Genomic DNA, 71,236 nt, shown 5'->3' with positions numbered 1-71,236 from the left:
GCTAACTAGCTAATATGGATTAATGTATTATTTAAGGCTATTTAGGGATTTCAATTATGAGGGTTAGATAATCTATTGAACCTCAAAATATGGACATCAAAAATACCATGCATGCTTCAGTAGAGTTTCTCCATTTGAATTTGGGACTCTCCAGAATTCTTTGTGGCCGTATGTTTTTCCATAATTAGTGAGGCACTTGAAGTAGAATCAAGAACCTTATCAACATGTATTGCACCTCTCTGAACATTCTATCTCATAAGAAGATGAGTATGTCCAATATGAGAGTCTCATCGCTCATGTTTCACAGAAAAATATTAAAAAAAGAAAAATAAGTAATGTATGAATTGACGTGTATAAGATACAAGGTAGTGTTGAAGTATTTTGACTTATATTTCTTGGTGTTTCTATATAATATGGCCAATCTTTCTCTTCCACAACAGTTTTACAGGCTTCCATGGATAATAGGTTGTGTTCTTAGTACCAATACGACCAAGATGGATTATTATGCTCTGAGATGATAGGATAATCTATGTTCATGTTTGAGAACTATACAAGGCCTTAACACATGTTGTGGTTGAGAAGGCTCAACGCCAATATAGTATTTGTTTCAATGAAATATAGTTAAAATAATGTTATGTATTTAGGATTATAAGAAAACAAGAAAATGGGTAAGTAATATGCTTATCTGTATCACCCTGGTCATTGATGGGACCCATTATTGGCCTAAAGTTCAAAAATATCACGTGCTCCCAATGAGAGCTCCAAGTTTTGAACCTCTGTAATTCAAATTGGGTTATGATTTAGAACAGAAAATAAAGCCTTAAATAGTCGTTAGATCTAATCAATAGATTGATAGATTAGAAAGTATAGAGATACTGAATAGTTGCTCAATCTACAATATACAAATTTACGAATTGTCTACATCTAATTATCAGATTGAATCAGATAAAAAAGCACATAGATAATGAATAATTGCTTAATCTACATTCACAAATACTGTAAATCTAATCATTAGATTGTTCATATGAGACCTCTTGTGTAGGACCGACTTATCGTTAATTGGCTATTATGGATTTGATTGACGTACTATTTAAAGGCTATTTAGGGATTTGAATTATAAGGGTTAGATAATCTATTGAACCTCAAAAGATGGACATCAACAATGCCATGCATGCTTCAGTATCCTTAAGAACCCATTCTTTCCCAAGTTTCTCCCTATGAATTTTGGGCTCTCCAAAATTCTTTGTGGTCGTATTGCAAAAACTAGTGAGGTACAAGAAGTGGAATCATCAAGAACCTTATCAATATGTGTCGCATCTCTCTGAACATTCTATCTCATAAGAAGATGAGTATATCCAAGATGAGAGTCTCATCGCTTATGTTTCTCCGCAAAATATAAGGAAATATATGAATTGATGTGCATATGATAGAAAGTAGGGTTGAAGTATTTTGACTTACATTACTTGGTGTATCCGTATTTTGACCTACTCATCGCTCATCATTAATTGGCTATTATAGATTTGATTGATGTACTATTTAAGGCTATTTAGGGATTTGAATTATTAGGGTTAGATCGTCTATTGAACCTCAAAAGATGGACATGATCAATGCTTGAGACATTTGTATGCTTCAATATCTTTAGGAACCCATCCTACCCTCATGTTTCTCCCAATGAGCAGTTAGGCACATAAAGTGGAGTCCAGAACCGTATCAAAATGTATCGCACTTCTCCAAACATTCAATCCCATAAGACGATGAATATGTCCCATCTCAGAGTCTCATTGCTCATGTTTCTCTGCAAAATTGTTAGAGTTTGTTGGTGGTTTCGATTCGGATTATTTGAAGGCCGGAGGCCTTTTATGTGAATTGCATGAAGTTTTATTGTGCGTGCTGCCTGTTGTGGATATTAAATGTGTTTTATTCGGCAGAGTCTCCCCTGTAATTTGAACAATCCCAAAAATTACAACATGCATAAAACACATTTAATATCCACAACATGCAATTCACATAAACAGCCTCCGGCCTTCAAATAATCTGAATCGAAACCACCAACAAACTCTAAACAATGCCAATAATGAATTCAGACTTTACGAATGCCCACTATAAACAATATAAAATAACTTTTCAAATATCCAACATGCGAGGTTTTAACCTTCTAAGCCATTCACATCTCGTTTTCACCTAAATTTCAGGACCAACGACAAGGTCGGAACCAATCTCAATAAAACCACCCAAGTAAATTTTAACCCGCGGCTACACCTAGGTGCTACCCTAGGCTGCCTCCGTACCCTTACTGAGGGATCAAGTCACACGTAGTTCTTTTCACAAAATCCTGATTCTAATCTCCCTAATAATCACATAATCTCCTCATACACCGGAAATTCCGACGCCACGTATGGGGTCTGTCATCACGCTGGAAAATCCTACGTCACGTGTGACCTAACAATCATATCATCTCCCCATATGCCGGAAATTCCAACGCCACGTATGAGGTATGTCTCAACGTAGGAAAATCCTACACCACGCGAGACCTAATAATCACATAATCTCCCCATACGCCGAAAATTTCAACGCCACGTATAGGGTCTGTCATCACACTGGAAGATCCTATGCCACGTGTGACCTAACAATCATATCATCTCCCCATACGCCGGAAATTCCAAAGCCACGTACGGAGTCTGTCATCCAGCCAGAAAATACTACGACACGGGTGACTTGACAATCACATAATCTCCCCATACGCAAGAAATTTCAACGCCACGTATGGGGTCTGTCTCAACGATGGAAAATCTTAAGCCAGGTGAGACCTCAAAATCACAAGATGATACATAGGGTAGTGCGTATAGCACTTCAAACTGACATACTCTCAACTATCTAAACTAATAATAGAGGTATTCTTAATTTAGTGATACCAGTCTATAGTAGACTGCAACGTAATTTAATCAGGAAAATAATATTATTTTTAGACCAAAGATCATGCATATGAACATAAATTTCATAAAATACTGTATCACACAACTAGAACATTATACTTTATTTATAATCAAATAATATTAATTAATGGTAAGTAACAACATTTAAGGAAAATCATAAATCGAATCAATTTTCAATTTAACCTCAAATAACAATTTAGACTCGATAAAAAGGTTATCCGAATACCTTCCGAAAGGTGAAACTGCCTCGGAAGACTCACGGTCAACCGAGGGGTCCAACAACCCCAACTTGGTCAAACGGGCCCATGGGGCCCACGACCTCCAAATTCTGATTCGAAAATTTCTATAGGTTCTACAAGGTTTAGGATACATGTCCTACAAGTTTGGTCCGGATCAGACTGTCGGATTGCTCGCAATCAGACGGTTATTGTAAAACATAAAGTTTAAGTTATTAAATCGGAACATCCGGGGCTCTGATTCACAATCCGTGAATTCCTACACGATCATAAAAATGCCTAGATTAACATATAATTAAAAATGGGGTTGATCCAACGGTCCAAACATGTCAAACCCGGATAACGCCTAATATGCGATATCCAATCGACGATAAAGCGATATCTGATTGACAATCAAACGATACCCAAAATCATATCTGAACATACCGTCATTCTCGGGACTGCACAAGGATTATTATAGGACTCTAAGACTGGCCAAAAAGTGTCCCACGAGCTGCCACACTTGCGGGCAGCGCGTGGGTGTCCAAAGCGATAACGCTCACCGAAAAATCTCAAAATCACGGGCCAAGCTTCCTATCCTAGGTTTAAGACATCAATTGGAGCCACTTTTGTTCTTGGACCTACCCAGAAAAATGGCCGTAATTTCATCTCGAAATCCGAACAAACTTTGGATCTAAAATCAAACTATCAACGCTAGAAATTTATAAAATCCTACACAACCATCAGCTAGAACACGAAAAATAGGTGAAAAATCATACCTTACATGCCGGAAATGGTGGCCGGAAACCGCCGAAATGACGCCGTGAAGTTTTGGGTTAAAATTGCTAGTTTTTCGGCATTTTCCGGCGTCGGCAACTGGTGGCGGCGAAGGGGCAAAATGGAGAGAGGAGAGTTGGCCGGTCATTTGGGACCGGCCCTGGCTTAGGTGGCAAAATCTGTTCAGATGAACAGTGTTGGGGGAGGGGTCACGTGCACAGATGGAGAGAGAGAGAGAGAGAGAGAGAATATGATTTTATCAAACCCTTTTCGCTAAAATTACGATTATGCCATTGAGGGTATTTTGGTCGTATCTCTCTTGTTACAACTCCGATTCGAGCCCACCACGTGTCTACGGACTCATCTCGTTGTGCTCTATGTAACAATATAGTCGAAATTCCCAAATTCCTTCTCGGTCAAAAAGTCAACTTTAAACGTAATGAAATATTCTATGGGCAAAATGGTATTTTATCATGTTTAATTAATAATTAAACATTTATTTAGGACCGGGTCGTTACAATCAAAAAGATGATTGATCTCGAGTCATTCGTGTAGAGACACTAAGCTAAGTGTATGAGTGTTCAATAGAGAATGAGTTCATTGAACGCGATCAACAGGGAGAACTTGAATGGAAGTTTTATCTACATGTCAGTCAGGACCTCTCAAGTTCGAATAGTGCAAATTAATCCTTGACCTGAGGCACCACGAGTTGTCTCATGGAGGCGTCATGGGCACTTAGTCATGTTGAAAAGCTGTGTTCCTCTAGGCATAACCCAAATATATGACTAGGGTTCATATTAATTCATTGAGACATGTGAGTATACAATAAGGGATCTCTACCTTCAGTAAAAAGGGAGAATGCTCAGAAGATGTGACTCATAAGTCTTTGGCCAAAGCAACAAGCTAGGTCAATAATAGAGATTGTGATCATGCTCTAATGAATCACATGAGACTGTAAATCATGCTAAGGGCTTGAGGTAAATTCCATACCCCAATTAACATGATGAAGAGCATTGATTAAGAGAAGAACCGTATTGCACGGTAATTTCAACTGAATAGGTTCACAACCCCATTCTATATTAGCTTAGGCAATCGTGACATATTGCTAGACGTCACTCGTTGTTTGTGGAAGCCCTGAGAACAAGATATAATCTAATTCTCATAAAGGGAGAATTGAAAGGGAGTTTTAATTCACAATTAATCAATAAAGAGTTTTGGATCACCCACTACCTCCCCGATTAGAACCTAATGAATAACACACCGATAAGGTTAGAGGTAAGGAAATAAATATGATGTGCATAGACTTATTAATTTAATAAAGACATAATTAATTAATAGAATGCAGGAAGAAGGGTAACTTGGGCATAAACTATGAAATTGGGTTCAAGGGCCTTTGGACTTGGACCCCATGGGCTAATTGAGTTATGTAAGCATAGTATGATGACCACTTGAACCCCAGAAGCCCAAGTAATACCATATGGTTGGTTTTACCAATGGGAGACTTTGGTCTCATCCCTGTTTGTCTATTTAAGTGAACTTTGTCTCTTGAGAAAAGTTAGGGTATTTGAGCTAGTTTCAAAAGAAGAGTTAGAACACCATCAAGCTCTACCCACCTAGCCAAAACCGGCCACCCTAAGAAGTGAACACTAGCATCCTTCCTTCCTAGGTTGCATCATATCCTCCATCTTCCTTGGTGTGGTAAAGTTAGAGATTACCTATATTGGTGATTTGGTGAATCTAGAAGGTCTTCAGTAAGGTGATCAACTCAAAGGATGTCAACCTTGAGTAGTGCTTTAAGAGTAAAATTTATACTCTCTTTCTCTTAGTCTAGAATGTCTAGGAGTGGAACAATCTAAACCAAGTCTCAAGGTGTTTGGGGTTAGTTATGTTAAAGCTCAAAGATTAAATTTAAAGCTTCCATTGTCTAAAGGTCACTTGTAACCTTATCTTTGTGGCTAAATATAACTAGAATTCAATAATTCCTTTAGGCCTTATATAATGTAAAACATCTGAACCCTGCTCTTAAAATGTCTAGAAAAACTCTCCTAAAACAAAACAAAATCCTAAACAATTAAGACAACAAACTAGGAAAGAATCCTTCTTTGACTAGAAAACACACCAGCCACTTGTACGCACGTTTTAGGGTCATTCCACTTCTTATAAAATCCTGGAACAATATTATAAATGTAACTCGATCTCTAAGCTTTCCAAGCATATATCACATGACACTAGGAAAAATCGGAAACCTCTTCAACTCTTCAATCTTCCATAGCAGTGCAGTTCTGATGGTATTTCAACTTAGGTTGTCTTGACTTACAAGTCTGGACCAATTGACTTGGTAGAAAGTTATGAAAATTTGATATCATAATCTTCAATGTCTAGAAAGTTATGAAAATTTGATACCATAATCTTCAATATCTTAGCTTTCTTATCCAATTGGTCTTGCGCTAAAATTCATTCGAAAAGTCAATTTTTTTGTCGAAACCCTTCCAAGAGCGCAAAATAGCTAAAAATAAGAAAAGTAAAGTAATAATGCGCTCTTTAATTAACTTTCCCAACAAAAACCAAATATAAAAGGTATAAAAATATAGAAAATAATTCACTTATCAATATTGGAATCAAATCAACTACTCCCCCATAGTTGATCCCATTCTCGATTTTGAGGGTATTCGATTACAAATTTTAAGATGGAACCCACATAATTTATGATTCCTTACGTAAACGCAGTGGAAGTCAATAATTGAAATAATTTCAATACCCATATGTTAGTAAACACATGAAAAGCAGGAATTGTAATCATTCCAATACTCTTTCCCCAAAAGTAAACATACAAGTAATGATACTTGAAATCTCATAGTTTAAACTTTTACAATTTTGGATGGAATTGGGTCAAATTCAAATCCATGCAGTTAAGTTAGAGCCAAACACTGTGACTTTGGGGCCAACAAATTCAAATCCACCCCACAAATCCCCTTATCCAAAATACACAACAAGAAATAAGACATTTAAATTGATGGATAATTTAAATTTATGTGATCAAAATCTTTGAATGAGGAAATTTAAAAGCACTACGTGTTTGGATGAAGAAATTTAAAAGTATTAAGGAATTCATAAATGATGGAATTTAAAATGACGGAAATTAATGTTATAGAATTTGTAAAATTTCTTGTTTGGCCAACGGATTTAAAAACGGAATTTAACTTTTATCATCTTAGAATTTTATAAATGACAACTATTTAGATAGAATTGAAAATTGAGATTTATGACCTCCAAATTCCATGTTCTTTTTCCACATGGAATTTCTAGATTTATTTGTTTTTTATTTATCAAAACATGAGAATTGGTTTATGTCAATTTAGAAATTCTGTTGACAAAAACCAAAATTCAGAAATTCTGACTTTTGTGAAAATTCAAGTTTATTTCCATAATCCAAATACAACGTGAAGTGTAATATCAGAAATGAAAAAGCTTGGCTCCTTAAAATTATGGAGGAACTTCTCCTTACAACCAATGTGGTTTTGACACATATTAAATTTTTTTTAATATTCTTTTTCTTTTTTGTTGAAACTTTGTCAATATTGTTCGCTTGAATTTAACAAGTGTCAAAACTCCATTGGTTGTGAGGAGTAGCTCTCCTTAATTTTAAGGAACCAAACCTTGCTCTATAAGAAAATGATACTACTTGCCTCCTTACTTATAAAAAAAAAAATTTCTCTTTTATGTGAATTATAGTTTGACATATATGCAAAAATAATTTATCAAAAACACAAAAGAAAAACTTTTACACGTATGTTACACTGCTATTTATAAGAGTATAAAAGCTCATGCTTATCTGATAAGGAGAAAAGTATTTTTCATAAGGAAATTAAACCGTCGTTGTCCATTCTTAATGCACCCAGACACGAAACCCAGGAGGTAAAATGCGGTAAACCTGCAAATCTAAAGAAAAACCCTTTATTCATACCAATCATTTGTATCAAATTTACTGGTTGGCATTTCCGTTGACTGTCTGACTCTGACTCGCTTAAAATAAAAACAGAAAAATTGCCTTGAAGTGAGATTCGATATGTTTCTTAAAGATAGCATTATGATCCTTCTGTTGAATATAACTCCAAGAAGCTCTGAGATTTCTTACTTTCAGCAGTTTCTCTCACGTGGGTCTAATTGATAATCTCAATTGATTCTTTCTTTGTTGGGTTCGGATTTTCTGTCAGCTTAGCTTCACTCCCTCGGTTGTGGGTAGGTATTTTTATCTCGGTATTCTTAATTTCTTCTCATCTAATCGGTGTTTATTTTTTACTTGATTGTGGATCTTAATGTTTGGTCATGACTATCAGTTGTCCAGTTATGGATAGTGGGGATCATCACTCAGTGCATTTCTGGTAGCTTGTAGGATTTGACTGTTCATGCCTTAATTTGTGCATTTAATGAAGGGATTTTGGGGTTTGATAGGTCTTCATCTTGTTGATGCTTGTTAAGGACTGAAGTGATCTTTATTTCTGGGCCATTCATAGTAAGGACTAGACAAAGTAATTAGTTTTCGTTTTGCCTGAGTGTGAATTCTTCAGTTTAGATGCACCATGTTCTCTTTTTTCTTGGAAGCTTTTGCTTTGCCTCTCTGATTGAACTTGGAAGTATGTTCTGGTGCAATTTGAACATAGATGAAAAATAGGGAAGGGAGATTGACTGCATAATCTGAAGGTTTGGTTTTATGGGTTTATGAAATTATAATTTCAGAGGTCTTTTCTGAGACACATTAGACCTCATGTTTTGCTAATTTCTGTGGTTTGAGATTAGGAGGTTGGAAGAGGTTTTTCTGAATCTCCCTCTTTAACAGCTGATACTAAAATGACTTAAACTTGTTTCATTTCTATCTGTATGAGATTAGCTAACGTCTAGAATGCAGTTTTCCTTTTGGGATTACTAGAAAATGCATAAATAGTGATTTCACTTTACAGTTTATACTTTACTTACACTTCTCCAAACCCTTGCCTTATCCACTGATGTTACGCATAGCCATAATACTTTCCTAATTGTCTTTTCTTTTAGTCTGCATTTTCTTTTTCAGTACGTGATCATCTCTATCTATTGGAGGATGGTTTATGTACCAGGAAGTTTGCAGTTGAATGAGGTTTTAAAATATCTATAAATTTATACTTCTAAGACTGACCATAAATTTGTTGAGAAACGCTACTTACAATCTGAAATTTAAGCTTCATTGCTGTTCATATACACCAATTGTATCTAAAAGCATTGGCTGATGCTGTTGCAGGAAAGGCTTTTGAACGGAGTTGGTTGTAACATCTCTCTCAACAAGATTCTGGTCACTGGAGAAAATTCCTGTTACAAGGTGTCTGCTCATACCTTTGATGGAGACTAGAACAAACATGGTTCAGACACTGGAAGCTATAAAGGGTGGTGGAGGATCCATCAGGGTTGGGACCACTGGGACGGTCAGTTCCCTAATGACAAGAGAATTAGAGTCCATCAAAGTTGCACCTCCGACGCCTGCATCTTCCAGAAGTAAACATCAAACAGCTTCTGTTTCTGTTCCCTGTGGTGCTACTACTCCGAAAAAGCTACAACCAAAAAAATCATGTGATGAAGCTAGCAGCAGTGGAACCAGCAACTACATTAATCAGAGACGCCCTGAAATTTCACAGAAAACAAAAACTCATGCTAAAAAGACTAGTCAGATCCCGATATTGAGCTCTGATAATGTTGGCCTGGATAGAACTCCTAGTAGGCAGAAAACTAGTAAAAAAGGACCTAACATTGTTGAAGTTGTGGACTTAAAATGTGGGAACTCAGATAGAGCATGGGCTGGCAATATAACGAATCGACTGAAGAAGCTGGGCTTCTCAAAGCTCTCTGAGAGCATTGTCTAACCTGGTAATTTCTTCACATCAGATCTTAGATTCCTGTAACTGTATACAGAAATCCCAATTGGTCGATTGCTGTCTGAAACTTCCACCTTAGAACATATGCTTGGTAGGATCCTAGTGCCTCTTTTTTTCTTCTTTTGTGTTTTTACCACTGATTCACAAGCGGGTCTCAAATGACTGCCAGAGGAAACCATGCCTTTAAATTGTGGCTGAGGCTTGTGTGAGCTACATCTGCTGCTTAATTCGAGGTGGCTGAAGTGCTCAATTTCTTTCATTATGAGGGATCCAACAGTGCCTCTGGTGCCTATTTCCACGGGAGCATATGCAGCCATTTTTGCAGCATCTCTGTTGGCAATGGTGCTGGATTTAGACATGTTTGGTTCTGTTGGAGTGGAGGGGTTGGCTTGTGGATGAAAAGTGGTGGTTTGGGGTTCAGTCTTGGGTGGGGAATGTGCTTTTCTTTTGGGACATATGGTGTTTGGCCTTTTGCTATTTCACAAGGATTCTTTGCTTTGTGTTCTTTATCTAAAGTGAACAGCATTTGTTGGGTTGGCTGGTTATATACTCACCTCATTCATGTGCTTACAGATAAAAAGGTAGAATCCCTTAAGCTACCACACCTTCTTTCTCTCTATTTTATTTTATTTTTAAATTTGACCATTTGGGTCTCATTTACTGATTTAATATAGTTTTCCATACTTGGATTATGTATTGGATTCATTATGACCGTCGGATCTTGCGGAACAATTTTAGTTTGATGTATTATGTTGTATTGCAAATCAGTCAGTAAAAGTGACGGTGTTGGATTTTATTTGCTTTTTGAAGTAAGTTGTTGAGTTCTTTTCTTGTCTTGAATGGCAAGGGAAAATAAAAGGATGGTGAGCAATGAGAGCTTTCGAAGTTTGAGGGTTGCTGGTCCTCTCTCATTTTTCTATTTACATCATCACCTTTGAAGAATTTCTTGATACACACCATGTGAATTTCTTTCTTTTTCCCCTGACTTGAGGAGAAGGGCATTCATTTTCTCACTTCTTGTTACATCTCATCAGCAAGAATAAATAGAAATAAATTACTAGCAGAATTTGGTATGATATGAAGAACCATGTAATTAAGGTTGCAGGTGGGTCAATCGAAGCTTTGCATTGCTATATGATGATATTTCATAAATAAGTAGGTTGGAAGGCAATAGAGTTGAGCCTTTTTTTTTTTTTTTTTTTTTTTTTTTCCATGCAGAACAATTAAGAACCTGTTTGTCATGAGCAAGGTCTAAAATATCGATGATATCGGAAATATCGGTAGTCCAAAAATATGGAAATTTCAATGGAAATATCGGGATATTATCGATATCGATAAAAATTAAATAAAAACCACGGAAATTGTAAGAAAAACTTAGAAATTTTTATTGAAACTTTGGAGATTTAGTCAATTATCTATGAGTTTATCACAAAAAATTAGAAGGAAATGCATTGCATGATGGATTTAACTAATTTAAGTTGATTATACAGTAAGCGGGCAAACACTATGAGTGTAAAAAATATGTAATAATTAATGAAAAAAGATTAAATACACCGTAATCATTTGTATATAATGATTTACTATAATATTTTACACTTTATACATTGCATGGTAAGATACATGAGTGACTTAGTACCACATAGAGTTCCTACGAGGTTCAAATTTTTCACTATCTTCATCATCTCTATGTGTAGAGTAAGCGTATTGTGAAGAGTAGTCATCAAATGATAAATCCCCAAAATAGTTTTGCATGTAATTGTTAACATATCATCCATATAAATATAAATATTTTAGCATGTTATCACATAAACATAAGTGATATGGTGTTTAAGGTGTTGGAGGAGTAAAATGGGAGGGGTTCATATCCCCTTTGTGCTTTTTTCTCCCCTTTTTCCCTTTTTGTTTAAAACTTTTTTTTTTCCTTCACATCGATATTTTCCGATATTATCGTCGATATTGTCGATATTTATACGATATGTACATAGATATGTTTCGAAATATCCGTGATTCGAAAAAACCAAAAAATCCTCTATATTTCCTCGATATTATCGATATTTCAGACTATGGTCATGAGCAGAGCAAAATGGGTTAGAACGGGTCACAAATATCAACCGCAACTACACTAAATACTCGTTTGGGAGTGATTTTGGCTTTTGGGAAGAAGCAAATTCCACTTATTTTCGAAAAAATCACTTTTAGTGATTTAAAAGTGATTATAGGGAGAAACACCTCCCATGTATTTCTCTATAAAATCATTTAAAGTGATTATTGAATTCTCTAAAATCACTCCCAAACGAGCCCTAATAATAATTTCATAGTTCGAATTTGGCCTAAAAGTAGTAGCATAATTGCAACCATAGATTTATTCGTCGGTTTGTTTCAGTTATTTTCCTTTTCTACATAATTGAATAAATATTTTGTATTCTCTTACATATATAAAAGGGAATTGCATACTGTCAATTGAACTATATTTGAGAAAACTTCTTGCGGTTGTTGATTGAGAAATTTGAGAGAGATGATGTGAAATTTGAAGCGTTTCCTAGATTTTTTGTATTTATAGTTGATATCAATGTGTGAAATGAAACATACTAATATAGAAAAATGAAGAGTGTTAAAATATATGTGATTTAGTTTGGTTTAGGTGGTTTCTAATTAGATCAAACTAAATCAAACCAAACTACTTGTCATTTCATTCGATTCACTCCAAAGTAACACTTTTCAAGTGTAAAAACCAAACAAAATCATTTGAACTGGTTAAATTTTCCAAATTTGAGTTGGTTCAGGCAGTTTACGATTAGTTAGAATAAAATTGACAAAATTTAATTTAATTAGTATAAATCGAGAATAAAATTGACAAAATTTTATCCATAGGGCCTTATCATTAATCCAATGGATTAATTTAGGGCCTTCAAATAATGAGTGCCCAAATAAAAGTCAACGAACTCACCATCGATTGGCTGTGAAGCATTTCAAATCAACGACTGAGATCGCTTCTGTAGGGAAAGCGTGAAAAGATGACGACACAGACTATTATTTCCAGTGCACTTAGAAATGAGTGGATAGGAGGAGTGATCGAGCTGAGAAGTTCACAGACAGTAAACTGAAAACTCAGCAATGGCTTCAATTCCATGTACTGGTGTTGCTGCTGCTGCTGCTGCCATCACCTCCAAGTCCTTTCCTTCTTCAACCAAATTCAACACCCGGTTCGTGGGTACCCGAAATAGGCTCGGGTGGGTCAGGCCCTTGGGGCTTGGACCCTCCAACGGGTCCAGAGCCAAGTGCTGGTTTAAATTCGGGAAAAACGGTGTAGATGCTGAAGGTGCTGGTATTTATGGAAGCCAATCCCGTGATGATTTTGATAGAGATGATGTTGAACAGGTTCTTTACTCCCTCTCTCTCCCTCTCTCTCTCTCTCTACATGTTATTGTATATGTGTATATATGTGGGTGACTGTGACTGACTTTTGGTGATGATCACAAATTGTTCTATGTTTGGGAAGCATTTTTCTATTTATTTATGGCTAGGCAGATATGCGTTTCACAGTAAATTATGTATAAAATATAAAGAACAAGGATTGTTCAAACAAAATATTTGTTTCCAGCTAATTATAAAATATAATGAGGTGAATTTTGCATCAATTATTAAATTAATGACTTTATCATCAAGTAATAAAAGATATTGAGGAAATTGAGAACTCATTAAACATTTTAGAACATATAAAATTATTTAAATGCATAAATTAAGGGTAATTATAATTATGTGTTCTTACCGAAATTAAGTTGGAAATAAGTTTCATTTATTTTTCTAGATTCTTGGAGACATTTGCTTGCAATAAATAAATAAGAAGGGGTACAGATAGAAGAGGGAGCTAGATAATTTTTTTTCTTTTTGGGCAAAGAGCTAGAATAATGAAGTTCAGAGGAAGAAAAGAGATTAAGAAATTTATTCATCAAAAGGATATAGTCTTAACGAATGTTTTAACATGCATTCTAACTTCTTAAGAGCTTCATTTAACATATAAGAAACAAAGTTCTTGCCAAACTTACTGCAGTAGCAATGGTACTTTTCCGGGTGTTATAAAGGCACAATTAGGTGAAGCATCGAATTCTTTTGTCCGTGTAGTTCAAATATTCAAGAGGGAAGGATGATTGTTGGCTTCTAATGTTTGTGTCCACAGGCAGATGCGCATGTATATATAATTGAAAATTTGTAGTGAAGATAAATTAACTAGGTGTATGCTGTGCAATTTCATATTGGAATGTGAAAATGCAATTCTTTTTCTTCACAGTTTTCTGAGTTCTGGTTGTCCACCAAGAAGGAATTTGCATAAGTGCATTGAGAAACCGGGTCTTCAGACAGCAAAACCCTTTTTTTGCTGACATATAAATTAATAGAAATGAAAACCTTGCTCTTGTGTCATACAACTTGAATTTATCTAATCGCCAAAATGGAATTAGAGGGAATCTTTGAATTTGGTGTTAACATCTATTGGATGCATAAACATGATCCTTTTCAGAATTCTCAGGCTTGAGGTCCCTATACATCACACCGGTAACATGGTGGAATTGGCCTGCATATAGAAGCATTTTTTAGATGTTAGCACCAAGCTATATACAGCTTTGCCCCGTGCGTCTGCATCCATTGCACTGTTTTGTAGGAGGAGAATTTGCAGGACAAGGCATTTTCATGGTCATGTTGCAGTTCATGTGTCTTTAATTGTATGCTCACAAGGGAACCTTTTTTATTTCTTAAACAGTAACGTTGCATTATTCAGTTTTTGCTATTAAATCTAGAACAGGCTCAAGGTGAGAGCAGGTGACAAAGCGTTCGTTTTACTGTCTTATATGTTGCATAAGGTCAAACATCTCAAGCATGACCACATTTAACGACTTATGTGTTTCTTCATTGCAGTATTTCAACTACATGGGTATGCTTGCTGTTGAAGGTACATATGATAAGATGAATGCTCTTTTAAGCCAAAACATCCACCCGGTAGACATTTTGTTGTTGATGGCTGCATCTGAAGGTGACAAGCCAAAAATTGAAGAACTTTTACGAGCTGGTGCTAGTTACTCTATCAAAGATGTCGATGGCCGGACAGCTCTTGATAGGGCTGCAAGTGGTGAAATCAAAGACTTCATTCTTGGTTTTTCAGTTCAGAAAGCATGATTTCAATGGTATGTAGTTTTTGTGTGTGTGTGTGTTGGGAGTGACTTTATCATCATGTAATCTTTTCAACAGCTGCTTTAACCCATCAATGGCTATAGGCTTTGTCAATTTATACCTTGCTTTTAGTTTTGTCTTCCTTTCTCTTTGTAAATTTTTGAGGCTACAGGGTACTGTGTCACTTTGATGAACAGCAGAACTATTTATGAGAAGATTAATCTAATTATGAAATGCACCATATGAGTATTTAATCACTTTGTCTTTAGATAAACTAGATTACTGAAATTGTTACAAACTAAAGGAAACAAAAAAAGAAAGAAGAAAGAAACATGGTACGTATCGACAAAGATAATAGTTGATTATGTTTTCATTCCAATATTTATATGAACTTCAATGAGCTTTTTACCTATCACTTCAATTCTGGGCTGAACAAGGTTTTTCACCATTTATGATCTAGTATATCATACTGATAACTCCATCTTAGCATAGAGTTCATTCATGCCTGGTCATCGAGAAACTTTAAGAAAACTCAAGAAAAGGTAAGAAAGTGGAGGAAGATCTGAATATAAGAGGAAAAAAAAAAGAGGCAACAATACTTGATAGCATGTAAAGGGATGAGAATAATTGCATGATTGTATACACCAATAAACAGATTACAACTACCGTCATTGTTAAATACATATGGTGCCGAATAATATATAAAAGAAAGTGTTTGTACCATATTTTGTAAATGGACCAAAAATGGTCTATCTCTCAGAGGAATATATTTTAAAGCTTAGGCCCAATTTTTCTTTCTTTTCTTTAAAAACAAAAGGAACCATTTTTCTTAATGGGCTTTGGATAGATAGGAAAAAATTTATAAAAGCCCACAGAGTCAGGTAATCCAGGCCTTTAAGTCACACTAAAGTTAAAAAGATCAGTAACCATTGTACATTGACTCACGTGAAGGTCTGAAGAAGTCACCATTAATGGCGACTTAACCCTCTTCTCACCCAACAAGAAAGCAAGTTAGACAAAAGCCACCAAAACCAGAAGGAGCCGAATTGCCAACCAAATTTCTGGGTACAGAGAACTCAAGTCAGGAAAGCATCTCAAAAGACCAGTGGTTTTGTCAAAAATGTCCCATCATCCTGCCTATGAACTAGTCCAGATCAACATATGAACCAATCCAGATCAACATATCAATAGCTGACTTTGGATAACAGCAAAATATCATCTTTCAGCTTTCATCATTGAAATTTCAAGCTTATAAATAAAGAGCCTCCGCCACAGAAGAAGGGGACTCTCTCTCCAAAAACTAGACGCAATGTCTCTTGAAAACACTCGAAAAACTCAAGATCTTTTCAAACAAGCTTGCTTAATTTCCAGATAACCAGTTGACAACTTTTGTTGCTCTACCATCTTCATGGTATGATTTCTTTTTAAACGATCAGTTTGAATTCATGTATCCATCCAACTGGATAGAGAAATCTCCAGTTCTCCCTTACATTGTAATCTATATTCTGAGTTAGTTAAATGGATAAATTCAGAACTCTCATCTTCCTTTTGCAATCGAGTTAAAATCATATAAAGAGATTTAGGAATTTACTCTAACTGTTTCATTAAGATCTGCTATTTAATCGCTTTTATATATTTTAAATGCCTCGGTAGATTAATTTAATTTCTTGCTTTCGCATCATTTAAATTTATCATTTGGACCCAAAGCAGAGGTCTAGGCCCGAATAGGGCTATTTTAGTTCGAAAATAGAAGGTTGATTCAGGCCTGAATTACCTTGTTGGGCCTGAATTGACTGGAATCTCGACCTGGTCTAAGGGTTGATTGAATTTAAATTAGGTTTCTAAACCCAAATAGGGTATCATTAACCACGATCTTGGTTCCTTCCTTGTTTGATTAGGTATTGCTCGTATCTATCAGACCGACACACACGAATGAAAGAATATTGAAGTCCAGGCCAATACGCCCCTTGGAGCACAATGGCTTCAGCAGAAGTCCAGAATAAGCGCAAACACAACATATCAACACACTACACTACTCACACTAGGTCTATTGGGTTGGTCTTATACCCAATAGTGGCACGCCTACACCATTCCCGAATCAGGACAAAAGGAGCAAAACGACAGGGCCTAGCCTGAGCTTGCCCGTTCCTGTCAACCTGATTCAACTTTTAATTTTGTTCAGAAGTTGAAAGAATCCTCTTTGAGAGCCAAGAAAATCCAATCGGAGCATTAGTGTTGATCTAACAACCTCCTCACTCTGCAGAGCAATCTGATCCAAATCATCAGAAGGAGTGTTCGTGGGAAAAAGGACCTAACAAAATGACAAAAGATTACATTTGTTTGACATAAGCACTAAAAAGAACCAATAATATAGAGTGCTCACAAAAATAAAGACAAATATATACAACATGATGTCAAACATACATTTATGAAATCCTACTTATAGAAAACCGGCTCAGTAAGAGTACCCTGCAACATACTAACCAATCTTTGATCCGTCTGGAAAACCACTGAAGGTTAGACAAGTTAGGAGCAGAAGACACAACAGAAGAAACATCATTGTTGTCTGAAACCACTAAAGATAGGATAGGTTGGGAGCATAAGAGACAGCAGAAGAAACACCAGCGTTTGAAACCACTGAAGATAATAACTACTCTTTTCATCCCCATTCTGCAGAACAACTCTTTATTATCCATGTCTTCTTAATTTCAGACAATGTAGATGGTGGTTATCTCTTTTAGTCTCTACTTAACACCACCACTGGTAACGTTTTAGCATCCTCCAATATCTTAGTTATTCCTCTTAAATTAAAGCAATATTTCATTAGATGTCACCTATCAGAATTCAGAAGCATGAAAGGCATACTTTGTCATGTTTAAACTAGTCGCATCACACACTATGCATCTTATGTCCAGAAGAAAATGAGTTTGGCATTGGACTATAATGAGTCATGGATATATTGTGAGGAAGGAGGTTCAGCACGGGCCTGCGTTTTGTATGAAGTTGTGATTTGCTATATCATAAATAAATTCATAATCGGTTCTTCAAATATCGTTGTACAACTACTCATACTTGGAAGGCATAACAACAAGAAGGTTATAATGTACCAAAAACCAACACAACATAAAACAAATCAAAACAAAATTGGTGAGCAATAATAAGTTAATACCTATATTAAACACACACAAAACCCACGATTACCAAAAAACAAAAGACCCTCACCATTTATGCTTTGCATAAAACACAAAAACAAGCAGTATGAATAAGCCAATTTTCATAAACGTAAACCATTATATGGGTTCTCTTGAAAATGAAACTTCTAAGATTATACATGTATTCAAATTCAAACCCATAAATACAAAAGTTGAAAGCCAAGAGAAATTAGATCTTCATGTAGCTTTCTAAATTTGATTGTGGGTTTTACTTACATTTGCAAAGAGTAGCACAACTGAGGATTTTAATTTCAAAGGATTTTTCATGTTTAGGGAGCATCTACAATGGGCTCCCTAAACCATTGAAAAAATACAACTCTAACCAAACTCTCTATCCGCTTCATAAAATAGGAATTGTCAATGGGGATATAGCCCAGTTGGTTGAGCTCTTTTACCCCCATTCATGTGGGTCATCCAATGAATATTCATGTAAACCCCCATCTCCCAATCGTTTGTATAAAAAAATATATATAAATAAATAGGAGACTTCTAGGAGCTCCTCTAATTTAATGCTGTTTTATTTTAATATTATCTTTATTATTTATTTAATGCTAACTATTATTTGTTGTTATTTTTTTGCTTTCATTTTAGTCAAAAATTGAATTAAAAGAGAATTGAAGCATTTATAGAAAGCTATAGAGGCCTCCCTAAAATAGCCTTACAGTGTTTTTAGTTAAATTTGAACTGAAAAATAGCGAGTTAGATTGTAGATGCTATAATGGCAGTCCAGATTTCTTCTTAGTTCATTTTTTGGTTGTATCGATATTTTCCTTTTGCTCTAACATCCTTCTTTATTTTTTGGTTACAACTCTAAGATCCTTTTAGTTCTAAGAATTTCCTCTCAAAAAGCTATGGGTTGCCTTAATAACGACTTTTGTTGGTTGCTAACTTTTGTTATTTCTATAAAATCTACTTAGTTCCAAGTTTCCTATTGAAATGATGAAAATTATTGCAGAGAGTTATATACACCTAAGGTTGTTGTTATGTAACCAGTTCTTAAGACAGCAAAACCCTTTTTTGCTGACATATAAATTAACAGAAAGGAAAACCTTGCTCGTGTCGTAAAACTCGAATTTATAGAAAGGAAAGCCAAAATAGAATTAGACGGAATCTTAGAATTTGGTGCTAACATCTATTGGATGCATAAACATGATCTCTTTCAGAATTTCAACTACATGGGCATGCTTGCTGTTGAAGGTACATATGATAAGATGAATGCTCTTTTAAGCCAAAACATCCACCCGGTAGACATTTTGTTGTTGATGGCTGCCTCTGAAACTGAAGGTGACAAGCCAAAAATTGAAGAACACTTTTACGAGCTGGTGCTAGTTACTCTATCAAAGATGCCGATGGGCGGACTGCTCTTGATAGGGCTGCAAGTGATGAAATCAAAGACTTCTTCATTCTCGGTTCTTCAGTTCAGAAAGCATGATTTCAATAATATGTAGTTGCATTTTTTTCTCTTGTTGGGAGTGACTTGTAATTACAATTCATTTGATAACTTTATTAGTCGATGAAATCGTAGGACTATATGATTCGTCAGAAAAGGGTATGATAGTTACTTTTTTCTGCATAACAGGGTGGATATCTCGTATCCGAAAACTAGCAGTTCGCCCTGTCAATCCTCCATATCATCGTGTAATCTTTTCAATAGCTGCTTTAACCCATCAATGGCTATAGGCTTTGTCAATTTATACCCTTCCTTGCTTTTAGTTTATCATCGGGTACTCTGTCACTTTGATGAACAACAGAACTATTTATGAGAAGATTAATCTAATTAAGAAATTGTGTTCAGATAAACTAGATTACTGAAATTGTTATAAACTGGAGGGAAAAAAAGAAGAAAGAAACATGATACATCTCCACAAAGATAATAGTTTATTATGTTTTCATTCCAATATGAACTTCAATTAGCCTTTCACTTAAATTCTGAGCAGAACAAGGGTTTCCCACCAGGTAAGAAAGTGAAGGAAGATCTAGGAGGAAATAAAAAAAAAAAGGCAAGAAAGTTAAGAACTAAACATGAGAGGCGTCCTTTGCCTGCATGTAAGGGGATGAACATAACTAAATGATTGTATCCAACTATAAACACGAAAATCCTGCGACAAATGAGATAAGAACACGTGTACAAAATAATATTTGTATTTATGAAATTTAGGGTTACAATCTCTATATTGAATCCTCTGATTCGATCTCCAAAGTATTTAAAGAAAATTTGTGTTTGATACAAGGGTCGTAGAGACTTGATCTTGATCAAACGGGTAGTACAAGGCTTGTTTGGTGTTTGGATTTTCTAGGGTGGAGGAACCGGCACGTATTTGTTGTGCTTGGTGGCTCTTTCAAAGTGAGGTGAAGAATGCAGAGAGTTTTCTATTTCTTATGAATGCTTGGTCTGTCTAAGAGCCTTTCTTCCTCATCTTGAGGCCTCCTATTTATAGGCTCCTGCAGGATGCTTGACCTAAATAACTTTTTCTCTTTAAAACCTTCCTTTGTGGAATTCTGATTTGATTTTAAAATCAATTCCAATAATTTGGTAATTTAACCAAATTATCTTCGATTGATTAACTTGATTAATATTTGATTTAAATCAAAGTCAATCACAGAAGATTCTTTTCTTTAATTTTGTCTTCACTTTGAACCGTTTGATGCACTCTATCGGATGTCGCCACGTGTCACTTTTTGACAACTAATCCGATTTCGATGAGTCGCACGCCACATGGGCGAATTATGGGGCCCACAATTTAATCCACCAAACCCTAATTATTTTCTTACTTAGTGGAATTTAATTCACCAAAATTTTCATGTCTACACCAACATCATTGTTTGTTTAATACATATGGTGCCAAATCAACAAAAATGACAGAAGATTACATTTGTTTGACATAAGCACTAAAATGTTGAGTTACTAACAAAAACTTTAATAAAGAAACACTTGTGCCCACTGTCCAAGATTACTTTGTGAGACTTTCTTTTTCTTGTTCTTGACTTGAAATACTAAACCCTATGAACACTGCCTGAACAATTTGGTCTGTATTGAAGAGTTGCCACGATCTCACACCCCAAAATCTGACGATAAGTATTTCAGCCAACCACCTAAGAGAAAACAGAATCAGTAAGAGTGGCCCGCAAGTTAGCTACAATACTCTTGATCCAACACCTCATGGTAATAAGTCCATCTCAAGCTTCTTTACCAAATATATCTTTTAGCCTTAACTCCTATAACTTCTAATAAGATAGGTTTTTCCAATTCTATCACCCAACTTAAATATCTACCAAAATATATTAAGATGGACATGAACGTGCACACTGGCATGCAAATATATATATGGGTTATTATCACAAAACGTCCCTAAACTTTACTAAACTATCATATTGCATCCTTAATGTTGTTTTGTGTCATTCGTGGTCCTCAAGGTTAGTATGCATGATCACAAATGGTCCCTGCCGTTAGGTTCCTTCAAAAACTCCGTTAGTTTGCTGACGTGGCATATTATATATATATATATCACAAAACATCCATGAGGTTCACACACCTATCACAAATGGGTCCTTATGAATTTTTAAAAATTTTAAAATTTAAAATTCATAACATTTTTGTTTTCTTTTTAAAATTTTATGAATTTAAATTATTTTAAAATATATATTATATTTTAAATACATGTGACATTATATTATTGTAGATGTAGGCTCCATATATATGCCACATCAACAAACTAATGGGGTTTTAAAAAATAATTTAAAATTTAGAAAATTTAAAAATGAAAAAACTAAAGGTTTAGGGTTCATAAATGGTCCTCAAGATTAAAAAATTTCTGTAAATGGTTTTTTCATTTATAAATAATTTTTAAAAGAAAACCAAAATTTTACGATTTTTAAATTAAAAATAAAAAAAATTCGTAGGGACTATTTGTGATAGGTGTGTGAACCTCAGGGATGTTTTGTGATATATATGTATGCCACGTCAGCAAACTAACGGAGTTTTTGACGGAATCTAACAGCAAGGACCATTTGTGACAGGACCCGAACCAAATTCCGCTTTGGAATTCGAGTCGAACCCTGTGCGTGTCCGACACTTGGCGAATGTCGGACACAATTGACCTAATTGCCCTTCGAATTGAAATTTCAACCTTGACTCCGGCCGAAAATTCGGCAGAGTCCCCCCTGTAATTTGCTCAATCCCAAAATTTCCACCTGTCAGAACGAGCAAAAATATCCACACAACCAACTGCCAGCACTTCAATATGCAAGCCAATAATTCCAATCTCACTCTAGGAAAATATATCAGAGCAATCCTAATAGTTTACAGAGAAGTGAAACTTTTTACAAACCAAGACTTCTGTAACAAGGAGGGGCGGAAGGCAAGATGGCCCGGTGGTGGATTTCCTGTGCACGCTACAGCCTGGGGGCACAAAACATTTGAAAATGTGAGTGGACAAAAATAAAGGTTCATAAAATATCCTAAGAATATACTAACCCCCATTGTAAAATATAGTTGAGTACAACTGAATATCTAAACTACCTTTGAAGCAGATTAAAACCAACACAGTTACATAGTTATATAAATATATGCAATCGTATTCAAGAGCAATAAAACTTGCATGAAAGCACTGAAATCCAAACTTGCATAAAAACACTGTAATCAAATTTGCATAAAAGCAATGTACTCAAAAACCTTGCATAAAAGCACTGCAATCAATTAAAACTACCACTCGGATGTACCCTTGTAATTCCGTCAATTCCCCTGGCAGGTCTCGGCGACACAAAGTCTATCCGAGCCGCAAACTGGCAAGATTCAGGGGACCGTAGTCAGCCTGATATGCAATCCTGGCAGACCTTGACAACACCAAGTCAAACCGAGCTGCAAATCATGGCAGACCTCGGCGACACCAAGTCAAACCGAGCTACAAATCCTGGCACTCATGGTCCGGGCGTCCCCGAAACTCGTGAGACAAATGTCAAATGCACTGACAAAACTGAAAGTAAACTGGATGTCTGTAGACATCGGCATAACTGAGGGTAATAACCGTAGCTGGGTACTCACGGTGGTTTAAAAAAAAATATAACATTTCTGAGAAAGTATAATATGTCTGGAAAATCTGCTGAAGAACTGAATTTTCATTAAATCAAAAACTCTGCTGCCATAAGAAAATAGAAAGCTCCTGAAAAATCTGATAAATAGTTGACTTTTGTTAAATCGGAAATTATGCTGCTATTTTATCTGATGTAAATCTTAAACTCTGCTTTTTGTAACTCTTTAGCATATCAACTAAGCATCATATAAATAAGATATGGAACTTCACAAAGCATACTAGGAAAAATCACAATTAATAAAACTTATTCAAGATCAAATAATAAAACTCATTATATAAACTCATTTATATAAAATCATTAATGAAAGAAAGTCCACTCACTCCTGGTCCGAGCTAGCTAGACCTCCTGTAGATCTCTTCTGCGGGTTTGCCTGGTCCCGGATGCCTAGGTAAACCATCATGAATATTTAATTAATAAAACTGCTCGGTATAAATTTTTAAGTAAAACCCTGACCCCTGACTTCTAAAGTGCGTGCACTAACTTTAAAGTTATTTTTCTGCCCACTTAGGCATTTCAGATATTTAAAACCGTCTGAAAGGACCTGAAACTTCATTAAGCGATAAACTTCCATATTGATCGATACGGAACCCCGTGGGTCCACGACCACCAATGACCAATCTGAAAGTTCCTTTAAGTTCCTCACGTTTAAGGAACCATGTCTTGCAAGTTTGGTCTGAAACTGACGATCGGATTGACCACGATCGTGAAATTTTCCAAACCCTAGCCCCAAGGTTCGCGATTTCAGAGTATCCGGGACTCCGATTCACAATCCGTCGAATCCTACACGATTCTAAAATTATCTGGAACAACATATCTAAAATTGAGTGCGATCCAATGGTTCAGCAGTATCGAACCCGGAAATCGCACAATATGGAAAATCTTTGGGGCTCAAACGGTATCCAAATTGAGATCCGCGAAATCCTACGCGCTCGTGACAACCTGAGGATCGTAAAAGACACAGTGCCACTGCACTACCCTCACCCACGTGCCGCAGCACGCGCCGGCAGCGATGGGTGTCTAAAGCGATTCCGCCTTGCCCGAAAAACTTCAAACCACGGCTCCAAACTCCTACCCTAGGTAAAACACCATATTTGGAGCCACTTTTGTTCTTGGACCTACCCCAAAAACTGACCGGAAGTGGCGGATCACGGAGGCCGAAAATTGGCTAAAACTTCAAGCTCAAAAATCCAATAGCTACACTGAGAATCGATTTATTCCTACCCAACAGCAGCTAGAACAGTTCGAGACGTTCAAAATCCATACCTGGGTCGACAGAATTGGTGGCCGGAGGAGGGAGATCGGCGGCTTTGAAGTTTGGACGACGTCGGCCGCTCCTTCTCCAAATTCTGGCGAATCCGTGGCTGCTGGCGGCGGGAGGTGGCTGGGGTAGGAAGAGGACGTCGTCCCGGTCGTTTTGGTACTGGCCCCGTCCACAGCCGTGGTCGGTGGCCGGAGTTACAAGGTGAAGAAGGAGGAGGGGCGAAGAGGTCGCGAGAGAGAGTGAGGGAGAGAGAGAAAGAGAAAGCTGGTTTTTATAAAAACCAACTTCGAAAAATTTACGATTTTTCCACTGAGACTCTTTTGACCATAACTCTCTAATTACGACTCCGATTCGGGCCCACTACGTGTCTATGAACTCATTTCACCGTGCTCTACGCAAGGTGTCTGTAGAATTGTCAAATTCCTTCTCGGTCAAAAAGTCATTTTTTTCTTAATAAAATATTCCAAAGGCAAAATGATCTTTTCTCAAAATAAATTATTCATTAGTTATGAATTTTGGGTTTGGGTTATTACAATTTGTGATTGCACATACTAACCTTGAGGACCATGAGTGACACAAAAAAACTTTAAGGATGCAATATGATAGTTTTGTAAACCTTAGGGACGTTTTGTGATAATAAGCCTATATATATACAGTCCCCTTCAGTTGAGGGATTTCTCAAATAGTGTTATTTTGAGGGATGGGGCACTCAACCGTTGGATCTGTTTTAATGACCTTCTGCGGCTGAGATTGAATTACATCTTTTAACCCGTTTTCCCACTCCTGACCCACCACAAACTCCACTTACGCTTGGGAACGACGTACGCTGGGAAACCAAACGTCATTCTTCTTCCTCCAACGCTTGGAGACCTTTCACACAGACCAAACGACTTGAAGAAGAAGACTCACCATCATCAGTTGAAGAAGAAGACCCACCATCGTCAGTTGAAGAAGAAGACCTGCCATCTATGTGACAGAGGTATGCTATCATGTGTATGAAGTACAAAAAAATTTGGATGAGTTCTGATATGGTTTTAATGGGTTTGAAGATCACTTCTCCAAATTTTTAATGGTTTTTTAAAATTTTGGAATATCATGTGTATGAAGTACGAAAAAGCCACCTCAACTATTTTAGGTTTCATATATATATATTGTGGGATGGGGTTTCACAGAGGGCCAGATTCCATTCAGAAGGAGAGGCCTCTATCACGAAGACTGAATTGTGTAATCCGATATGCCACCTTTACCTTATTAGCATAAGGGGGAAGATATTGAACTGTAATTTGAGGATTAGAAGCCAAAAGTTGACGAACGTCGGACACAAGGCATCTCTCCACCGCCAGACACTCTTCTTACTTATGCACTAATTGAACATCATTCATGCAATCTAATTCAAGAACCAGAGGCACACATGAAGCATCAATTGCAAAAGACATGCCTACCTTCATAGCATAAAGTTCTGTGGCCTAAACAGAGACCATTCCAGGGGCCACAATCGCCACAGCCCTAAGCATTAAGCAAGTTAGAACTAGACTCACAAACAAGTATCCCAACTCCTCGAGACCCATCCTTCAAGTCAACTGCTACATCGACATTTAATTTGAACGAACCGACCTGCATTGGTTGCCAACAAACATTCTAAGACGGCAAGGAAGGCCTCCTATGACGTGAATCAATCTCAGCTTTAAATTCCGCATCATAGATTTAGGTTTTATATGTAGGAAATAGAAGTTGTAGGGGCCTATATTTGACCAGCCCAAATTATAGTTACCTAATGGAGATGATCATTAGATTTTTAGTCTTGATGCTCTCATATCTCAACTACTAATGATTTAGGAATAATAGTGGGTGGAAAGATAAGATTGTATTTTTTCAAATTTATATTGTGGGTGGGAAGATAAGGTTGGTGGGGAAATAGAACATAGGGTGGAAATAGCAGCACTCTATACATATATTGACACATTGGGTTCACATTTCTTGTTGAAACTGACTACTACCACAAGTCTACAAATACATGCATGCTACGCCAGCAACAACCTTGAGCTTCATTATCAGTTGACCTTCCAACATGGATGGCTCCATCTCCCAGCATGATCATGATTCCCACACGTCATCAGATTTCGGTAGAAGACGTGGTGGTTGGATCACCTTCCCTTTCATCACTGGTCTTGGATCACCTTCCCTTTCATCACTGGTCTCTCTCTCTCTCTCTCTCTCTCTCTCTCTCTCTCTCTCTCTCTCTCTCTCTCATACACACAAACTTTGTTGTAGTTATAAATTTAAGTATTAATTAATGAGGTGATCTTCTTCTATATGTTGAGTATGTAGGGGCCTTGGCAGGGTTGACACTTGCAGCTGGAGGGTGGCTCTCAAATTTGATTGTCTATCTGATTCAAGAGTTCAATGTGAAGAGCATTGATGCTGCTCAGATTTCAAACGTCGTTACTGGTTTTTCCTTTCTTTCCCCAGTCATTGGAGCAATAATAGCTGATTCTTTCTTTGACTCATTTTCCGTTGTCTCCATTTCTTCCTGCATTTCCTTGCTGGTAATAAAAGTCCCCATCTATTTGTTTACATTTGCAATTTTTTTTTTCCTTAGTATCGAATATTTATCTTTTTAATAAGGAAAAAACTAGGCCTGTTTATAATTTTAGCAAAAAGATACTTGGAAATAGAAAGTTTTGATTGAATTCCTTGCTATAAAATCAATTTCCTGTTCTTGAATACATCACCATGGATCAAATATTGATGGTTCATTTGTTATTTGCTGTGTCAATTTTCTTGTGCATCCAAAATCTTAGTACTCCTATTCTTGACTCTTAAATCCCAATTTGGAGGACAAGAAAATCTTCAATCAATCAATACTAACATGGTTCTGTCACAATTCTCTCTTCTCAATCTTCTGATCTCAGGGAACAACGAATTTCTCATTTCTCATTCTCTTCTATCTCTTTTCTCCAATCTCTAAGGGACAAAAGAATTTCCCAATTCTTCCTCTTTTCTATCTCCTTTCTACAATCTCTAAGGGACCAAAAGAATTTCCAAATTCTTCTTTCTTTCTATCTGCTTTCTCTAAATTCTCAGGGAACAAAGAATTTCCCTCTTCTCTTATTCTATCTCTTTCGAGATGTAGGGGTCTGATTACATAATTGATTAGGATTGCTTATTTAGGATGCAATTATTTGAAAATTTTGGGATATTTGATGGTTCATACGTACAGAGAATCAGTTGGTAAAAATCATGGGCACATAGTTGGTAATTTGTAGTCAATAAGGTTGATAAATTAGTTTACTGGAAGAGTTGATGGCCCATGTATTATGCCTCTGATATTACTTGTTAATGTCGAAGTTTGATGTGGTGTATTTGAGTTGTCTATGGTTACTATACTAGGTTGAGCATATGTCTTCATTGGAGCAAAATGATGGAATAGAGTATGTACTCTTTTTTATATGCCTCAAATTGCAGAAAAACTTGTATGAAACAAGGATTGCACTATTTTGCTATTTTCGACCAATTAAAGCCTATCATGTGAAAAAGTTATCACGCATGGCATACTGTGATTGGCCTGAAATAGCAAAATAGTGATATCCCTGTTGCATGTAAGTGTTTCTCCTCAAATTGGCCAACTTTGTTGGGTTATGCTTCACATGCAGCTCAATATAGCAGTACTCTTAGAGCACTTCTAGCGGCAAGGGGAAGCCCATGCAAGAGAAGGCCTAGGCCCATGTGATGGCTCCAACAAGCAAGGGCAAGCCTGGGAAAGGCCTGGGGCCCACCAACCCCGGCAAGCCCACAAACAAATCCAGCTCGAGCTGCTACCTGGGCAAGTGATGTAATGCTGACGTCATTCCAATTAAAATAATAATAATAAGTTGAAGAAAAAAAAAAGGGAAAAAAAAAACCAAAAAATTCAGAAATTTTTTTATATAAATACCTAGCCATATTCTTTCCTTTCCACACCAAAACGCTAAACCTTATCAAAATTAATCGTTTATGTATAAAAAATAAAAATAATTCAAAGTGAATGGTAATCGCCCTTTGCCATGGCAACGGATAGAAACACACTTTGCCTTTTGCAAGGGCTGATTCTATTCATGTGAATAGTAACAGCCCTTACCTCTCCTTGCCCCTTGCCATGGCAAACGGGTGGAAGTGCTCTTATGTCTCAAGTTTTGGATTGGTGCTCCAGACAAAACAAAAATGCAGTCTACTCTGCTTCAACTACATCAAAATTCAATGCTTTTCTGCTTCTTTGGTTTAAACATTGTTCCAATCTCATGGTTGGATTCTCTACCCATGATCTTGCCAGGGGATGTTAGAGTATGTAGAACTAGGATTGTGACAACTGTCACCTATTGACTGATGTTATAGAAATAGTTACTAAGCTATTATACTCATTTAGAGCCTTATAAAGTTTAACTCCTTTAATTGTATAGTTATTTGAGAAAAAATACATAAAAGTTCATCTTTTTCTTAATTCTCTCTCTATTTCTCTTTCATTAACATGTTCTAACTATAACCATTGGCCATAATGATTAATATAAAAGTACACATCAAGAAATATATCATCTAATTAGCTAATGTGTGATTAGAAAATGTGAGTCCCTTAACATTACACAGTCAATTTGAATAAAAAAAATATGTACCATAACTACCTCTCTTATAAAATTGGGACCCATTATATTTGATTTGGGATTCTAGCAACATACAACATCGGCTACAATAACTATCAATTAAAAGTGAATACCAAACTTGAATCTTTGAACATAGTAATTCTCCAATTGTTGAAATCGGAGAGATAGAGGATGAACAACAGACATACTCAACTAAAAGAACATCCATATGACCCAAATAGCATAAATGCAACTAACAATCTGAAATCCACCGCATATCATAATTGAGAAAATAGAACCTCCATAGCCAAACATGGAATTGAAGTCAGCAAGTCGAATCAATATGAGCAGCCACAATTTGAGTAGTAATCTTACAGAAAACAGCAATAAATCCCAATCGATGGATCTTTAAATTCGCAAATCAATGAAGAATTATGCGAAACAGCCACAATTCTACATACTTCTGCAAGAATTATTGTATGAGCCCATCATATGTGACTTTGATATGCAACATATATTTGAGCTTCACTATAGTCGTAGCACATACATGTTTTAAAAGGTAAATTATAAATGTTTACAAAGGGAAGTCGTGTATGACACAAAAAATTCTTTAAATTCTAATATCATGTCACATGGTTAGTTAATGTCATAATTAAATATGATAATTCTAGCATTATTTTTTTTTAAAGCGAAAAGATGCATTATTGTTTATAAATGCCTAGCTCACTAGTGAATTGAAAGACATAATTATGCATCACATGGACCCCCTAAATAGTCAAAACTCCATATATATATATATATGATCATATTGCAATCTTAATAATCATCTCTTGGCTTGGGTTGGCTTGCAGGGCATTGTTCTATTAGTGTTAACCGAGACATTTAACTCGTTGAAGCCTCAACCTTGTGTGAAGGAACCAGAGCTATGCCAACCCACCTCCAAGCTACAGCATGCAATCTTGTACACAGCTATAGCCCTAGCAACAATTGGGGTGGGAGGCACAAGATACACCATGGCAACAATGGGAGCAAATCAGTTTGAAAACCGTAAGAACCAAGCCACTTTCTTCAACTGGTTCTTCTTCACCCTCTACACAGCTACAGTGGTCAGCTTCACAGCCATCGTCTATGTTGAGGACAATGTGAGTTGGAGATTAGGGTTTGGCCTGTGCGCCATTGCCAACCTAATTGGACTGGTCATTTTCTTGTGTGGGGCCCGTTTCTATCGTTTTGATAAACCACAAGGGAGCCCATTTGTGGGTTTGGCTCGCGTGTGGTTGTTGCTTCAGCTTGGAAAAGGAATCTCCAGCACTCGTCTGGCGAAAGCAAGGATTATTACTATGGGCATGGTGGAGTGACAGATGACTTGGTGGGTTCTGCAACACCTAGCTCCAGCTTTAGGTACAAGCATTACTTTAAATTTCTAATGTTTTATTAGCTAACTTAAGATTTTAGGGTTAGTATAACATAGTAAGTATCAACCACGCTTTGATTTATCCTTTCTCTCATATGCCTTATCGTTATTGACCAATTTCGTAACAGTTTAAGATCCAATGATCGTCTAACATCTAAGCCATTTAGATTTCCTTTTGAGAAGATGTTGATGTTTTTTTGTTCACTAAGCCATGGCAAATTAATGGTCTTGATGATCACCAATGTAAATTGATTCGCCAGGACAGGAGGAGGAGCTAGCACTAGAGATATTAGATATGGTGCAGTCAAAATGGTACGTAGTGTGTTCATCATGTCGCACAATTGTGTAGAGAGATTTCATGTAAAGCAAATGCACTATTATTAGTGAGAGAAAAACAAAATGCACCAAATGCTTTAACTATAATGCTTTACAAAGTATCATTATCTGGGTAGACTTTGGTGCATAGTTGTCATCTCTTGGGGGCATATGATCCTTACTCATCCCTCTGTCATCGAGAGAAAATAATTTTTCTAGCTTTTAATTTAGTGGTATTTCTCTTTCTAATGTTAAAAGAGGTCCAAATTTAAATCCCCTCTTGCGTTAACCAAAGTCTCATTTTCTCCGCTTCAGCCTCATTTTTGTGCCAAAAAGATATATAAAAGCCTTCATAAAAGATCATTTCCTTACTTTTTTTGGTTTGATTTGTTTTTCTTTCTGTCCTTTTGTTATACTATAATTTTCACTTTCACTACAAGGTTCTAATATGCTTGAAAAGCCTTTGGACAGCAGAATATATACAAGGCTAATGACACATGCCTTCTCATATACATACAGGTTTCTTAACCGTGCAGCACAGAAAATTGAAGGAGACATTAAACCAGATGGTTCAATTGGAAAACCGTGGAGACAATGCACAGTGCAACAAGTAGAAGGTTTCAAGACCCTCATAAGAATTTTGCCAGTATGGTCAACTACTATTTTCTTAGGTACCCCAGTAGCAGTCCAATATAGCTTAACCATCTTGCAGGCTCTCTCCATGGACCGTCAGATTGGGCCTCATTTTAACATCCCAGCAGGGTCTATTTTAGTTATTGTCTTCTTCTCCACTGCCATCTCTCTCACTGTTATTGACAGGTTCTTGTGGCCCACGTGGCAGAAGTTGACTGGTCAGTTCCCAACATTCCTCCAACGCATAGGATTAGGCCACGTGTTAAACATTCTCGGCATGGTTGTTTCAGCACTAGTGGAGTCAAAAAGGCTTAAAATAGCAAAAAGCCACCACCTCCAAGACCAGCTTGGTGCAATTGTTCCCATGTTGGCCTTGTGGCTTTTCCCACAGTTAATTTTGGTAGGCATTGGAGAGGCATTTCATTATCCGGGGCAAGTTGCATTGTTTTATCAAGAATTTCCGGTGTCACTCCGAAGCACATCGACCACCATGGCCGCATTGATCATTGGGATTTCATTTTATTTAGGCACAGGTGTGATTAATTTGATTCAAAAGGTCACAAGATGGCTGCCAGACAACATAAATAATGGGAACCTAGAGAATGTGTATTGGATGTTAGTTGTGGTGGGGGTGCTAAATTTTGGTTACTATTTAGTGTGTGCTAGCTTGTACAAGTATCAAAATGTAGAGGGTGCAGATTGTAATTCTGGCCCTGATAGTGAGAAGTGATGTGTGGTTAGTGGCTAAATAGAGTCATTATCTAAGTTATCAATTAACTACCATGACAAGTATGTGCCAAGTATTACTATTAAGTTACATGTATTTCTCTTGTTTTGAGATAAAACGAACGTTATGAAGGGAAGTTTATTAATTTGAGACATGAACTTGATCCCGATCAATAATATCCTTTAAAAATATGTTCTAAATAAAATAAGCGAGGAGTTCATATTAAATAAAAAAACACTCACAAGCCAAATCATACTTAGCTAGTCTATGTATATCTCTTATTTATCTTTTGTACAGAAATGCATATTTGACATTCACAATACAAGGAACGCTAACTATACATTTTTTAAGAAAAATTAATGGGTAGCAATAAAACACTACCACGTATGTGTCTCTTAATTTTTCAACGTGGGACAATACTCTTAACAGTAACTATTATGGTGCATGATGTCATTTAGAAAACACAAAAGCTCATTTACCACATTTACTGTAACATCCTACATCGACTAACGGAGATGGGGTAACGTGCCTTATATGTACATGCTCGCCTTCATCTAGTACAAGGCCTTTTGGGAGCTCACTGGCTTCGGAGTTATAGAAACTCCGAAGTTAAGCGAGTTTGGGCTAGAGCAATCCCAGGATGAGTGACCCACTAGGAAATTGCTCGTAAGTTCCCAGAAACAAAACCGTGAGGGCAAAAAGGGGGGGCCCAAAGCGGACAATATCTTGCTACGACGGAGCCGATCCTGGGATGTGACATTTACCCTTAATACGTGAAGGCAATTGATGTGACATATAATATGGACATATGGACATGCCACATCTTGTGGTATAGAAATGTGGGATAAAAATGTGATAAGTGTAGCATTACTTTTTTTTTTTATAAATATTTATTTTTAATTTATTTATTTTTAATTGATTTTAAAATTTCTTATGTGGAGGTGGGCTCCAGTTGCCATGTCACCCACTTAATTGATGGATAATGATCCATGTGTACAAAATTACAAAAACACATTTGCCACATCATCAAAGTTAACAGGCTTTTGGATGGAGTTGAAGAGATAAAACTGGATCATTTTGAGTTTGAGAGGCAAAGTGGGATTTGACCAAAATTTTAGGAGTATTGGTTTAATTAAGTCTAAATAATTAGAAGAGGACCTGAAAGCCGATGGTTCAATTCCAAAGCCATGGAGGAGGCTGTTCTATGCACATTCCAACAAGCAGAAGATGTCAAAAAGCGTGTTTGAATGAAGTTCGTTTAGAATTTTAGTATGTTTAAATAAAGGCTAGTTTTGCACATTTTATTACTCAGTGCCAATGCTATTATTCGAGAGATGCTGAAGATGATAATACGGAAAATAACTGCTTCTTCTTCTTCTTATTGCATCCAGGGGTGGATCTAGAAATTTTCATTCCGGGGGTCAGCGTGTAAAAGGTTAAAAAAAAATTATATACAAAATAGGCTCATCGAAATGAAACGATAATATTCTAATTCATAGTTAATAGATAAAACCATACAAAGTACTCATGTTCATTATCAAAGAGAACTGCATCAACTTCAAAAAAATAGACAGACACTGTAATATACTATAAATATCTCTAAGAATGTGATAATAAACCAAAGAATAGCGCAATTCTTTTCTCCTCCCAAAGCGTCTTGTCCTATTCGACATAAGAGCTAGCATATGTTGGTGTAATCTTGCTCATTTTAGGGCATGTGCGTCATTTTTTAGTTCCGTCGTCATTTTGATTTTGGGCTTTATTTGCATTTCTTTTGGGACTAGCTCTCAAACTTTGAACCCTTATGAGTACTATCTTAAGGGGAGCTTATTCAAGCAGATATTTTTTCAAAACGTAAGAGTTAGGTTATTCTTTTAAAACTCTTTGTGGATTGAACATTTAAGGCTTTTGCCCTAGATTGACCTTAGGTTCCTTCATGTATTCATATCATACATGAAAAATTATTTTATTAAAAATATTGGCTAAAACCAACTCAAAATAAAACAAATCAAAACAAAATTGCCACATCAACCTTGTATTTGAAGAACCAATCAAGCCCATGCTGAATCTTCTTCCTCACGATACATCCATGACTCACTCTAGTCTCCAAACGTGACTTCCACTCCTTTAGCAGAGTATACTGTTTCTTTGGCTGGCATGGATGGTGTTGTCTCTTCTACTCCCAGTTTTGTCTGAAGCGCTTTAGGAAGGATCAAAGTTTGGTTAGCATGTTGCTAAAAATGATAGCCCATTAAGTAAATATATACTTCAAACTAAAATCGCATAAAATGAAAGTTTTCTTATTTGATGTGTAAGAAATAACTTTATTAAATAAAAACAAAAACTCATGATTACTCAAAAACAAAACCAAAAACCCCCCACCATTTATGCTTTGCATAAAACACGAAAACAAGAAGTACGAATAACATCCCAGCTCCATTTTCATAAATGTAAACCATTAAACGGCAGTCCAGGTTTCTTCTTCCTTCATTGAACCATTCCTTGGTTGTTTTGATGTCTTCCGTTTGCTCTAACATCCTTCTTTATTTTTTGGTTACAACTCTTAAGATCCTTTAAGTTCTACGAATTTCTTCTAAAAAGAAGCAATGGTTCGTCTTAATAACGACTTGTGTGGGTTGTTCACTTTGTTATTGCTATAAAATATACTACTAGTTCCAATGATTTCCTTCTCGGAACGAAACTTATTGCGTAAGAGTTATACACACCTTGCTTTTATTGTTATGTAAAACAGACCAAAAAGTTGCGCAAATGGTGAAGGGAAAATATGAAAGCTTACAGAATGATGATAAAGAATACATTTTGTGCAAAAAGGGAGGAGCCAATCCGGTCTCTCCAACTCAGATTCCGCAACTCTATCAATAGCAATCATATAGGAACTGAAAAATTCTCCATGCATCGCACATATTATGGATCAATATAATAAACACAAGGAGCAGTCCAATTTGAACTCTCTGGGCTAAATTGTTGAGATTAGAACAAAGGGGTTGGTTTAAATTGCACATAATTAACACGCTATGGAACAAGCTCAATAATAGCTTCTTCTGCAAAGAAACTAGCAAGGTGTTATACTCCAAGTCTCAGTTCTAGAGCAGAAAATTCATTTGTCAAGCCTTCCACATTCTGAACATTAGCATCATTGCAGATAGCCGACTATCCAACCTTATATGGTGCCAATGATTCTGTTTGGACCACATGTCCAAATTCCACCAAGTAAGATTTGTACCTCTCTGTGTTTTCAGGACCAGAATAAGGAATTCTCGAGCAAATCTGATACATTAATAGCAAAATGATTTAAGAAACAGTTTGCAAATAAAATGCTCAGAGATAATTGCAACATCCCTAAACTGGAGAGACAGAAGTTAAGATTGTCTCTCGTCAAGCTCCTTACGCTATTTAGAGAACAAGACTTAGTATACTCCAACATGACATCCATCTGACACACCACAAAACCCCTACTATCAAGGTTAACCGACAGGCTTGTTTATACATATGGTAGTGGTTCAACTAGTTGCTCACCATCAATCAAAATCTCTACACCTATAAAACATCAGGTGAGACTAGTCTTCATGATTGAAAGCATAGGTCCAAACGGAAGTGACATGGATACCTAAAGTTCTCACAAATAAACACGAATTACTTTACGTAATATCCTATAAATTGAAAGCCGTTTCCATAAGTACCTGTAGAAATGGTAACTCTTGCAATCACATGCAATCACATCATATGGCTCCTTAGGAATAAATGGTAACACTTCTCCTTGATCATCTCCTGCTTTACTAGCTCTGTCTCATTTTTTCCCCAAATCCTCTGAAAGGCATTCAACCTTTCCCCTTATGCCACTAGTATATCCCGTCAGGACCCCCATTGACACAGAAGGTATCAACCTGGATGGATGGTGTCTCCATATCATATGTATATACACCCTGCAATTTGATAAGTTGAAATACCTCTGCAGTCAGAAATAGGTGGTTAAGATTTATAAATTTAAAAATAAATATATTTAAAAAACCTATTATTTACAAGCAATGATACGTGAAAGCTTAACACGAAAGATGTTGCTTTCAGAATGATTTGGATTGCAACTTGAAGGGCTATCTCTATTAGACAAGCAGGAACCATTGACGGTCGTGCTAAACATTTTGGATCTGCAGTCAAGTCCAACAATACAGAAAAATCTAACTTCTCCCCAGTATAACAGCATAGTCCATTAAATTTGGACCCAATAGTTCTCCCAACACAATTCCTCTCCATATCATGCTCGCAAGATATCAATATTAGAAGTCCCAATTCAAACGACAATAAATGCCCTCTGCATTTACCTAGGTGCAGTAGTAGTTGTTCCTAGCCTTGTCCAGTAAATCCACGTTTAAGTGATGTAACTTCAAACCTCCTTCCAGAATATCTAATAGTGGAAAATTTTCCACGCTGTCAGTTGCACCTTGGATTGAGGTTGCATCACACACAATCCTAGAGAAGAGCATTGTCGCTGCGAAAACTTCTTTAAATTATTCTAATATGTACGTGTCTTGGATATATTATATAGGTGTTTTTTAACAAATCATTTGTGAACGATTCTAACTTGAAGTTACTTATAAGCAACAAAACTAGACTCTTTCGCAGTGATTTCCAATGATTCTAATAATACGTGATCCATACTCTAAAAGCATCATATGTTCATCTAATCAGGCTGTGACTCAGGACCAAAATCTACCATAGTTTATGATTTTCCAAGAGGATACAAATGATTGGATGAAGAGAGATGCACACTTGAAATAAAATCACAATTGCCAACCAAAATTCCATAACCTTAAAACACACAGCCTGTTGCATCTGGATTTGTGAAGCCAAAGCAATAGGTAAGGTTAATAGATCAAATACAAAAGGCAGTGATATTTAAAATGGTTATTAATCAAATGGACGTAGGAGAGACAGTCTCGGTAGCTGCTTGCTATTAGGATACCTAGTTTCATACTGCAAGAATATTTCAGACTGCTAACTTTCACAATGCAAGGATAGCTCACTGTTTGACTTTGGGTCATGATTGAGGTTAATGATGGGAAAGTTGAGAAAAAAAAGTTTGATACTGGTGACAATACTTTGGTGTCAATACAAGCAAGAAAACGGGCATCAGGTTGCAGTACTTACGTAAGTAGATTTGGACCTTGTTATATAAAATGATTCTATCTTTGCTTTATATGTCGGTCCATTGTTTGAATTTTACTTCCCGCTTAGCAGTTAGCAGATTTCTACGTATAAAGATATTTCTTCAAAAAGAGCGACCTTTGCAGACTAAAAGAGATCCAGAAAAATCCAAATAATACACTAAATCAACTGATATTCTATTGTCTTAAATCACCCAATTCTTAAACTACTACTTGTTAAAAAATGACCTTTTCAGATCGAGATATTATCTCTCTTTCCGCTATTCAGAAGTTCAATCATTAAATAACTAAAAGAATTTTAACTTATAACCCAAGGAGTGCCAGTACCTTATAACCCAAGGAGTGCCAGTACCCCCCTTCTAATTGGCACAAATTGCTCATCATACAACTCACAGAAAGTTGGATTTGGTAGAATGAAGACTGATGGTATAGATGGAAGTTAAAAGAAATTAAACAAAGTATACAAAAGTATATACGTGGAATTCCCATAAGTTAAACATCATGGCAAACACCTTCAATTTAAAGATATGTATCTGATCAAAGTAATCAAACTCAGAATACTAGAAATGTCATGCACTGAAGAAAATGAGACAACATACTTCTAAGTTTAAGGAGAAAGTAAAGCATAAGGGGAATCAAATTGTGGTAAAGCATGAGAAACCGAGATACAAATTTAGACAAAGAATTTCAGCTTACAAATACAGCATCAAGGGAATTAAATTCTGGTTCAAAGTACCTATGAATCAATATCCTAGGTCGCTGGGATCCCCAGTAAACTCAGCAATCTGCTCAAGACTCACATTGAGCAATTCATGGGTATCAGCATCTCTGACAACACCAGTTTCTCGGTCTGAATCCTTCTCAACAAGATTGCCAAAGACCCCCTTGTGCTTTCCAGACAACACAAGAACGGATCCGCCCCGTCTTGGCAGCGCAGTCTCAAGAAAATCCTGGGACACCCCCTGCACAAGCTCCCTACTCCCATCCATAGATATATCACAAGTTTTGGGTCCAACCACATCCATCACCTCCCCTTTTTTCAAATAAAATTTCCCACCTTTCAAGTCCTTGCTTATAACCCTAACTCGAATGTGACGGGCAAGCCACGTTGAATAACCCCTCTGCTCTTCTCGTCTTGGCTTACTATCACTACCCACTTTCCTTTGGGCCTCCTTCAATCTCTTCAAGCACTTCTCTTCTTCTTTCGAACCCAATTCAGCAACTTGATCCACATTCACTTTCACTACCTCTTGCTCTTGCTCTTCGCCCCTGCTCGAGAGCTTCAATACCAGTTTTCCATTGCCCAATTTCTCAACAATCCTACCCCTCAAACCCACATAGGCTCTACCCGAAACAATCCTCACCTCCTTACCCAAATCCCCATCTTTCTTTCTCTCTTTCTCTTGCTTTTTATCTTTCTCCTTCGGATTCATATGAAACCCTAACCCGTGCCTATCAGTACTCCTTGTATACTCCACAACCTTCGCATCTTCCTTAGCATTCTTTCCAATCCCTCTACCCGGGTACCACCCGTACCCAGAAAGCAACGCCTCGCCGTAACCCTCTACCGGCATCTCATCAAACTCCTCCAAGCCCCTGTGATCCGACAAGCGCTCCAAGTCGTCTTTAAATTTCTGAAGCAGAGTGTCCTCCCCACCTCTCAATCTCGGCCGTTCATCACCACCGTCCCGATTCTCCGATTCCGCATCCAATTTCTGCCGCACATTGAGACCGTATGAAATCTTCGCATCGGGGTCGTCGGTGACCGATAGCGTCTCGACCTCGAACTTAAGTTCTTGGCCTCCGGGCTCGGTGATTGGAAGCTCGAGATTCTTCATCTTCTTGTGGGGCCGCCACTCGTTCGGGATCGGAGCGATTACGCGGGTTTTGGGGTCGGTGGATACGGTTTTGGAGGCGTCGAATTCGTTGACAAAGTGTTTCGAAGCGGCGTCGTTTGGGTTGCCATTGCCGTCGTCGAAGGTGGTGGCGGTGGTTGACGGTTTGCGTTTAGGGTTTGATTTCGAAGAGGATTTGGGTGGCAGAGAGAAAGAGAGTTTCATGGTTTCGTTTCCCTCTTTGATTTTTCAGAGAGAAACGATGATTAGGCTGCTACTGGCTATGTTTAACAGCTTTGACTTCCTGATCCTCTAAGCAAGTCCACCGCTATACCCAAACCCTGGCACCCAAGCCCAGGTTTCACCCTCCAGCGCCAAGCCTGCAGCCCGGGCAAGCCCAAGGGCAGTTCTTGGCTGGGCTGTAGCCCGACTTTGCTGACGTCATTTGTGACATCACACTGACGTCAGCGCAGTGAAATCAGATTTCTTTTTACCGTTGGAGTGTGAATTTCACGCGTCAACAGTAAAAAAATTGATTTCACCGAGCTGACGTCACCAACAGCTCCCAACGGAAGATGCCACGTGGCGCTTCCCGGACGCTCCGATCTATTTTTGCACAGAAATCCAACGGTCTTGAGTTTTTTGGCTAAACAAATTCAAAAAAAAATTTTAAAAATACAAAAAATTTCTGGATTTTTTCCCTATAAATACCTAAACATTTTATTCACTTTCCACACCAAATCTTCATACAACTCTTCTCCTTCCAATATTCTTTACTCTCCACTCATATTGTTCTTTCAATATTTTTTGGAATCCACTCATATTTTTCTTCCAATATTTTTTACTCTCCACTCATATTTTTCTTCCACTTTTCATTTGTATCAAAAAAAAAAAAATGGCCACTTCTATCGATGGTGGAGGCGCGTGGACAACTCAGGAAAATATTGTGTTGTATGAGTGTTGGGTGAAAGTTAGTCATTGCTCGGTCACGGGCAATAAGATGAAGTTCTGTCATATGTGGAGCAAAATTCATGGAGAATTTGCTAAAAGATCGGGTTCACTTCGGATGGAAATGGCATTGGCCAATAGATGGAAAATTTTAAATAAAGAGTTAGGGAAATGAAGAGATTCCTTGACAAAAGCAAGGGACAACATTCGAACCGGTCAAAATCTTGCCGATGAGGTAAATATTTATAATTGCCATTTTATTCAATTTAATGTATTTTTTTTCTTGCATTTCCAATTTATTTATATTTTGTTACATAATCATTTTTTTTCTTGCATTTCCGATATGTTTATATTTTCTTGCATAATCATTTTTTTTTTTGCATTTCCAAATTGTTTATATTTTCTTCCGTATTCATTTTTTTCCTTGCATTTCCAATTTGTTTATATTTTCTTCCATATTCATTTTTTGTTCTTGCATTTTCAATTATTTATTTTTAATAGATCCTACAAGCACAAATGTGGTTCGGTGCCTTGGGCCAAGGCAAAAAAAGTTTCCAAAGTCACCAATGTTGGGAAGTTGTGAAGAATTGTTCAAGATTCAAAATTATTTCCAACAGTCCGCCGGTTGTGTTGAATGAAACGCCGTTGCACGATTTGCCGGCAACTGATTCGCCATTGGACTCCCCAATGGATCAAGACTCACCACTCCCACATGTGCCAAGACCTATTGGGAGAAAGGCGGTAAAGGCCAAGAAAGGGAGCACTTCAAACAATGAATGTGCACAATTTTTGGAGCAAATAGCTCAGAATGGCGCACTGAGAATTGAGAGAGACTTGAAAATAGAAAAAGCATACCAGGCACGACATGAAGCATTTGCAATTCAAAGGCAGCAGGCACAAGAACAAGATATGGAGGACAGAGAGATGAAAATCATGGCCATGGAGACGAGCCATATGTCTCTTGAAACAAAGTCCTATTGGAAGCTAAAACGAAGGGATGTGATGAGAAGAAAACATGACGACGGACCTAGCAATACAGGTTGGTTAAATGATCACAACCCTTAGGTTGTATTGAAAGAGTTGTCATATGTATTAATTTGTTGTATTGTTTTCCTAAAGTTGTCATATGTATTAATTTATTGTATTGTTTCTCTAGAGTTGTCATATGTATTAATTTATTGTATTATTTCCCTTTTATTCAATATGTATTATCCATTTTATTCAATATGTATTACTTTGTTGTATTGTTTCCCTTTTATTCAATAAAGAAAGCATTAAATAATACAGCTATTTATTAAAAACATTTCATACATCAAAACTTCGCATAATTAAAAACAAAGCATTATTCATTACAAACCACACACAAATCAAAGCATAATTAAAAACAAAGCGTAATTCCAAACAAACCACACACAAAACAAAGCATAATTAAAAACAAAGCATAATTCCAAGCAAACCACATACAAAACAAAGCATTAAACTTGACTTCATCCACTATGATTGCCTTTCATCTCCCATAAGTGCTCGATCAAGTCAACTTGACGTCTCTCGTGAACATACAAAGATTTCATTTCCTGATAACGATCAACCATGGGGTTGTTGTATCGATCATCCCGAATTAACGGTTTGTCCTCCATTAGTTGTTCATTTGCTCCTATTGGCCTTTTCAAAATTCTAGTCAATGTCGTGTTCATGGAATCGGGTTCGAACACCTCTGGAGCATCATAGTCATACTCATCCTCCACAATCATGTTGTGGAGGATGATGCAAGTCATCATAATGCTCTGCAGCACCTATTCATCAAGCATCCGAGTTGCACCCCTGATAATTGTCCAACGAGCTTGCAAGATACCGAAACACCTTTCCATGTCTTTCCTATAACCTTCTTGAAAGGCAGCAAAGCTTTTTTCCTTCTCGAATTGGGGATTCAGAATTGTTTTCACGAATGTCGTCCACCTATGATAAATTATGTCGACGAGGTAGTACGCACCCGAGTATACGGTATTGTTGATTCGGTACGTGATCTGTGGGGAATGACCTCGCAATACATTGTTAAACACTAGGGATTGACCAAGCACATTGAGGTCATTCTGAGAACCGACAACTCCGAACAAGGCATGTCAAACCCAAGCGTCGAATGAAGCTACGGCCTCCAAAACTATACTTTTTTGGCCCTTTCGATTCTCATAATCTCCTTGCCAAGTAGTTGAGCAATTCTTCCACTGCCAGTGCATGCAGTCTATGATTCCAATCATTCCTAGGAAACCTCGAGCCTCAGCCTTTTGTACAAGCCTTCAGAGGTCCCTAGTCGTAGGTTTGCGAAGGTACTCCATCTTGTAGAGATTTTCTACTGCATCACAGAATCTCACCAAGCACTTTAGGATAGTTGATTTTCTCACCCGCACAATCTCATCCACCTGCTCTGTGGATGCCCCATAAGCAAGCATCTGCAAAGCAGCTGTAAGTTTTTGCCCCGAAAGAATACCCAAAATCCCAACAGCATCATACTTCTGAACGAAGTATGTGTCGTAATTACAAATATCATGCATGATTTTTCTGGAACAATGAGCCTGCATTCTATATCTCTCTCGAAAATGAGAAACAGGATATAACGAATTTAAGATAAAGTAATCTTCCAAGAGATTCTTACCCTGAGACTGCCTATGTCTGTCCACATTCGGGGCATGATGACGATGGTGTTGCCTTGTTTCATTGAGCATACACACCGCTAAAACCATTTCTTCATCCTCTTCATCGGCCTCATGATCTTCTTCAGCACATCTGCGCCTGATTTCTTCCTCTTCTCGCTCTTGCCTCTCCAACACCCTCCTCAGATTAGACATTGAGAATAGAATGTGTTTTGTAAAATCTGAGAAATGAAAGAAAAGAGAAGATATGGTGTGAGAGGTATGAGTTGAGGGTGTAGTTCTATAGAGGAATTTAGAAGATAGAGATGACACATGGCGCAATTTTAGATGGTGAAAATCTTATCTGGAATCTGATATTATAATTTTTTAATAGATATCTTAAAATCTTATCTAACATGGGACACGTGGCGTAATTTTAGAAGGTGAAAATTGTATCTGAAATATGAGATTATAATTTTTTTAATAATAAATATTCAAAAATAACACACGTGGCAACCGAGAATCTCATCCGAAAATTTTATCTGAAATTTAATGGACACGTGGCAACAGAAAATCTTATCCGAAAATTTAATTCGAAAATTTTATCCAAAAATGTTATCTGAAATTTTAGGTGAGAATTTTATAATAGTGACACGTGGCAACCAAAAATATTATCTGAAAAGCTATCAAAATTAATAATTAAGTATTAATAAATAAATAAATTAAGTAAAATGAATAGTGTTTGCCTTTACCCTTGCCCTTTGGGATGGAACTTAAAAAGGCAAGGCTGACACTATTCATTTGAATAGTGTCTGCCATTGCCTTGCCTTTGCCTTATCCTTGCCTTTTGGGGTGAAGGTGCTCTAAAGGCTCCAACTTTTATTTTGCGTGTGTTTTTGGTGTGGCCAGTGGTGGAGCATTTATGGGCTTTTCCTTTGCCCCAATTTAACCAATTCCAAGCAGGATTGTTTTAAAAAAATCCGATCCAACTAGGGATGACAATGGGGCAAATGGGGTGGATATGTCATTCTCATTTCCATCGTAGTTAAGCATTTTTCCCTAGGGTTATGCTATTTAGACACGCAATATTAACCACTAGTCAATTAATGAATGTTGCCATGTGTATTCTATTTTTTATTTATTCTCTTTTCAATAATTCTTAAATAAAAAAATTGAAAAAACAAATTAAAAAACCATAACGTCCTTGGTAAGTGGCCTCATGTCTGTTCTCAACTCTTCCTCACGTTTCCACAGCACTCCCTTCCTCCATTATTGCTGCATTGTGATAGGAGTATCGCTAGAACGTGGCTGTGATAGGAGTATCGCGTCTCCACAGCACTCCCTTCCTAATCTAGGTGGATCCTAGATTTTACCCATGTATATAATATACATATTATTTTGGTAGTCCTTCCAAGGTCAGTCGTTTTGTCTGATCTCAGCCATACAATACTAAATAAGTAGGACGTAGAAAACCATGTTGCTTGAGGGATTGCTTATTTAAACAGCCAACCTTGTTCTTGTCTATCATAATTGTTCTTGTATAAGTGCTCTTAAATTACATATAAATACATATATACAATCTTAAATTAATTGATATTATACTGCATATGTATTATAGGAAGTTTATATTAATATTTGGAATTATTTAGGATGGAAGAATCTTTAAGAAGCCATTCAAATTTGGAGATGAGTGAAGAAAATGATGAGGTTGAGATTGGTGAGATTGGACTGGAGATCTAGAATACAACGAGCCCAGAAGAAACAACATAAGAATCTAAGATAAATATGATTTTAAACATAGCTGATGAGGTGGTTGATTATTATTATTTAAAAAAAAAAATATGCAAATCGAGTAAGTTTCCCAATGAAGAAGAGATCATTGAAGAAAGGAGATTGTGGGGAATTGAAATATGTGACTTTATCATGTTCTAGATCAGGGATCCCACAAAGTACTACAAGCAATGTGCTAAATCCATATCCAAGCATAAAATGCAATTGCAAGGCTCAACTTAGGGTAGGTATATGCTTGGATGGAAGCTGGAAAGTGAACTTAGTCAAACTCGATCATAATCATGGATTGAATTTGGACAATGCTCGATATTTTCGAATGAATCGTGCAATAAGTTCGTATATGAAAAGGAAGATTGAAGCGAATGATAGAGCCAGAATAAGAGTAAATAAGAATTATAATTCAATGGTAGTTAAGGCCAGAGGGCATGAGAATATGCCATTCATGGAAAATGATTGTAGAAATTACATTAACAAAGTTAGAAAATTACAGCTTGGGGAAGGAGATGTAACTGCAAGGTGTGCTAGCCAAGAACATAACAAAGAATACATCTTGAGAAAGACAATGAAGACACCCATACACAACAAAGAAATGCAAATTACAAAAGCTAGGTAGATAGAAACCATCGAACAAACTAGGATGGAGATCTAATTAATTCAAATGTTATCACATTCAATTGACATTATAGCCACCCAGTACCCATGAACTACATGCTAGCTAGACCCAACTAATTATACTAATCAATTTTTACAACAAATTGCATATTCAAAAAACAAAAACTAAGAACCTGTACAACAATTCTTACAACAAAATTACACTAAAAATTGGGTATGTACCTCAATCTTCAACCTCCTTGTCAGACATGTTTTTGGAGAAGAATAGACAAGTGAACCTCTTGATTCTTCAACCCACCCAATCGCCCAAGGATGCAAATTTCATTCTTATTGAAAAAACTCTAACTCTCACCAACAACAGTGGAGGATGGGGATGGATAAATTTGGTGGAGGAAGGGAGGCAATGAGAGAAGCAGAGTAGAGAATACCATAATTGAGGGGACTCCAACTCTCAGCCACGTTCTAGCGATACTCCTATCAGAGTGCAGTAACAATGAAGGAAGGGAATGCTGGAGACGTGAGGAAGAGTTGAGAACATACGTGAGGCCACTTACCAGGGACGTTAGGGTTTTTTTTTTTTTTTTTTTTTTAAATAAATAAATTTAAAGGATTATTGAAAGGAGAATAAATAAAAAATAGAATACCCATGGCAACATTCATTATTTGACATGGCATGACACATCATCTACCACATAAGGTGGTCAACTAAAGTGGTCAATGTTGTGTGTCTAAATAGAATTACTCTTTTTCCCATTCCTACCCTCGCCCATTACAAAAAATAAAATAAAATAAAAAATAAAAAATGAAAAGCTACTTTTTAAAATAGAAAAGATGCATTATGAGCACAACATATTTACGTTGTTAACCAAATATATATCAACTAGTAGGGTTTTGTTAAATAAAAGAAACTAGTAACGGTGGAGAGATTCCCCTAAATTTAACTACATATATAATACTATAATATCTATATATGTGTTTAAACACGTGGATTCGGAGAAGGGATTGAAATATGGGAGATTCACAATAATACCCAATATAGGAGTTCAAATTGTAAATAAATAAAAAAACATATATGAAATGGACTTTAGAAACACACCCAAAACCTATTTACAACATAACAAAAGGGCTTTTAACTTCTTTTAAATTACAAAATTGTCATTGATTTCTTAAAACAAACCCAACCTAAAAATCTCATAAAAAAACTCAAAACACTCAATAGGGCATCAAAGTTATTTAATAATTAAAATTAAATTCAATAGGGCCAGCTTTCTTTATTATTTTTGGTTGTTGTTTATTTTGAGTTTGTTTATAAAAATTAAATAGTGTAAGATTTATTTATAATTTTAATGCTAAGAATAAATATATGACTAAATATCTCTTGAAATATCATTCCCGTCCCTTTTTGAACACTATACATGAAAATTTTCCCAAATTTTTTTTCAATATCTTATTTTTATCCTTTATACCCAATTTACTTACGGAAACCCTAACATGTGGGGAAAATAATCATCCTTAGATCCAACGACCCTACCAAATTCAACGGAGTCGATATTTTTCTAATGCACGTACATTGCAAGAAGGATTTTCAACTAAAAAACCGACCCATATCATAAATATGATCTCTTTTACTAATATGCTAGGTCTGATGCAAACCCTTGGAATTTTTATTACGGGTGGGCATCTATAAATCACTGAATCAAATTGAATCGAACGGAACGGATGCGGAAAAGATTAAAAAATCAATTTTAATTTGAACACAATTCAGTTAGCTTTTCTTAACTCCATCAAGGTTCCATTGTTCATCATCCCAATCACAGTCTAGATAAATTGAATTTTAGGCTCTACTTCAAATGATGATGGGTGAAGCACAACAACAAAATCAAATTAATCGAATGAAAAAACCGAAAACAGAGCATCACAACTGGTACTAGTCCTTTTAGCAGTCACATATTATGGCAGAAATTTGAATTTGAGACCGCTAGTCCGCAAAAGATTGTTTAATAATGTGTTGATATATACTTTAGCACAAGCTATTTAAACATAAAAAAAATTGCAAAAAGGAAAACACCTTGTAATTATTGGCACTACCATCCTAAAAATCCTTTTTCACTGCTGGTCGTCTACACGACCCATACGAAACCCTAACCCGTGCCTGTCGTTCGGTCTCCGATTGAACTCCACGACCTTGACATCCTTCTCAGCGTACTTCCCTATTCCTTTGCCCGGACACCAACCGTACCCGGCAAGCAATGCCGACCCGAAGCCCTCCACCGACACGTCGTTGTACTCCTCCATTCCCCTGTGCTCTGGCAACCGCTCCAAGTCCTCTTTCAATTTCTGGAGCGCCAGCTTCTCCAAATCCACGCCTGCAGATCTCAACCGTTCATCACCTTCCCCGTTCTCCGATTCGAGCTTCGGCCGGAGATTGAGACCGTTGGAAATTCTGGCAGAGAGCGACCGGACCTCGGAGCGATTCTCGGATTCGGGTTTCATCAGCCATTCGTTAGGGATCGGAGGGATTACGCGGGTATTGGGGTAGCCGTGTAGGGGTTGCAAGGCGTCGAATTCGTTGACGTATTGAATTGAACCGTCGTAGTTTTTGTCGGCGTTGCTGTCGTTGAATGTGGTTGAGGGTTTGGGGTTAGGGTTTGAAGAGGGTTTCGATGGCAGAGAGAACGAGAGTTTCATGGTTTTCGTTTGGCCTTTTGCTTCTCCCGATAAAACACTTCTTACCAACAAATTCCCACCCTTTTCACCAGGCTCCACTTTTATATTGAATGTTGTCGGTACGGGTCAGCTGGGAAATTATGGGCCTTCTTTTGGCCCAACTCAACCCATTTTATTTTATTTTATTTATTTACAGATATTTACTCTCTTTTTTTAGAATTATAATATTTGAAGACATCCCAAAATAGTTGTTGTTTTTGAAATTTTTTTTGAAATTTTTTTATTTTATTGATGGGTATGTAATATATCTTCTTAGCTATCTTCCTTTCGCCATCCTCTAAACCATTTTTCTGACCAAACAAAAAACACGAGGGAAAAAAAAAATTCTTGGGTAAAAGTTGTGTGTAGGAGTTGATGGGATTGCATAGATATAAGGTTTCTTGGCCAAGAGTTAGAAAATGGCATTTCTACAACACAAGAAGCATCAGCCAAAAAATAAAAAGACCCATCAAAATTGTAGGTACCCTAGCATTAGTCAGGAGAAAAACTTGGTTGCAACGGAATAGCACCATTTTGCTATCCCCATTTCTTGCAAGTGTTTCTTGTAGTTAGGGCACTGCTTCCAGTGGCACAAACTGTAATTATTACAGTGTAACATTTCCTAGAGCTGATCTCGTTGCCAAGAAACCAGACTTGTTTCCAAGAAGTACGTACAATTAGAGGTAGATTATAAATTAAAATGATGGATGATATGAAAGTATAGTTGTAGTTGAAGTAGTTGCACACCAACATATTCTCTCTTTTGGCTGGTTGGTAAGAACAGAACAGATAAGGAACAAGAAGAGCAAGACTAACCAGCTCAGGACTACTTAAAATAAAGCTGCACAAGCTTCTTTAGAGTGTCAAATACACTCGTAAAGGGGTCAAACTGGACAGAGCGCTTCAATTCCAGAGCAGGAAATTGATTTGTTAAAGCCTGTTGCATTTCGGACATGGACATCATTGCAGTTAACTGACTATCTGTCATTGATTGACAGTCTTGTGGGGTGTCCGTGATTTTGCTTGGGTCATATCCGAAGTTGGCCAAGTAAAATTTGTACTTCTCTATGAATTCAGGACCAGGATTAGGCGTTCTGGAGTAAATCTGAAATATATCAATGCCAAAAATTATACGCAGATAAACATGAATACTTAATATTCCTATAAAATGAAAGTCATTTCATGAGTAAGTACCTGTATAAAACTCCTATCTTTTGCTCCTGAAACAAGCGCAAAATTGTCATAATCAGTTGCAATCACATCATATGGCTGCTTAGGGATGAATGGCAATGTTGGAAAACGGAGGTAACACTTCTCTTTGATCATCTCTTGCTTTTCTAGGACCGTCTCATTTTTTCCCAAATCTTCTTCCGAAAGGCATTGAACATTTCCCCTTATGCCAGTAATATATCCATCAGGGCTACCATGAACACAGAAGGTATCAACCTGGATGGCCCGTTTCTCCATATCAAATGTATACACACCCTGCAATTTATTAAGTCGAAATGTTTTTGCAGTCAGAATTAGGTGGCTAACATTTGGCAGAAAAAACCTGTTATCCATAACCAATGAGAAGCAAAGCATGACAAGAAAGCTGATATTGCTTTCAGAATGATTTGGACCACTTGCAATTTGGAAAGGCTATTGATAGACAACTAGACAGCTCATGAATGCTTGATGAGAAGGTTGAACAAGTCAGATCTGCAGTCAAGTCCAATGCAACAGAAGGGGGAGAACCTAAACTCCTATCATATCTACATTATTTCCAGATTTCAACACCAAAGTGGCAATAGCTACACATACCCGAATTTACCTGGGTGCAGTGGCAGTCTTCCTGACCTTGCCCAGAAAATCCACGTTTCAGCGAAGCAACTTCAAACCACCTTCCAGAATATCTGATAGGGTTGAAATTATTTGCAGTCATGCCTCTCATCATCATTAGCTTCTCACCTCCTTCATCAGATCCCTTATCAAGCAGAAGAGTAACTGTCTTTTCAGTGGCATTTGCAAGCTCATAAATATTTCGTTGATGGGAAGCATCTGATGCAACAGCCTGCCCAAAAGCAGTAAAAGGCATCAAGTACCCTCTAGCTCCTGCAATGACACAAGAATACCTAATATCTATTGTTGTTACAACCGTATGGAAATCTAGTTTTGGACTAAATTCCTTCATAAAATCTCTATCCATCAATCCAACGAATTCTCAGAAAATCCTAATCTAGTTTAAGTAAGTTGTTACAGAGTGGAGAATTGAAGGAAATGGACAACTCATTGTTCTACAAGGTTTTAAATAAAAGATCATGAACACAAAGCTCAAGCATCTCTACCAGAAATCTTCTGACAATCCCGATATGGGAAAGAACTGAAACAATTGTAGATCTGAAGGGGCTAAATTTTCACTGGGAGCTTATAAGATGTAACGCAAGGAAATGATTGGTCCAACACCTATGCTTTTTAAAGTTTTTATACAATTGGATGAGTCAAATTTACCAGCTAGGAATATAAATCTTCTGCTTCTCCTGAAGGAGAACGCTTTGTCAGAACATAAATTTTCAATTCTAGCATCCTATAACACTACAAAAGATTAAATCTACTAACCTGGTTTATTTGAGAGACAAATACTAACGTTGCAGCAAAGCCAGATAAAACATGTCTGGTCAGAGGCTTGCTGCTGATAGATTGCTCTGAACAGCACTTCATCATTATTTTACCAGGCACTCCCCTGTAAAACAGGAGAGCAAAATGTCACTCTTTGGACTAAATAAGAACAAAAGAAACACAACACTAGCTTGCAAAATGTGTTTAAAACCTAACCGTATACAATTGGTTGTCGCTTTGGATCTCAGAACACAGAGCCATATTTGCATTTGGAATTACATACAAGTATGTAGTATCATTTGGGAATTGCTATAGTTGAACATCAAGATCAATGCTCATGGCGTGCATCTAAAGTTAGCTTATTAAACATTTTGAAGATTATTCACTCAAAGAAAAATCACCTTGCTTTTCCAGCATTGACAATTGACAGTGCACAACTGAAATACAAGGGATTTTTTTTTTGTGTCCATTACTTATACTCACCATTTGCAACCGACCCCATTTGTAATAACCAAAACCCAGAAAATCTACTTCTCATTTCCCATTATTTTTCAATGCATTTTGGGCACCAGAATGAGAAGCATAATAAAAATTTAAAAACCCAAGAAAACCAAACCATTTATGAGTAATTGTAACAAGATTATGAGCCAAAAAGATAAAAACCAGCAAAGAAAATGAGAGAATTTTAGTATTAACATTGATTCTTTCAGAAAATAAAATAAGGTGGAATTAGAGCAGAAATTGCCTCATAATAAGAAAATTATAGACTGGGAAATGAAAGGTGATGAGATTTGTACCTACAGTTAGAGACATGGGGAGGAGGAGGAGGAGAACATTGGAGGAGAAGTGGTGCTGTTTGAACCAGAGCATGTACCATTTCTATGCCTTCCTTTCAAAGCTTGAGAATTTTCTAGTTTCCACTATTAAAATCTCTTTCCCTCGAAAAATCCTAGTGAAACGTCACTGTCCTGGTCTTCGCTTTGTCCTTTTCAACCACCAAGCAATCCAGAAGTCCCAAACGAACGACCCTCAACCAAGCCCTTTACTTTTATATAAGTCTTTTCTATTTTCTTTCTTAATTTGTGTTCATTATCTTATGTCTACCTGTTTTTTGTTTTTTTTAATCAAAGAAAATAACTTCATTAAAACAACGATTTCAGGATGCAAAAACAAAATCTGAACGACAGTAAGTGTGGCCCCTTTACAAAATCTCAAATGGAAGAAAATCTTTTCTTTTCTTTTTTTTTTAAAGTAGCACAGCATCACAGCCATTATAAAATAAAAAATTAAGAAAATAACTTGTCATTGGCCAAAACATCATAAATCCACAAAGTACCAAGTTCTAGCCAAGCTTGAAAATCCTGAGACAAAATCGCACGCTTACCTAATAGATAAGCAACCTGATTACACTCTCGATGAGCAAATTAACAAAAAATGCTAGCATAAAGATTAAAAAGGCCCCTGACTTCATCTACCAAAGCACCCTCCACTAACCAGCTTTCCTCAGAAGTTTGAAAGCTCTTAATAACCTCTTTTGCATCCATTGCATATATCATCAACTGTCAAATATCAAACGGTTTTATATACAACGTAATTTAATTCAAATTAATCAAACACTGTCATTAATTAATATCTATAAATTAATGAAAAGTTTATAGTATATACCTATATGATTGGGGACATTATGAAGTAAGTAAATTAGAAGGTGAGGAAAGGAAAATATCAAGATCACTTTGGCCACAATGTGTGGATGAGAAACCTTGCGATTATTCAAGACTTTACATGAACACAGTGCTTTGAAACTTTTTAGTCATGAAAGAGTATTAATTCCAATGCACTTCTAATTTTTAGTCATGAAAGAGTATACTACTATATTTGTGAAATGCAAAAGAGCAAAAGGTTTGGATGATCTTATATGTCACATACGAATATGATTGTCTAATATATGTGTCGTGTATGTAGGGACGGCCCTTATATTTGAATTAAACTATTAAATTACATGACTGGAAATCTAACCAATACACTTAATAAACCGACTCATGCTCGACCAATTTTGAGATTTTGAGGAAAATTTAAACTCTGTTCATGTTTCTTACACAAACCAGAATAACAAAATGGACGAAAATAACTAGTGCGACTGTGCGAAGCATATATTATCAAGTGAAATTTAATCGTCATTGAACAAAGTGGGGAGTCATGTGTGTTGGAAACCAATAGACAATTAATTTGTTTCTTGTTGGAGGGTATGCTACGTTCACGTATACTTTGTACACTAGGAAGTAAAACGAAAGAACTCAACAATTACCACTTCAATAGTTACTTGCTAATCTTGTAATTATCATTATAATAATTAATAAAACAAGCTGCAATATCCTCAGATATTAACCTTTTAATATCCTCCAATATCTTAATTTTTTTCTCTGGAACTAAAATAAATGTCATTAGAATTTAGATGGCACCTAATATCAATTACATAACATTGAAGCGAAAAATTACAAGTAGCTAGCAAGTCTTTAAATTACTTGTATCACACGGTTTACATTTTACACCTACTCAATAAAAAACGAGTTCAGCATTGAATTGGAATCGAGGAGGCATGTATGAAATGAAACTATGATTTGCTACATCATATAATTTACCCATATGAAATGAAACTATGATTTGCTATAGGGAGATTCACTGACTAAATATCTCTTTACTATATACACATAATTTTGGCATATTATTGAACACAAATAATATATATTAAAAAAATTTAAATCTATAAATTATATATATCGAAACTAGCAAATTAATCTATATATATAAAGCAAAATGCATAGAATGGTAAAACATTCAAAAATATCAAAAAATGCCCTTGGTCAATGCAAACATTAAGAATTGAAATTATTAATTAAATGAGGATAATATGATAAATTAACACTTTTTCATATTTAAAAAAATTAAAAATAAAAGAAAATTCAGATAATATATCAAATTTTTATAGAACACAACTACCAATTATCTTTTTTAATTTTAAAATAAATTTTAAAAAATTTTAAAAAAACCTCTCGCAAAAGCAGAAACGTGTGTGGAGGGGCTAGTATCTATAAAGTATAAACTAATGCAACTAGAAGGGTCTTTTTTTAAAATAAAGAGTATAGGGTCCTTTTTTTAAATAAAGAGTATAGCCGCGACTATACTATTTTTCCACATCCCAATCGCTAGTTGGGCACTGGGCAATAGGCAGGTCCTCTTTTCTTTATTTATTTATTTATTTATTGGTACATAGTATCGCCGCATGGCTATACTCAGGATTTTTTTTCAAACGCGTATAGGCGTGCGGCTTTACTGGGGTGGTGTTTTTAAATTTTTTTTTAAAATAGTATAGCCGGGCGGTTACTCTTTACATAGATATTGTGATCTTTTTTTTAAAATTAGTTTTTTTATATTGATAGTTTAGAGAATTATCCATTACTATTAGCCCATTACCTGAGTCTTTATTGTTCCTTTTTGAGTTTTTACTTTTTCAGAGTTATGACCCGTATAAAGAATTTAGCATTTTCACGTTTAATACTCGTATTGTACACTTACGTATATATTTTTTATATTTAATACACTTGGTTTTTTACCAAATTTTTGCATATTATTGAATAAAAATAATATATACTAAAAAATTTAAATCTATAAAGTATATAGAAAATTAATATTTATAAAGTAAAAAATAATGTAAATAGAAGAGTCCTTTTTTTAATAAATTTTTTAAATAAATAGTATAGCCATCCGGTTATACTCCTTTTAAATATAGTATTCTTAATGGGTATAGCCATGCGGCGATACTACGATTTTTTATTATTAAAAATAGTGTGGCCGTGCGGCTATACCTTTATATTCCCAATCGGTAGATGGGCGCTGGGCTCTGGGCGCTGGGCGCTAGGCAGGTCCTCTTTCGTTTTTTTAAATATATAGTAGCCGGCGGGATATACTCGGGATTTTTTTTATAAAAAAAAAAGAGTATAGCTGACCGGCTTTACTGGGGTCTCTTTTTTTTTTTTTTTTTTGGTAAATAGTATAGCCATTCGGCTATACTATTTTGACACGTCCCCAATCGCTAGTTGGGCGGTGGGCAGGTCCTCTTCCGTTTTTTATATACAGTATAGCCGCCTGGCTATACTCGAGAATTTTTTTAAAACAGTATAGCCGACCGGATTTACTGGAGTCTCTTTTTTTGTAAATAGCATAGCCGTACGGCTATACTGTTTTTGACACGCCCTAACTGCTATTTGGGCGCTGGGCGGTTCTTTTTTTTTTTTTTTTTTCAATAACTAGTATAGCCGTTCGGCTATACTCGGATTTTTTTATAAATTTTTAAACGAGTATAGCCGTCCGGCTTTACAGGGATGCTTTTTTTAAAAAAAAAATTTATAAATAATATAGCCGTGCGGCTAGACGCTTAATATAGATACTAAGATCTTTTTTTAAAAATTGTTTTTCCCTCATTTTTGTTTATCAATAAGAGTAATTTAGAGCATTACCCATTACCCGAGTCTCTATTGTCCCTTTTTGAGTTTTTACTTTTCTAAAGTTAATATCCGTATAAAAAATTTAATATTAGTATTGTACACGTACGTAGTATTTTTCATGTTTAATACACTTGGTTTTTTACCAAATTTTCAATAATACACACAAAATTCACATATTACACACAAAATTGTCGCATATCATTGAATAAAAGTAATATATACTAAAAACTTTAAATCTATAAAGTATATATATCGAAACTAGCAAATTAATATTTATAAAGTATAAACTAATGCAACTAGAAGGGTCCTTTTTTATAATAAAAAATTTAAATAAATCGTATAGCCACGCCACTATACTCCTTTTAAATATACTATACTTAAAAGAGTATAGCCACGCAGCTGTACAATGGTTTTTCTATTATAAAAAATAGTCTAGCCTCACGGCTATACTGTTTTTGACACGTCTAGTTGGGATTTGGGCGCTAGGCAGGTCCTTTTTTTTTTGGGTAAATAGTATAGCCGCCCGGCTATACGCTTTACATAAATACTGTGATCTTTTTTATATATAAAAAAAAAAAAAAAAAATTCCCCAATTTTTGTTTATTGATAGTTTAGAGCATTATTCATTTCATAAAGATGTAGGTAGAACAAAATATTTTTCGTTTTGTTTTAATAATTAGTTACAAATTACTTGAAGAACTTAATAATAGGTGCATTCAAAATTAAGTATTCTTAGACATCCTCCGAAGAGAGTTGTGCATGCAACTACGAGAGAGGTTGGTAAAATTACTTAAATAGGAGAGTTCAAATTTTAGTAGTAAAGTTCCTTAAGCTTAACTGGCCAAAATAAATAAATAAATAAAGCCCATTTTTTGCGTTTCCTTTTTCTGGACTGGACATAATAACGAGCAAAATTCAAGACAATTCTGAAGATGGATGCTCGTGCTCCTTAAACCTCCATGCCCTAGCGTTTCATGTAAAAATTTCATATTGAAAAAAGACAATTCAGAAGAGACTATTCTTTACATTTCCACTAGAAAGCAAACTGAACAAGGGATCTTCTTCCTCGTTATGGCTATGGATGTCAGTTTCTTTAAAATGGATTTCAGTTGTATTTGTTGTTGAGGGTAAAGGTCTTTTGACTTGTACAAATGCCACTTTAACAGGTCCAGACCTCAGTTTTGATGCATCGGAACTTGAAGGTGAGCTTGAGCCTGGTAGCAAGCAACCTTCTTCAGAAAGCTTCTTGCTAGGAGTCTCCGCAATGTTTGAACCATCTTCACAATGTTCAACCAGCTTCCCATCAGTACCGTTGTTGGACAGGCCTGACAACAAACCAATCTTATCCTCCGTGACGTGGATTGGAACTTTTTCAATAGTGTGGTTTGCATCTGCCGTCTGGGGAATATTTTCATCATCTGGCACAAACCAAAAGTTTAACAAAACTCTCAACAAGTAATATTTCCATAATCACATTAAACTACAGGAAACCAAAACAATAAAATATACGAGGAATAAAAACAAAACTTCAGAACAAAGTTACTATGTACTACTTTATCTTTTGTTCTATGTGGTATCACGAGTAAACCAAGTAGATGAGTGTAGACCTTTGTTTAACCAAATTCTTATTGACTTCTTGTCGACTTTTCAAAGACTTGAACAAACGAACCTAAGGAGAAATTCATACAACTAGAATTACATCATACAGGAAAATGTGTTGGGAAACATATGATGTATTCCTATCGCTCCAAGACAGATGCATAAGCACAACTTATTATGTTTTTGTGCAGATACACAGAAATCCAAAAGGTCTTAATTTATGACAACACAGATTTTATTGATGGGATACAACTAAAGATACAAGCGGAGTTATTCATCTAAAAATGTTTAGAACCTCTAACCTACCAGATGCCAAAGACATCATAAAAGTCAAAGAAACAGAAAAATAACAATATAACATATGAAAACTACAAATAGAAAGCTTAACTAATTTTTTCTTCCAATCAATATGAATAAGGAAGAATGGTATATATATACCAAAAATCAGATGAAATCGAAAACCCACAATGATGCCTATTAACAGCCTCTACCCTTTGTCGTATAAAAAGGTCATGTTGATGACAGAAAATAATTAGCCAGCCCCCCGAATGTCCTTATCCATGTGGCAGCGATAGTATCATAAGCAACAAACATTAAAAAAACAGTAATGTCGATTATGTCACATCAAAATAATAAACAGAGCAAATGGGGGAAAATTGAGATATGCACACAAGGATATCATTGCGTAAGAATGATGTAAATATAAAGTACAATTTATGCTGCTTATACCATTACTTAAGAGAGATAAACTAAGAAAACACCATGAACATACTGACCTCCAAGGTAAGACTCAACACTTTGATATAGTACAGATGATGCCCCTACAGCAAGATCCCCATCATGACTTGCAATCTCACTCTTATGTGTGCTCTCGAGCAATTCAAACTTATCTGATTTCAACACACACTCAAGAATGATAAATTCCTCATTTGTTGGGTAAAACTCCCTAAAGACCTGTATCAATTGTGCATAAAGAAAGCAGTAAATAACATAGAAGCTAGAATGCATATAACAACAATCTGTTACCAGAGTGATTTTCAGAATAAAAGAAGGGGTGACCTCAAGTCCTCCTTGATTTATCTTTATGGATTGCTTCTTCTGGGAGAGAGAAGAAACCATGTTGAATACGGAAACAACATCAAGTAAAATCTGTAGAACAGATAGCAAAAGAAAAGTTCATCAAATCAGTCCAACTACTACTCGTCTATTAGGGACGAACTCAAAGTTTGAAATGTCCAAAATTTGTAAGTGACACATTCCTGAGGGCTAGCCACATGGACAAGTTTCACATCCTAAACATGATTAATTCGCTCGATAGCTGAACTCCATGTTTAATACCGAGACCTAGTCACCTAGGTTCCTTATTATATGACTAGCCAAATGCTGCTGCAGCATGTACATTTCTTTTTGTTTTTACTCATCATAAATCCACACAAACTACCCACTTGGCTAGCTTGCCTTGTATTCCATGTTGAATACAAGGAAATTACTGTTTTGTTGGATAACCCAGTTCCATGTACGGTGCTCTCCAGGTTTATGGGAATTTATGAACAGGTTCAGCACTTGAACCATCTGAAATGATAAGGACATGAGCACATATTCCACAAACTACCCACATTTAATAAATAATCTGTACATTTCAATTTTAAATGTATTGGGGGAAAAAAGACTTGGATTTACTTGTTGAACCAAAACTCGAAGTCGTGCAAGCAGAGCTAAAATAGTCAGAGAAAATCCCATGAAAAATGAACGAGCGAGCAGTGTAGATATCTCACTGTAGAATAGTCAAGGGTAACAAATTCACAGGGTGCATATTTCAATTTATGCTTGGTGATCCAAGCACTAAACTACTGTATACATAATGGCAAAGACCTGTTTCTGAATTTTCTCTACAGATGAAAATTAGCATATAAACACCCTGGCAGCAGTAAAAATAATCATGCTTCAATAAGAAACAAATATATCGTTTGTCAATATAAAAAGATACATCACAAATCTAATACCATGTAAATTTACTTACAGCTTACTTGTAAAACCAAGTGATTCTGTTATACAAATTTTTTTACCAAGACTTCCAGGTATATCATAAGAGTTTAGAAACTACTGTTAAAGGCGAGACTCGGATGCCTTAGAAATACGGTAATTCATGACAGTCAATCGGGCGGCCATATTAACCACCCCAAAACCATCAAATTTCAAATTTTACTTCTGATCTTATAAAAGTTACAAGAAAGTTACTATATTTAACCAGTAAGCAAAGGATACATAGCTGCCTTCAGCATTGGCTCAACCATCTGCAGCAGAAACAAAACACATATTTAACACGTTAGAATAAAAGCATGTACTTCACACTGGACCACCTAATGATGTCCTCATCACAAACATATAATCAGTTGCAGGATCTAAGTACTATTGAGGCCTACATTATTACAGAATTCCATCTTGGATTCTTAGCTCATCAAGAAGGATGTTTACCTAGTAGACAAATACACAGTAAAGAACTTGTCCTATGACAGGCAATATCCACACCCACACACAGACAAAAATAAACGAATAGATAAATCAGTTGTGTTTTTTTTATTGCTAAGTATTTATTCTCAAAACTTGAGTCGGCCTTATTACAGGACACAATTTACATTGTTGATTGCTAACCAAGAAGCATACATACTTATGATTTGCAGGATACAATCTTCCTCAAAACCTAAGAACATGACAACTGCATTCACCTGTATCCGACATTTCTTTCGATGCAGTTTCATTGGCTTAGAAGAGTGGGAAATTAATAATGTTTTGGACAGTTTTGTCAAGAATATTGTACTTTGTTATTATTTTTGCAATATGTTGACATATGTGGATATTTACTTCTTTTACAAGTAGAGATATCTTGAAATATAGATACAGGCATCTATATGAATCAAAAGGAAACATAAGAGATTACGTGACCTCATGTTTGAACTTTTGAAAGTTAACACGTCAGATACCCACATCCTCAAATCCAGTCACGCATAATCAAGAAAAACTTTGAATAACTCTGTAAACCCATACTAGCAAAACTGGAAGGTTTCTCCACTAGTATGAAATCCCTAGCAGTTAACATTGTTTTCATAAAGCAGAACAAAACAATGTTAACCACTACTATGAAGTTTAAGGAAACAAGGCAAAATTAACAAATCATTATATGAAAACAAGAACACACCTGAGACAGAAGCCGTGCAGCTCCCAGAAGTCGCTCCATGAAATTATATTTTCCACTTTCACATTTCCTTCTCTTCAAGCTGTGACGCAAGGATTTGGAAAGTGATTATAATATAAATTATGTACTCAAGCTAGTGGAAGCTTTCTGCCTATCAAGCACACAACTGAGATTTTCAAATTGGGGACGAAGGTCCCAATCCATAACAAAAGGGAAAATTACTGATTAAACCCCCACTCCAGTATCCCAAAAAAAAAAAAAAAAAAGGGAATGCAGCATCAGCCTAATCTATATAGGATCCGTATGATGAAAATATAAATTCCATCATTTACCTTTCTAATAGATGTACTTTTTGCTTAGGTCTCTTCCCAGTGATACTTTGGAAACAGCAACCCAAAATCTCCTCCAGTTTAGTGGATTGTAAAAGTCTCAAATCCCTCCTTACCTGACATTAAAAGAAAAGAAAAAAAAGTGAGCCAAACCACGTACATGCATACATAGCAGTAAAGAAAAACATAGAATAGAAAATTAAATTGTAAGATTTAACTGGCCCTAATAAGCTAAGCAACCTAAAATTAGTCAATTAACTGCTACTTTGCCTGAATGTATATTGAAATTCAGTTTTTTCTTCATCCATCAATTTTTCTCAGCAAGCAAACAATAGAGTAAGAAGCTTATAACTACAAAAACAGGTAAGTTTGAAATCTAAAACTGACTTTAAGACGCTATGCAACAAAAAACCACCACCCAGATTCGTCAATTAATCATTCATTGCTATCAAACATACTCAATGCAAGTAAAAAGTATTTTATTTTCCTTCTATTTCATCAATTATCTCAGGAACCAAACAACTGAGTAAAAGCTTTGTGATAATAAACAAGGCGTAGAATTTGCAAACCTTCATAAGGTACTGGAAATACGAGCCACGCCTATGCTGGTTCTTGTTCTTGTAAACCATTCTTTCCAGAATGGCACTCTCTGCTTGGAGCTGTCCAAGTAAAGATGTCAACTTCTCCTCAAGAGCTTCTGCTTCTGAATCCATTAAGTCAGACTGCAGATTATTATTGTTAGAGAAAGTATGATCGGAAACTTCTATTATATCCGTGAGTGAATATAAAATTCAGCAATCGCTATTCGGGCATTTTAACAAACAGTTTAGGTGCAAAGTGTACAATACCCACAACACGATACGAGACAGAAACCTAATCCTAAAAGGAGAAAACCCATCACTGAACAGTCATAGGAATAGAATAAATAGGTTCAGACCAAGTGACAGAACTCTCTATTGATAGATATATGGGGAAAGTTCCCATCAGGCAACAACGGTTCTGCCTGACCCTACTTAAGCATGCATGTCAGTGAAGACTTGGTGTGAAGCCTTGGAATCCAATTAGTATGTGCAATGTCTTTGAGATAAACAAGCAAATATTGTCGTACATTTTGGACAATCGTGATACCTTAGAAGATATGAGTATTCTTATGAAGCAAGCTCCATTCCGCGAAGCTTACACAAGTCGATGAAACCACAAATTGGCGCGTTCTGAGAAACGAAGTAGCTCGTCAGGTTCAAAAAAGATACGGCAGTCAGAAGAACAGCCTCAGCCCAAAATAAACCAGGGACAGAGGCTGACAGCAAGAGAGAGCGAGCTGTCTCTGCCCAGATTCTCTCTAAAGCGCGCGTTAAATTACGGAGATGGATGCCGGAGAAGGCGCCTTTAGGAACCGTCGGATGAATTTGGCGGTTTCAGATAAAAGAAACAACTTAACTCGGCATGGAGTCGGCTTCTGCTAGGGCTTTCATTTGGGCTTTTGTTATGGGTATATTATTTTGTTGTGTTCGTCTTCATTTATGCTTCTGGTTGGGCTTTGTTTTGAGCTCAATGTTGTATTGGGCCAACAACTTCTGTATATTTTTCTCTTTTTTTGGGTTGGAAATTTGTATATTTTTCTTAGACGACCATTTTTGGTTGTTGGCATTTGCTTTCTTATTACAGGGCTGGGTTATTTTCTTTATTTAAACCATGTATTTTATAGTTTAGGGAGATTTTTGGAATATTATTATTATTTTATTGCTCTTTGAGGGGCAAGAGTTTCATGTGTTTATCATTTTCTCGTGTTGGTTGATTGTTACGTGTAATTTTAGTGTAGTAGGGTAATGTGGTCATGTGATATAACTTGTCTACATATTTACAAGCAATACCACATGAACGTACTTCAGTGTTATTATGTAATTTCTCAATTTGTTAGGTTGTTATTGAAGTGAGCGCTTCCATATCCACATTAAGTTCCCTTGGGTTTGGATACACTATTAGTTTGAGGCTTAAACTAAATTAATTCGGCCAACGAGGTCTAACCCAATAAAAAATGTTGTGACTTGCAAATCAATGATCTTAAATTCAAATTCTTATGGTACCTTAATAGTGTATAGAAAACCATGCAGGTTAGATTGGAAAATCCGATTCCGACCAATTCTGTTTCGAAACTTTCTGATTTGACAAGTCCAAATCAATTCTGACATCCAAAAGTTTCGAAATCCGAAAATTCCGATAAAAATTGGATTGGAATTGGAATGTATCTAGAGCTTCCAAGAAAGTTACGAATTCCGAAATATATTGAGGTTTCCATCTTAGATTGTACACAATTACTAATTTCATGTTCAACTAAATATAATTTGATGAACAAATAGACATAGACAAGTTATTTAATAAAGGATAACAACATCTAAGTACTAGTATATAATAGTTTTCCAAACTTACTGTATGAAATTTCAATTTTGAGTCAATTTTAATCCTTCAAATGGTTGAGCATGTTTAGATTTTTGAACGAGTTTTTGATATTTACCCAAAAAAATATAAAATATGTAAGTTCCGAAATATTTCAAAAATTCAGGGTTTTCATAATTGAAATTCTGAAATTTTTTGGAATGAAATTGGAATAGAATTTTCATTCCGAATTTTTTTGTATTGGAATTGGAATCCCTTTATTCTGATCCATCCAAAAAATAGTCCTATTAATATCGCTTATATTATAATAAAAAATTAAAATAAAATAAAATAAACCAAACCAAACTAATCCGAGTCATAATGTTATACTAACCTCTCCGTACGCACTTCCGCGGCTATGAGAGGCTTTTTTTTTAAAAAAAAATTTATTTTATTTTAGAATTAAGAAAGATAATGGGTAGTTGTGTTACAAAAAAATAGAATCTATTATCTGATTTTTTTTTAATTTTTAATTTTGTTAATATGAAAAAGTGTGAATTTATCATATTATCCTCATTTAATTAATATTTTCAATTCTTAATATTTGCATTAACCAATGATATTTTTTGGTATTTTGAATGCCATTTTGAATGTTTTATTATCTGCCTTTTGCTTTATATATATATATATATATATATATTATTGGTTCTGTTGTTGGAGGCCTAAACCGAACCTAACTACCCTTAATGAATTTCCCCATATGGGGCATTTATTAGGATTTTTCAAAGGATTAGGCATGAAATCCAAATTATATGTTGAGATTACAAAAGTAAAACACGACTTACAAATTGATTGGGCATTGCTAAACTTTTTTTTTTTTTTTCTACAAATGTTGATACTAGAAACCACTTTAACCGGCTTTTTTTAAAAAAAAAAATTTTAAATTTATTTTAGAATTAAAAAAGATAATGAGTAGTTGTGTTTTATAAAAATATGATCCATTATCTAATTTTTCTTTTAATTTTAATTTTTTAAAATATGAAAAAGTGTGAATTTACTATATTATTCTTATTTGATTAATAATTTCAATTCTTAACATTTTCATTAACCAAAAGTATTTTTTAGTATTTTAAATGTTTTATTATTCTCTGTCTTTTGCTTTATATATTTCCTGTTATAACTTCAATTTAAAGTTAGCAGTAAAGAGCATAATAGTCAAATCTGATCTTTTTCATTCTATTGGGATGTGTCAACACGTGTGTTGAGCATCAATGTCTGGCACGGAAACTCGAGTACACCTAATCATAGTTCTTTCTTTTTTACATTTTCTGCTTTTTCCTCTTTCTTTTTCCTGTGTTTTGGTCCTAATCATAGTTTTCCTTTTGTTAAAGCTTGATCATATGCCGTTTGTAGAGCCCGATGTTGAATTGCTAACAATATGCATGATTTATTATTATAGAAAGTGATCTGTTTTGCTGTTAAGGATCGTTTTTAGTGTACTATGATCTTATTGTACTCTTAAAGTGTGTCTAAGGCCAAAAGAAAATAGCTATCGGAGTCTAAGTTTTGTTCAGTGAAAAAAAGCCTTGATTTGCAAATCAGATATCTCAAGTTCGAATCCATATGGTATCAGCATGAATGCTATATTTTAGCAATAATAAAGATATGTTAGATTACTTTGAGCAGTTTGAAAAATCCCTCTTCTGTTTAATTCATACTCTCGCTTATACTCAGAACAAAATAGACCAAAAGCAAATGAATGCGAGTAGAATGACCCTTTTGTTAACAAGGTTAATTATGACATTTAAATGCAATCATACAAAGGAAAAGAATATGTAGACGCAATTTTATGTACTCAATCATGACGAAGTGCATTTTCGTAATATATAATTGTGATTATATTAAATGTTATTTTTAATAATTAAAAGATGTTTCAAATTCAAACAATCTCGTTTTTATTGATATGGAAAGGTTGTATATGAGTTAACATTATTCTTAATCAGTCTCTAAATTATTTTATTTTAGTTTGGTACGACCTATTGATACTCTACCCCTAACTCCATTGAAAACAAACACGAAAACTTAGAATATTAAGATTGGTTAGGTGGTTATAGTCTTAGTTAGCTACAATCTGTGGACGTCCACAAGCATTTGACCTCCCTATAGCCTATATTTCCCAACCAAATGAATATTATATTTTCCCTTATCAACATGAATATTGCTGATTAAACTTTAATAATATTAACAAATCAAGGACGGTAATAAAAACTTGAAAAGTTGAACCAGATGTCTACTTTTGAGATGCAAAAGCATGGAAAGTTTCAAATGTTCAACTTTCAAATAACCATACTGTTATCTTGAACCTGTTACAGAAAAGCCTTGTATGGATTGCTTCTGGTATTTTATTTTTTCTATCATTATTTCTATATGTAAAGCAAAAGGCAGAGAATGATAAAACATTCAAAATGCCAAGAAATACCATTTGTTAATTAGGTTTTTAAACCAATCAACTCTCTCATCTTATATATTCTATCGATGTGTAGTGTTATATACACTCTTTAAGTTTGTTTCTCACTTCACGTAACTTTGTGTCATATTTGTATAACTCTAAAAGGAGTACAAATATAATAAATTTACTTTTTAGTTTGAAGTTATAATGATAATTTTTTTTAAAGTACACATCAGTTATAATTGTTTTGAGGCTTAAATAGAATCACCGAAAGAGTAAAGAAGAATTTCTTGCCCCAAATAAAGAAATGAAAGAGTAAAGAAGAAGGCAGGGTAACCATTATACCAACCACTGAAATGAACAGAAGTATTTTTTTTTTAATTCCTTTTAGCATACTCTCTAAATTCTGATGTGGGTGGAGAAAAGCAGTGTGTGGGGGAGGTGGGGTTTTGTGTCATTTTGATGGGGTTCAAATCTTTCCCCTTTATTCCAAAAGCCTGAAATTCTTCTGATCTAGATCCACCAATCAAAAGGGCACCAATGTCTATTTGTTTTGTTTTTTATTTGTTCATGTCAGGAAGGAACAATGCCATCGATGATGTATTATTTAGCTACAATACCATTGTTAATCTGGTTAATAATGTGCTAATTGTGATCACAATATAACTGATCTAAGTTCGAGAAAATCTTCCCTATCATAAATTGCAGATGCAACTATGTGTCTACCTCTCTTATTATGTTCGGTTAAAATTGTGCTAATTGTGATCAAAATATAATTGATCAAATTAACACCATTCCAAAACTAAAAAGAAATAAAATTAGCTGCAAAAACTGTTTTAGAATTGAAATCAGATTTCAATAATTTGATAAATAAATAAAAAAGTCAGATTTGTAAGTAAATAACTTTAGAGCCATAAATGATTCATATATAAATATAGAAGAAAACAAATTAAAAATTCCAAGTATTGTTGTAACTATCACAAAAGTGAATGTTAAGATAATTTTCTGTAAACAGATAGATAATTATGAGTTGTCAACGTAGGTAAAAATATGTTACTCAAAGTTTCACATACGTCAACGATTATCTCGCACATACCCGAGAGCGATTGTTCAAAACAAATACATGCTCCAAATAACAATTTAAAAAACAATACTGAAAACGGCTTTGGGAAGGAAGAAAGGAAAAATTTGGACTTGCCGACAAGTATGCCAAGAAGTTGTTGTTCTCTACCATATTAGCCAGGGATGGACCATAGGCATGGCTAATTTGGGCTATAGTTCAAGTGGTTTTTTTTTTTTCCCAGCTCATAAAAAAATTATAACTTAGTTAGTGGCGGATTTATTAAGGTGCTATCTTATTTCCATTTTCAATAGGCATGGCTAATATGGGCTATAGTCCAGGTGGCTTTTTTTTTCCCAGCTCATAAAAAAATTATAACCTAGTTAGTAGCGGATTTACTAAGGTGCTATCTTATTTCCATTTATTTTTATATTACTCAATTTACTTAAGTTTACAATGTAAATAAGGAAGTACCCCCCATTTGAATTCAAATAAAAATACTAGAAAATCAAATTCTCACCAAATCAAAATATGAAAAATCGGTTTTAGTGCAAAATAAGATTTAAGCTAAAAATGATGGCTCATTAAGTCAATATATACTTCATACTAAAATTCCATAAAATCAAGTTTTCTTATTTGATGTGTAAGGAATAAAAGCCGCCAAAAATTATCTTGAAAAAATGATTATTTCGAAAAACTATTTTTCATACTTAGCCAATATTTTTACATAAAACAATTTTTCATGTATAATATGAATGCATGAAGGGACCTAATGTCAATCTAGTTAAAAGCCGCCACAAAGAATTTTACAAGAATAACCTAACTCTTATGTATTGAAGAAATAAAAGTCGTCGCTGGAGCACGCTTGTTTTTTTTTTTTTTAAATAAATAAATCCTGGTCAAAATTGCACCTTCGCTAAAAAAATCATGGATCTGCCAGTGAGTCCAACCAATTGAATAAGCTACCATCCTAAGTAATTCCTTGCAGTGCACTGGAGAATAAAAAGGAAAAAAGGAAAAAAGGAAATATGCACATCTCTACACATAGGGAAAAAAAAAGAATGCACAGCGAGCGGAAAAAAAGAAAGAAAAGTAGAAGAAATTGTTTATGTCCCCCTTTGATTAGTGGTATTATTATTTGTTGTTATCAATGAAATTACATCATACGGTCGAATTTTCTATCTACTTAGTATGTTTGTATGTAAATTAAATTTAATCCAATCAAATTTGAAATCCTGAGCCCGTCCCTAATGCTAAATTCACATACACAGCAGAACAGAAGCATTTAAAAGGTCGCATTCTTGATTTTCTTATCTAAAATAAAACACCATACAATTAGAATAAGCTACTTGTGCTCTGTCTATGCATGTCCACAAAGTTTTATTCCTTTTTTAAAAAAAATGCTTCATTTATCCACCCCACCCCCACACAACACTTCGTCCTTTTCACCGAAATTACCATAATGCCCATGCATAACCCGACACCAATATTTTAGTCTCAATCTGAAATGACCAAAACACCCTTATGAACGAAGTGTTCAAGAAGCCGGCATTTTGGACTGTTTGGGGATCCGCAATAAAATACCGGTCAACTGTCCTCTCTCTCCCTCCCTTGCTTAGGCTGCTACTCAGTCGCCTTCCGGACTTTCCTGGCATTGGGTTAGCTCAAAGTTCACGTATCACCCAAATTACCAAAACCCAAGAAAATACACCACAAAAACAAGAAGCAAGTTTCCAATTCTATGAACGCACAACATTCATGAAGCTGCCACAAACATGACACAACTTTGCAGAAAAATTGTTCACGTCAATCTGCGCTGGAACATATTCGACCGGGTTTCGATTATTAGGGAGTTTTTCAAGTTCATCTGGGACAGGTTTCTGGTTTGCTCCATAGGGAAGCCGGCGATCCGGTACCGGAGATTGCCCCTGGGGACGACGTTGTCGCCTCCCCCGGAAGCCGTAGAGGGGGTTTTAGTAGTGGATAACCCCGCCACTACGAGCTGTAAGGTGTATGAGACGGATGCGGATTTGGTGAGCTTGAAGGTCAGCTTGTTGGGTGATTGCCAGATTGGAAAGACAAGCTTTATGGTAATTATATAACCAATTTAAAGTTTCTTAATTAATTTTGCTGCTATTAATGATGAACATTTCTAATTCATTTTTTTGTTTTGGGTTCTTCAAGAGCAAATATGTTGGGGATGAGCAGGAACAGAGGTATTTGGAGATGACAGGGGTGACTTTAATGGATAAGACACAAATTGTTCAAGGAGCTCGGATTTCATTTAGTCTATGGGATGTAGGAGGTACGTATAAATGCATTGAAATGTTCTCTTATCAGAGATTCTGATCGGTGTTACAAATTTGACTTGTTATTATATTTTTTTGTGTTGATATGTAGTTTTTGGACTTTGTAGGTGACCAGAGTTCGATGGATCATGTTCCAATCGCCTGTAAAGATGCCGTAGCAATTTTTTTCATGTTTGATCTTACTAGTAGATGCACACTGAACAGGTATGTTCATAATTTTTCTGATATTAGATTTCTGAGTTAAAATTAACTCATATGTTTACTACGGTTAATTAACTGGGGTTTTGTTTTTGGGTGTGCTTGCAGTGTTGTTGGATGGTACACTCAAGCAAGAAAATGGAATCAGGTACCATTTACAGTTTTTTTCTTTTTTGGAGGACTTTTCTTGTTTAGAAGGGCGATAATATATTAAACTCACACACACTATACGTATAAGACTCGAAACTAGAACTTTGCCTAGGAGAGCAATTACTTCAAACCACTATACTAGTGGGTCCTTTGCAATTATAGTTCATTTTTTGCATATATATATATATATATAACTAGTTTTTTCTTTTCCCCAGTTATTATCTACTGATATTAGTAGTTTTTGATTGGGGGGGAATTTCTCATTTACTTTTGCCCCAAATGGTTTTTTCCACAAAGAAAATAATAAAAGCACTCTGCATCTTTGCAAAGGCAACATGTATTCCATTCATAATGCTTTACTTACCTGTGGCAATGATGGACTTTGCTTTAATCATAAATCACTGCGTTACTTCATTGAGTAATTAAGTTAATCATCACTGTTCATGATGTCAAAATTGTGGCAACCCAGCTTAAAAACAATTGATGCCAAATTAAGTTCTCTCTAGTTATGAATTTGTATCTAATTAAGTTCCTACTTTCTGTTGCAGACAGCAATTCCCATACTAATTGGGACAAAATTCGATGATTTTGTAAGACTTCCCCCTGATCTGCAATGGACAATCGTGACCCAGGTAAACCAACTTCCTGCAAATTTTGTTTAGTACTAATAATGCTAGAGTTATCGAATGGACGTCAAACGATACGGTCGATACTATTTTCCGGTAAAAACAACCTTATTGATAAAAACAAAACAAAACAAAAACCTAAGTCTTAGCAAAGAACTGGGTTGCCGTGACCATCAGGGTAGCTGATGATTTAGTTTTCAAAGTGTGACATGTGAAGGAGAAGAATGTTTGGGATAAAAATAAAAGACTTGGGGGGTCCTCTTTCGTCAATTCTGTGACTAAAAAAGACATGCCAAACTCACTCAAAATTTCTTCTCTTTCCGCGTGGAGGATAAGAGCCGAAGAAGGGCCACTTGTTGACTAAAGCTTTACATGTTGAATTTTATTCGTGCAGGCCAGGGCTTATGCAAAGGCTATGAAGGCGACCCTTTTCTTCTCAAGTGCAACCCACAACATCAACGTGAACAAGATCTTCAAATTCATCTTGGCCAAGCTTTTTAACCTGCCATGGAAAGTAGAGAGGAATTTGAATATTGGAGAGCCCATCATCGATTACTGAGTTGTATTACTCAGTTCACTGATCCATTTGTGTACATATATAATTGAGGGAGAAAAAAAAAAAAGACAAAAAACAAAGAAAGAAGAGGAAAAAAGAAATGTGAGTTAGAAAAGGAAAAGGGAGATTTTATTTTCAATTCCCAGCTGTAATTTACCCAAGAAAATCCCTTTAGTCTTTCTTTTCTTTTGGCCTTAGAGTGCTCACCCCTGTCTTGTTATCTGATCATTACTTACACAATGACAGAAGAAATTACAGAGAGGTGATAGTTTTTTCTTTTGTCTTTTTTTTTTTCTTCTTTCCTTGTGGTCATAGTTGATTTACCAATTATCATGGCTATGTAGGATATATGGTGGTATTTGATGGTCGATGCAGTGAGAGTGTTTTTTTTTTTCTTTCAAAATTCAAGCAATTGTTTAAATTATAAAGAAAGGCGGTTTAATTTTGCGACCATTAATCTGTAAATTAAGGCTATTTTTTATTGAATTAAACTCCGTTTGAAAAAGAAGAAAAAAATTGTGGTGTTTAATTAAAAAATAAAATAAAATGCTTTGCTTCCTCAGTTTAAGCCCATAATAATTTGACATCTTACAACTTAAATTTGGAGGCAAGAGCCCATTGCACCATCAACTGAACGTCGGTGTGCAAGCCCGTTTATATCCTTATAATAACCGAAATAGATATATATATATATATATATATATATTGACGGAAATAAAAAAGATTGCCGCCAAGGAGAGAAAAAGTTGATAAATTGAAATTAAACCAAATTTTCTTATCATAACTCTCTCGTGTCGTAGAAAAAAAAGAGAGGCTGATTTTCCAATCATTTTTTGTCCACTTACACTCTATTTATTGAAAATTGTATGTTCACACTTAGATTTTCTCACTCATCTTTTATCCGCTTATATTCCCTTTTGCTTTTTTAATATTTTTTTCTTGATGAATTTGGGGAGGGGTTAAACACCCTAGACACAAGACCAAAAACAACTAAAAGCAAATCAAACGGGTTCTAGGAACCCTTAATACATCATTGGCTAACAAGTATGCCACCCAAGGAGGGGCAATATCCAAAAGACAAAGGCCAAGGTCTCCATTGAAACTTGCATTAGCCAAACAATCTGCAACACTATTCTTCTTACGGTAAACATGTTGAAGTCTGCACTAACCAAGAATATCCATCATCTGTTTGCATTCAGTGATAATTCCAGCAAGAGCAGAAGGGGTCACTCCAATCTTGCCTAGAGAATAACATATCATAAGCAGTTTTTGTTGGCGTGTGCATGAGTTCAGGAAAGTGATTTCCTAATTAGTATAGTTGACTAATTCTTGTACAAT

At 35.7% G+C, this 71,236-nt stretch overlaps 8 protein-coding genes and 1 pseudogene across 11 annotated transcripts; 4 read left to right on the top strand and 5 right to left on the bottom strand.

Moving 5' to 3' along the window:
* The first annotated feature begins 7,835 nt into the window (after positions 1–7,835).
* Positions 7,836–10,634, top strand: LOC117623764. Its single transcript, XM_034354734.1, has 3 exons — positions 7,836–8,164; positions 9,198–9,817; positions 9,995–10,634. Exon 2 carries the CDS (start codon positions 9,295–9,297, stop codon positions 9,811–9,813), a length of 519 nt encoding a protein of 172 aa, XP_034210625.1. The 5' UTR covers positions 7,836–8,164; positions 9,198–9,294; the 3' UTR covers positions 9,814–9,817; positions 9,995–10,634.
* LOC117623765 lies at positions 9,394–10,214 on the bottom strand. The gene is made up of 2 exons (XM_034354735.1): positions 9,815–10,214; positions 9,394–9,504 (listed from the first exon to the last, which is right to left on the bottom strand). The coding sequence occupies exons 1-2, from the start codon at positions 10,182–10,184 to the stop codon at positions 9,491–9,493; spliced, it is 384 nt and encodes a 127-aa protein (XP_034210626.1). The 5' UTR covers positions 10,185–10,214; the 3' UTR covers positions 9,394–9,490.
* Positions 10,635–12,893: 2,259 nt separating the features above from the next.
* On the top strand, positions 12,894–15,242 carry LOC117624802 (protein LHCP TRANSLOCATION DEFECT-like). The gene is made up of 2 exons (XM_034356256.1): positions 12,894–13,203; positions 14,737–15,242. The coding sequence occupies exons 1-2, from the start codon at positions 12,940–12,942 to the stop codon at positions 14,992–14,994; spliced, it is 522 nt and encodes a 173-aa protein (XP_034212147.1). The 5' UTR covers positions 12,894–12,939; the 3' UTR covers positions 14,995–15,242.
* An 11,378-nt stretch (positions 15,243–26,620) lies between these two features.
* On the top strand, positions 26,621–32,257 carry LOC117626346 (annotated as a pseudogene).
* A 2,069-nt stretch (positions 32,258–34,326) lies between these two features.
* Positions 34,327–39,616, bottom strand: LOC117624669 (protein MOS2-like). 3 transcript variants are annotated; one of them, XM_034356057.1, is made up of 3 exons: positions 38,174–39,615; positions 35,956–36,198; positions 34,327–34,454 (listed from the first exon to the last, which is right to left on the bottom strand). In XM_034356057.1, exon 1 carries the CDS (start codon positions 39,495–39,497, stop codon positions 38,181–38,183), a length of 1,317 nt encoding a protein of 438 aa, XP_034211948.1. In that variant the 5' UTR covers positions 39,498–39,615; the 3' UTR covers positions 34,327–34,454; positions 35,956–36,198; positions 38,174–38,180. The 3 variants fall into 3 exon arrangements, with proteins under 3 accessions (XP_034211948.1, XP_034211947.1, XP_034211946.1); XM_034356056.1 differs by lacking the exon at positions 34,327–34,454 and adding an exon at positions 35,073–35,542 and having other exon boundaries at positions 35,956–36,224; positions 38,174–39,616; XM_034356055.1 differs by lacking the exon at positions 34,327–34,454 and adding an exon at positions 35,073–35,542.
* A 7,740-nt stretch (positions 39,617–47,356) lies between these two features.
* Positions 47,357–47,938, bottom strand: LOC117625423 (protein MOS2-like). Its single transcript, XM_034356976.1, has one exon. It carries the CDS (start codon positions 47,936–47,938, stop codon positions 47,357–47,359), a length of 582 nt encoding a protein of 193 aa, XP_034212867.1.
* Positions 47,939–48,419: 481 nt separating this feature from the next.
* On the bottom strand, positions 48,420–51,577 carry LOC117626678 (chloroplastic lipocalin-like). 2 transcript variants are annotated; one of them, XM_034358480.1, is made up of 5 exons: positions 51,352–51,577; positions 50,555–50,678; positions 49,770–50,009; positions 49,151–49,441; positions 48,420–49,061 (listed from the first exon to the last, which is right to left on the bottom strand). In XM_034358480.1, exons 1-5 carry the CDS (start codon positions 51,429–51,431, stop codon positions 48,783–48,785), a joined length of 1,014 nt encoding a protein of 337 aa, XP_034214371.1. In that variant the 5' UTR covers positions 51,432–51,577; the 3' UTR covers positions 48,420–48,782. The 2 variants fall into 2 exon arrangements, with proteins under 2 accessions (XP_034214371.1, XP_034214372.1); XM_034358481.1 differs by having other exon boundaries at positions 51,356–51,451.
* A 4,309-nt stretch (positions 51,578–55,886) lies between these two features.
* On the bottom strand, positions 55,887–61,604 carry LOC117626698. Its single transcript, XM_034358509.1, has 9 exons — positions 61,306–61,604; positions 60,747–60,899; positions 60,181–60,293; positions 59,852–59,930; positions 58,921–58,949; positions 58,336–58,429; positions 57,715–57,804; positions 57,432–57,609; positions 55,887–56,474 (listed from the first exon to the last, which is right to left on the bottom strand). Exons 2-9 carry the CDS (start codon positions 60,888–60,890, stop codon positions 56,062–56,064), a joined length of 1,140 nt encoding a protein of 379 aa, XP_034214400.1. The 5' UTR covers positions 60,891–60,899; positions 61,306–61,604; the 3' UTR covers positions 55,887–56,061.
* A 6,064-nt stretch (positions 61,605–67,668) lies between these two features.
* On the top strand, positions 67,669–70,268 carry LOC117624698 (septum-promoting GTP-binding protein 1-like). The gene is made up of 6 exons (XM_034356104.1): positions 67,669–68,149; positions 68,244–68,364; positions 68,476–68,572; positions 68,675–68,714; positions 69,265–69,348; positions 69,737–70,268. Exons 1-6 carry the CDS (start codon positions 67,835–67,837, stop codon positions 69,899–69,901), a joined length of 822 nt encoding a protein of 273 aa, XP_034211995.1. The 5' UTR covers positions 67,669–67,834; the 3' UTR covers positions 69,902–70,268.
* The last annotated feature ends 968 nt before the right edge of the window (positions 70,269–71,236 follow it).

The sequence above is a fragment of the Prunus dulcis genome, chromosome 4, assembly GCF_902201215.1.
Source record: "Prunus dulcis chromosome 4, ALMONDv2, whole genome shotgun sequence".
Classification (NCBI taxonomy): Eukaryota; Viridiplantae; Streptophyta; class Magnoliopsida; order Rosales; family Rosaceae; genus Prunus; species Prunus dulcis.
Note: the sequence above shows the minus strand (reverse complement) of the source record. Positions and strands in the feature narration are given on the sequence as shown.

Excerpts from the sequence above, each read along its gene's own strand:
- LOC117623764 (XM_034354734.1), top strand. The coding sequence starts at position 9,295 with ATGGAGACTAGAACAAACATGGTTCAGACACTGGAAGCTATAAAGGGT.
- LOC117624698 (XM_034356104.1), top strand. The coding sequence starts at position 67,835 with ATGACACAACTTTGCAGAAAAATTGTTCACGTCAATCTGCGCTGGAAC. Across the intron at positions 68,573-68,674 it reads AGTAGATGCACACTGAACAG|TGTTGTTGGATGGTACACTC; the intron begins GTATGTTCATAA and ends GTGTGCTTGCAG. Across the intron at positions 68,715-69,264 it reads AAGCAAGAAAATGGAATCAG|ACAGCAATTCCCATACTAAT; the intron begins GTACCATTTACA and ends TTTCTGTTGCAG.
- LOC117624669 (XM_034356056.1), bottom strand. The coding sequence starts at position 39,497 with ATGAAACTCTCTTTCTCTCTGCCACCCAAATCCTCTTCGAAATCAAAC.
- LOC117626698 (XM_034358509.1), bottom strand. The coding sequence starts at position 60,890 with ATGGATTCAGAAGCAGAAGCTCTTGAGGAGAAGTTGACATCTTTACTT. Across the intron at positions 58,430-58,920 it reads CCAATGCTGAAGGCAGCTAT|TGAGATATCTACACTGCTCG; the intron begins GTATCCTTTGCT and ends ACTATTCTACAG. Across the intron at positions 57,805-58,335 it reads TTCGAGTTTTGGTTCAACAA|ATTTTACTTGATGTTGTTTC; the intron begins GTAAATCCAAGT and ends TCTGTTCTACAG.
- LOC117624802 (XM_034356256.1), top strand. The coding sequence starts at position 12,940 with ATGGCTTCAATTCCATGTACTGGTGTTGCTGCTGCTGCTGCTGCCATC. Across the intron at positions 13,204-14,736 it reads ATAGAGATGATGTTGAACAG|TATTTCAACTACATGGGTAT; the intron begins GTTCTTTACTCC and ends TCTTCATTGCAG.
- LOC117625423 (XM_034356976.1), bottom strand. The coding sequence starts at position 47,938 with ATGAAACTCTCGTTCTCTCTGCCATCGAAACCCTCTTCAAACCCTAAC.
- LOC117626678 (XM_034358480.1), bottom strand. The coding sequence starts at position 51,431 with ATGGTACATGCTCTGGTTCAAACAGCACCACTTCTCCTCCAATGTTCT. Across the intron at positions 50,679-51,351 it reads CCCCATGTCTCTAACTGTAG|GGGAGTGCCTGGTAAAATAA; the intron begins GTACAAATCTCA and ends CCTGTTTTACAG. Across the intron at positions 49,062-49,150 it reads AAGATAGGAGTTTTATACAG|ATTTACTCCAGAACGCCTAA; the intron begins GTACTTACTCAT and ends GATATATTTCAG.
- LOC117623765 (XM_034354735.1), bottom strand. The coding sequence starts at position 10,184 with ATGTCTAAATCCAGCACCATTGCCAACAGAGATGCTGCAAAAATGGCT.